This window comes from Mercenaria mercenaria, unplaced genomic scaffold, assembly GCF_021730395.1.
Source record: "Mercenaria mercenaria strain notata unplaced genomic scaffold, MADL_Memer_1 contig_4658, whole genome shotgun sequence".
NCBI lineage: Eukaryota > Metazoa > Mollusca > Bivalvia > Venerida > Veneridae > Mercenaria > Mercenaria mercenaria.
Window position 1 is genome coordinate 2334 of NW_026462902.1, and position 65663 is coordinate 67996.

The window sequence follows — 65663 nt, forward strand, 5'->3', positions numbered from 1 at the left end:
GAAATTGTGTGCCAGTCTATAGCATATACATACAATGTACGTTTTGTTGAATGGAAATTGGTATTATATTCATGCTAGGTGTTGTATAACGTTTATTTCGCTTTGCATTGTGTTAATTTGTAGTTGTAAATAATAACTGCAGTTTATCATTTCCGTATCTATAATTTGTCGTCATAAACTTTTCATATCTTTTCCATACTTACTTTAGACTTTTAAGTAATTAATTTTAGAAATAATGGAAGTGATAAGTAACGTAATTTAATCGCGTGACGTATGAACTTAGTAGCACTCATATTTTGTATAAGTAGCACGTATTATTTATGAGAGCCTACGGAGGTATGGTGTACCCAAAGGAGAAGTTTTATGCCCTTACTTATTTGTTTTGCTATGGTGCTTACCAGATGTCATATATTTCAGCTTGTTCCACCAGACGACTTCAACCTGGTGATGATGTCACGACCCGGAAGTACAATACCCGAGGTTATTTTATCTTCACTCGACTGGATGTGATTTTCCCAGCACAGAGCTTTCGTCCCGTGGTTGTGCCGTAACCCGCAAAGACGAGGACTTTTGCTATCAACTAAAACAGTATCACCTACCGTCATAGGGAGCCAAAACAGAGTCAACGTTTTTAAGGTTTAGAGGGACTTTACATGAAGATATGTTGTTTATGTTTGTGCTACTTAAAGTTCGAAGTTAACGGAAACACCTGTGTCACGGAACTGTTAGTTTTAGGACATTATACCTGTTTAAAAGAGCTCAGATTTTATTTTGATTCATTCTTTCTTATAATAAGATTTTTTTTCACCTTTCCTTTATTCATTGTAAATAATCATTTTCTGTAAATAAATTTGTAAATATTGTAATGGGTGTTGATTTGTTCTGGTAGTTATTGTCCCCGGTACGTCCATCCTGTCACAGCGTACAAGTATAGGTATCGCGTAGTGTAATGAATTTTTGAAAATGTAACTAAATAAAACAATAATCTAGTAAAATGAAGTCAGCATACTATTGTCCTTAACATGCGCAGATCCAGCCAATATTCTCAGAGGGGGTCCGACAGTACTCTCACTATGAGAAACATGACATTTTTGTCTTTATACTAAATAATTTGATGTGCCTTGTACGGATGCTAGCCGTTTACATATATAGGGTTGCCAATAACTTTAGTTGAACAGGGTGAAATAGAAAAATAGCCGAACAGCTAGAGGGTCCGGGGGCATGCACCCACTTGAAAATTTTGAAATTCAGCGCTTCATTTCCTGCATTTTGAGGCATTTTCCACTGCAATTTGATAACCAATATTCCCCTTATTTTGACGTTTTTATGAACTCACCAGTTAAATTTGGAAAAAAATAATAAGGTTAAGGTTTCTTAAAGGTAAAATTCTTTGTTTCTTTGAGATAATTAAAAACCATTTTCTTTCCTTCTTTTCTTTTTTCTTTTTGGATTTTCCAGGGTAGAGGAGGGAGAGGGGGTCGCCCTTGGATCCGCGCATGCTTAGTATTGACCTGGAAGGGGCTGAGGGAACCGAACCCTTTCCGCCTATATCTGCCGAGCCTGATAACATTGACATTAAAAGACAGTTGTATGTCATTCAAAATGAAACTCGTAAAACCTACCTAGAACAACATATGTCTGCATTTCTAGTTTCGTAAAGGTTGACTTTCTGAAGCAGAAATTAGTAAATTCGTATTTTACGGGTTTGAATACTTGAACGAAACAATACGACAGCCATACAGTAGTTCGACAATGTTTATTGACACTCTGGTATTCTTATAAAAATAAATTATCAATGAAATAAACTCTTATCTTCGTAAAGATCATCCACTTGTATAAATCAAAACATGCTTTATTTCCACAATATTAAACATTTGACTCGGACAACTACATGTCCAATGGCCTGAAAATTTCCATTTCCAGTTCCAGACTCAGAGATACTTAAAAATGTAATCACTAAATTTAGAATCTACACTGATCCAAGAAATAATGATAACACAAACACTTTTGCTACTACTACGCTTTGCAATTGAGTTTGCCCTTTCCGAATAAATCAAATCGATAATACTGTGGGTGTATCTAAAACCTGTCAGGTTTATGTTGACAAAAATAGTGGAGAGCAATCTTCCACAAGGGATTCGATTGGTCCATTAAATGATCATGTTATTCTTGGCTCCACCCTTTAGTTGGTGACAGTTTTTTAAACTTGTTTACAATACTCGTTGAACTTTCATTGTTTGAATGCCATGGAAGGTCAAGTGATATCGTGGATATTTAAATACATTATCGGTATCATGGGTCGCAGAGGTGTAGCTTAATTGATTGCGCGTATTCCAAATTATATGAAATGATTTTTTGTGATTTTCTGGACTTTTTGCACAAAGAAGTTCCGCAACTGAATAAGTTAGATTCCGTGAAATGTTACACGTTTCTAGACGACGAGAATCACACCGAGGATTTTCATCGTTTCCTAAAAACATCTTGTGCGGGAGATAATGATGTGCCTAAAATTAACATCAAGGTTTTGGAAGGAGTATCTCCAGCTCCCAAACGATCTACTTTCGAGGAAGTGGGCATACCAGTAAAATCCAGGAAGACGCTGGAGTACGATGAATTTGCCAAAATTCCATACAAAAGCCCTGTGGAAATTGATTTGGATATGAAGCGGAAGGAAGTGAACTTTAAAGAAACAGAAATTTCTTTGGTAGATTCCAGGTATGATGAGCTGGTGAAGAAATACGACCCAGTTTTGTACAACCAGGGCACGAAGTCATTTTGTAACAGATGTCATCTCCGACTTGGCCATAACAATAATAGGTATGTGAATTTAAACACAGATACGACTTTACTTTAACGCATGTTGTATCATATGTTTTATTATTTTACCTCACATAAATGTCTAATGCAAATTTTCCATTAGTTTAACTTGAATATTATATTATATTCTGCAGTAATTTTATAAATCATGCGCAAAATCGTTATTTTCAATTTCTGCGAAGGTGATATGATCCATAATTTCATATCACATGCGCAACGGCGTTATTTTGTTATTCTGCGCATTCATATCACCCGTTGAGAGATTGATATATTCGCACTGACGCATTTTGAGACTTGACATTGTAAAACTACACCCCATGACACAACAAAAGTACAAAAAAAATGTTCAAAGGGCATCAATGATGCCGACCCTCACATGTCTTTGATGTTTTAGATAACGGAATGATTGACAGCTGGAAGCTGCACTACATTAATATCTTGCTTTTATGAACGGAAGTATTAGCGACTTTATAGTGTCAATGTGGTGCTGTTTTAAATTAATCTTGATTCTTGATGCGATCCTGTGAAATACATCGATACTGTGAAATACATGGTATTGGGTACAATTTATTTTTGGCAGTAATTCGGGTGTGACTAGGCCCCTATATTTTACAAGAACAAATATTTATAACTTTATAACATTTTGTATGCTATAGATTGCTTGAGAGAAATAAGAAAAAAAGTATATCAGTTTATACACAGGCAGCAGTATCAGTGCTTTGACATAGAGCAATAAAGTAAATTTAATTTTTAAGACGAAAAAATAAATATCAAGGTCAGTACTATACTATTATAATAACTTAATACAAGGTATAAAACGCCTTCTGTGTTCGTAGGAACATTTCAGTTATCGATCTTAACACTTCATACACTTATGTTATCAAAATTAAAACATCTCTGGCATTTTCAGAAATCAATTATAATCAAAATTCCACCAATTTTAATTTACTACAGCAATGTGTCCAGTTACATAATTTAATAAACTCTTCTAAGTTAAATTTCTTTCAAAAAGCCGCCCTGAACAGTTTTTAGTAAATAATTGGCGGAATCCTGATTGCAATTTAACTATTAATGATTGTTGTAGTCCTATACGTGTGGATTTTCGTATAGTATTAAAGTGTATTTAGTGCTTTTAATATGAACATAGAAGGCGTTTTATACGTTTAATAAAAACGGAGGGATCTTGTGGTGATCTCCATGTCTGTCCGTATGTCGGTCCCAGCATGTATTTCCTTCTACACCGTTGTAACTTTGCCACAATACTGCTAAAGCCTTGGAAGAGTGCACAACACTTTTAGATTTTTCACACGACCACTGGGTCTTAAGCAGTGGGGGGTCAACAAGGGGTGTGGCCAATATTTTAATATTCTACCTTAACTTTTTTATTACTTGACCGATTTGGCTCGTATTCACTCAGGACACCTAACATGTTGACAGGATGTTCACTTTGATTTATTAATATGTGACATTGACCTTCATTTGACCTTTACTTTTAAAACTCGGAAAATAGTAATTCTGCCATTAACTTTTATGCTCCTGTATTCTACGTATTATTTTTGTTTGGTCTGACTCTCCCTCCTTTTTCTGTCCCTCTGTCTGTCACAAAACTTGCCTATAAAATCATTCTTTTCTTCATGGATTTTTAAGAACTCATACACATTACCACTTGACACAATACCTTCACATTGATATATAGACATGTGACCTTGATCTTCAATGTTACATTATACAAGGTCAAACATATCCAAAATTGGACATAGTTACTCATAAATCATTCATGTCTTGGTGGATTTTTTTGAAACTCACACATATTATTCTTTGTTACAATACCTTTACATTGATATATAGACAAATGACCTTGACCTTCAACGTTACTTTTTACAAGGTCAAACATATCATATTTTGTACATAATGGCTTATAAATCATTCATGTGTTTATAGATATTTTTTTTGAAACTCGCACACATTACTCCTTGTTACAGTACCTTATCATTGATATATCGATATGAGACCTTGACCTTCAAGAAGACCGTTTTCAAGGTCAAACACTGCAAATTTTCCCTTTTTCCAAACGGGGGCATTTGTGTTTCAAGAACTCATCTTGTTTATTACTTTACGATTTCAATCATAGTTACACGAAAACAACCTTCTCACATGATGTTCACTTTAATATATTAATGTTTGACTATGACTTCCATCTGACCTTTGACCTCTTCTATTAGTCATTTTACTGTAACTTAATTTTTATTACTTCACTCATTTGCCTCAAATTCACAAACAACCATTCTTGTGACAAGATGTTCACATTGGTATATTAATACATAACCTTGACTTTCATAGAAATCCAAAACGATTAAATTGCTTAGCTCAGATTTAAACAGAACAAGCCCTGTAACAAAGAAGTGGCGTAGGGATATACGATGGTTTCCATCGACAAATTCTAGTTAGTATAATAATATAGTTTACTTACGGACTTTTTTTCATTTACAAAATTAAATTTACGTTATTTTTCTAAGTCAAAGCACTGATTCTGTTGCCTGTAAATTTATGTAAGAATAAATCTTAATGCCTATCCTACCTAACATTTGTCCGACCATTCCCCAATAAAAACATATTTTCCAATACAAACATAGTTCCCAGTACAAACATATTTAGCTCGTAATGATATCATAAAGACAAAAACATGGTGTTTTATTTTTCAGATGACATATGGTCCTGTGTGAACCTGCTGCGCAGTGTGGTCTAGTCGATAAACACCCCGATGAGAAGAAGGAATAGTTGGAAGTAGGGAAACAAAAATAAAAGTTGAAAGCTGAATTAAAATCCATAAAATTTGATTCTCAAACTAAAGAAAGAGCAACAAATGAAGTTTCCAAATCTTTTGGGACAAAAGTCCATGATATCCTTATAAGGTCTTATACAGGAAAATACCTCATTGAACCGAACAGGCCTAAGGAAGGCATCATACTGTCAGACAATTACATACTGAAGACGTATTATGGAAAAAAGAATGTCACTAGGGAAATTCTGGAGAATGACTCGTCCATGTTTAAAGTGATTATAGATTCGTACCATGAAAAAATGAAAACTGAAAAAGTGGAAAACAGTGTAGTGAAGAAAATGGAAATGTCCACGGGTCAACGTCATGGTGATATCATGTCTGCATGAATGGGCCTAGTTCTAGTCCATGGCCGATGTTCCCTTTTGTTGTTCCATAGTTCCAGATGTTTGATGCAGGACAACCATACAGATAGTTCTCTACAAAAGGTAATAGGTAAGGGCACCGAGCACCAAAACACAGCACCAGAGCCACGCATGTACATAGTAGGCCCACAACAAAAAGAAGCTGTAATGGAAAAATATTTCCGACGGGTTGCTTCAAACATCCAACAAGTACATATTAGATTATGCTAAATATTGGTGTAGGGTAAGGAAACGGCAAGGGGCGAAATGGGGTCGGGGTGGGAATCTGAAGGGGAAAGTTGAACAAGGGAATGCCATATTCTTTAAAAACAGTCGCACTATAACGTAAACTACAATAGCGCAGACACTCATGTACCAAAGATAAACACACAACTACGATCAACTAAATAACATAGAAAAACGAACAAGCAACACATAAGAAACAGTAGGGCACCGTTATAGACTCAAAAGCATACAAGCGCACCCACACACGTAGGAAAAAACAATTAAGTACCATCTTGGGATTCGGCTGCCAAAACAAAGGGGAGCCACGAAAACTTACTAAAAGTAAAGGGGGAGGGGATGCAAAAAGTAGCGTAAATGCAAGGGAAAAGAGAGGGCAATTGGAATGGGCGGAGTAAAAACGCTTACAACAAATAAGAAAACATACGCAACAGACAATACAAGACAGACAAAACAACCAGTTGAAAATAGGGACACCGCCTTGGAACGGTCTGTAACCTAAATGAAGGAAACTGGGGGTTCAAACGCGTTTGGGGCATGCCAACCTCACACTTACCCTATTCCCAACAAGTCAGCCAAGACAATACTAGTCATTGTTCACAAAAAACAAGACTACATACGTAACACAAAATACGCGATGGACAATTAAAAAAAAAGTCAACAACAAAGACTTATACACGCAATATAAAATACAAAAGGCAAGAAGCAGTTGAAAACAGGGGCACCGCCTTGGAACGGTCAGTAGCCTATATAAAGGAAACTGGGGGTTTAAACGCGTTTAGGGCATGCCAACCTCGCACCCAATTTTCAACAAGTTAAACAACACAATGTAAATAAAATCCCCGCTGAGAAAGGCTCTAACATTAGTGCAAAGGTAACAGATAAATAAAGCAAAACATAAAATTAAGGTAAATTTAAGGTACAATTACACAAGTGTACTCAACAACTTGTCTGAAGTCAGAGCAACAAGAGCCTAACTTTTAAGGGCACGACTTAGAAAACTGGAAGACAAAAATCAACTCCCTCCGTCCGTTGTATGTAGGATTTAGGAGAAAAGCATCATGGAGTCCTACACTTTATTAGTCATCGCACCATGAAATAGGAAAGCGTAGCAATTAACTGTACAGGGACCAATCATTAAACATCCACTGTGCTTCACGATTTTCGCATTGTATCCGCTTTTGATAAACTTTTAAACCAGTTTTACAAAAATTTGATCAAAATAAGGGGTATGCTTAATTTTCCGAATTTTATAAACTACATCTCCATAGTATTCCGGGTGTGTAATTCCAAGTTTTAAAAGTGTTTTAAACATCCCTTTGTCTCCGATGACACCCCCCCCCCCCCACACACACACCAGTAGCAAATCCGCCACTACCTGCTGCTACGCCGTCGCCACCACAAGAAAATGAATGATACCATTAACACAAGTTTCTACTTTTGCCAATTTGTTTGTGCTGAGTCTAAAGATAATTCATCGGCTTTGTGAAAAAAAAAAATGATTCGGATGATTAAAAGGCATTTAATCTGTTAATGAGCATTACGTGACTGAGAAAATATGTTTTATTTGAGTTTGGTGAACAGTTTTATTGTTTATTAGGTGTAGCCAAGAAATATTGGTTTAAAATTCATAATTAGTTACCTTTCACATACTAACTTCGGATCAGAATTTTTGAAATCATGTTATTCTGTACCCTGAAACACTTCATGACTTTATACCACCATATTATGATTATTGCCGTATTATGATAAAGGAATGTTCAAACTGTTTTATATTGTTGATTTAAAGTTAATGTAAAATAAAGCCTACCAGTGTTTGTTGCCCCTCCAAACGAATTTATACCGATGTATCATCTTGTGGACAATAAGGCCGTCTGTTAATTAAGTCTTCCACCACATAGTGGTGCGGGCGACATATTGTTTGTGCTTTGTCTGTCTGTCTGTCTGTCACAGATGTTGTACGGGGCCTTTAGGCAAACATATTGCATCGGATATTCACCAAACTTGATGAAAATGGTTTAGGCGATGATATCTCGGCAAAGTTCGAGACATTTCAGTATTATGGCTCTTTAATTATACACAATCGGCCTTATTAAATTAGTCTTATCCACTCTATCAGTCGAATAGTTTTCAGCCATTCTTCACAAAACTTGATGAACATGTTCGATAACCAGCGAGATCGCCTCAGGCGCTTCAGGATTATATGGCACTTGAAATATACAAAAAGGCCCAAGTATACAAAGACTTATTATTGATTGAGCAGTTGTACCCTTCGAAGACCGGTTTCGGGGACTATATAGTTTTACTCTATGTCTGTTCGACCTTCCGTCCACATTTTCATGTCCGGAGTATAACTCTCATCTATTGAGTGATTTTGAAATAACTGTGCTCAAATGATCGCCGTAACAAAACGACCTGTATCACGCAAAATTCAGATCCGTATGAGTGAAGTTCATTCTGGAAGTCACTATTACGGTTAACCCTCTAGATGCAGATGTCTGACGTCGTGAAAAACGAGCGTTACTAGGCAACTTTGAAATCTTTTATCTCAAAAGATCAAAGGAATATCGCAAAATGAAAGATGTCATTAAATTGGAAATATCTTCAACTGCAGACATGTAAAATTTCATATAAAATGGTAAAACTTTTTCAAACATCGCATTCTACCTTAAAAGCAGCGTAAAGTAGTGATATGATTTTATTCTACGACCGTCAAATTTTCAATTTTATCGCCTCTATTTCCTATACATATTTGCGACAAGACCTAATTTCTTTAAAGACAACCCTCGGCCTTCACTCCCTGTATCTCCCATAAATATGTATTTTGTAATACATATATAACTAGCCGAAATATATGTTTTATACAATAAAATGAGCCTCAACGTACTACATTTACGACCAGTGTGTATCCTGACCAGCCTTCGAATTAGCGCAGTCAAATCAGGATCCATACTAATCATTTAGTAACGGTTTCTATAGTTCCCATTGGGTTTGAAAGCGAACAGTATGGATCTTGATCAGACGGCGCGGATGCGCAGGACGAAATTGATTCATGCTGGTTGCAAATGTGGTATGTTGGTTTTCTTGTGATGCGGCTCATTTAATCGGGCGGTATGTCGGTGAGAGTGTCTAGCAGAATTTGATTTACAAAAACAGAAGCGACGATGGGTGTTCAAAATCGCTATGGTTACATGGAAAATCATTATTGTTTATTGCCATTCGCACAACCGGAAGTCAACAAAGGAAACAGAAGGCTGAAATCAGAAAAAGTTAGGATAGTAGTAAAACATTATTGTTTAAATAAAATTTTAGATAAACAATGTGGCATTTCGTATGAATTTCTCTTTCTTTCAATAAATGAAAAACATAATTCAAATAGAAAATGTATTCTTCATAAACCTTCACAATACTAGACCTAGCATACTAATACAGTAGCACAGTCTTCTATTAGTGAGAGAATTGTACATGTTTACTTTTTTCTGTACATATAGTGAATATCACTGTAGTGTGAATATTGGTTTCGTTCAAGTTATATGAGCTGCGTAAGGAGTAAAACCATCAGTGTTGCCTTGCAACCAGTAAGAATCATGGATATGCAGGCTGATAGAGGCTCATACTTGGCAAACAGAGGTCCATACTTGTCGCAAAACCATATTGTTGGTTTTGTCATGATGCGGCCCTGATAGGGCACAATTCCGTTGGAATGGGAACCTTTTAACCTTTTGGCGAATTATTACTGTTTATTCGTTACGTCAGTTTTAAGAAGTGGTGATATGTATAATAATCATGATTATTGTCTACAAGAATTTTGTGTTATTTACAATTATGTAAATCTACTGGGAACAACAGAAGTTATACAGTTTTTGAATGCCCATATTTTTGTCAGGCCACAAGGCGAGATCAAATGTTTGTGGCACATTTTGTATGTTCTATACAACGCATGGGATTTTTTGCCGCAGATATACAGGTCCCATGTTGCAAACTTGAGGTCAATGTCTAAATCCCATATTTCACAATGAGTTAATACTTTATGGGTAACGTCTAGAATCTTTATTAGGTCGAAATAAAAGAAAGCAACGCGGTCATTATCAATTTCTCTCGCTGATGAAGGGTCATAGGTTCGAATCCCGTTACCGAGTACAACTCTATATGAGAAAGTAGGCGGTCGTTTACGATCTTTGGGTTCTAGCACTGTCTTTCTCAGGAACGGTGTCCTGATATAACTCAAATGATGATGTGAAAACCGAACAAATGAGAAAATATATCCGTTTCATTTTGTAATGAACACATAATCTTTTTGCCCCGCGTAATAAAAATGCTACCTTTTTAAACGTTTTCGATGCTTTCTTTAACAACTAAAAATAATATTTGTAATTCATTAAAGTATGTTCATTTGCGGAGTTTTCGGCACAGTTTTTTCAGTAATACGACTGTTAAACGTAGATAATGATCGCCGTATGAATAGGTTTGCCCTCTTAACAGCAACGGACCTGTCAGTATTAAATCTTACGGTTATTGGTGCGACAATACATTAATGCATCAGGTGCATGCCGATATTAATTAAAGTCAAAGGCATGTGTTAAGGTGACTGAGGTCACAATTCTGTTTGAAGTTTTTTGCAAATCGTCTTCTTACGGATGTAAATTGATTTTCAACCAACATACTTGTACAAAATACATTAAACATTCAAATAAATATGAAGAAGATTAACACCGACACAAAATATAGAGCGCATTACTAGGGTTTTATTAAGACAACTTTGACACACCACAAATGTTCTTAATACCGCATATCGGTAATAAATCAGTTACTAGAACAGTAGTTAAAAAGACACTACAATATTTTAATCACTTTAAATGTGGATGTATTGTACGTGTCTGAAATAATCACTGCAGTTCTATGCAGAAATACTGTAAACTACTTGTGAAATTGAAAAATGCAAATTATCTTTTTGCAAGATTTCTCGCGACACTGTCACTTTTAAACACCGTCTTAATGTGCTGAAAGCACAATTCTGTAGGATTCAGATGTGGAGAATATGTTGGCAGAAATACATATTCCACGTGCATGGTATTTAGAAGGTTGCTAACAATATGTCCTGCGTGCCCGTGGTGGATAGGACAATTATCAAGTATTACAATGTAACCGGGTATTAATGCAAAATCTCAGTTGTTGTTTGTTGCATTTGTAGCTTGCAAGAAAAACTGAGTAAAAGTCTCTATATTGCTAGGTCCGTCCATGAGGTTAAAACATGCAACCATCTGCACCAATCATCAGGTTTAATGTCACATTTCGCGAGCGTCTCTGTTTGTTAACCTCAATAGCACGTTCACCACAAGGCGCGCGACCATATCGTGGATTACACATATCTGGCACAGCGAAACCACTTTCATCGAAGAATTTAAGACGCCGGTAATCGGCAGAATTGATGACTCGCAGAAACACATTTGCATATGCTAAGTTATCATCGTCAAATCTCGCTGCTGCTGGACGCACTAATCGTTTGCGTGTATCAAGTCTTTTTAACAGACGAGAACATTTCTTCTAACCATTGTTGAATGTCCCCTAAAGACAACGAAGGTGCCTCAGTTATAAGGTACTGAACGTATCTTTTGTGGTCCTCCCCTGTTTTCGTTACACGTCCACTGCCGTGTATTCGTCAGCTGTCTACACTTCCAGTTTGACAGAAACTTATCCATACTGATTTCACTGTGTTTTTGTGAATTCCAAGGCTACGACTTTCATTCGATAACGCTGTGCGAGGAAGAGTGCCGTTAATGTCACTTCCACCAAGTTCCTTAAGTTAATTTACAATAATTTGACTACTTTTTACCTCGTGGCATGATTACATAAGATGGCTGTGCGAGGAAGTGTGTCGTTAATGTCACTTCCACCAAGTTCTTTAAGTTTATTTACAATAATTTGACTACTTTTTACCTGGCGGCATGATTACATAAGATGGCTCTATAACGGATTTTGGCGCGTTTCGTCACTAGGCTGATTAACTGAAGGGCGGAGTCAGAATTTATCGTTTGAGATAAATGTGAATGTGACAGGCGAGTACAGTAACTGAATATTGGATTTTCAATGAGACATTATGTCTGTAAAGGGCAAACTCAATTGCAAAGCGTAGTAATTAACAAAAACGGATGCCTTAAGTTAGGCATAAATCAAGAATAAGTAACTTGTCAAATGTACACCTTTTCAAGAGTTGATCTAATGGCATGTAAATATTGTGATGTCACGATGAACGCTCGCTCCACAGTGACGTCATTTAAGTGATATTGTCTGTGTGATAAATGTGTAGACAAGCATATTTAAGAAAATGAGTTGAGATCACAGATATTTTTTTGTTTTTTAAGTCATGCAACATCAAAACTGGAATTGTAGTAAAATTCGATGTGAAAGGAAGCTGATGTAAAAGAAAAATAAAGTATCAAGCAAGTGATATCAGGCAGTTTGCAGTTTGCAGAGTAGTGGCATGATGAATTACTTTATAGATTAACTTATATCGCATGTACAAGTAGTTGCGCGGACAAATTGATTACCTGCCAATCTCGGTGATAATTGCTCGAGTACTGCATCTGACCTTTCTTTTTTTTTCTTTTTTTTTCAAATTTCGTCTACAACGCCGTCAAACCATCTAGTGATATCTTCACTTTAAACGAGAGTGCTACTTATTGTTTTTGTTTGTGTGTTTATATTTTAATCAAAATCGACACAATACTATGCGATACCTATAGATACTTATCCGTTTTATCTTTAGAAGCATAATAAACGAGTTCAAAATATATGGTTTGCTGCCCACGTGATGTATCATAAAATACTGTCGCGTCTCATTCAATATTTATGTCAATGCTTACAAAAGAAAGCCAATGTTTACAAAATAAATGTTGTAACAGTTTATAAAAATGCGTGAGAAAACTGCGAAAACTCGAATGTTCCTGTAAATCTGAAAACTAGAAACTTATCAACCATTTACTTTCATGTATATATATGAAATAGTGGCGTCATTTTGACTTTCGGCGATACTTTAAAAAAAAAAAATCACAATTCACAATGTGTGGGCTAGTCGCTTTAAGTGAAACGTAAAATATCATGCTCTTTATTGAATATTTTAATATGTAACGCATTTTAGCCTATTCTTATTAAAGATACGTTTCATATATGTATATCTAAAGCAGAACCTATCTCGTTTCTACATTATTTTTTCAAAACGTAAAATATCGTGCTCTTTATTGAAGACATGACATTTAATTATATGTAGGTGAAAATAATGAAGGAATATTTCCAGATGTACGTCCAGGCAAAAGACCTCAAGTTATTTCAGAAGGATATGAAAAGGGTAGGTAAATGCACAGCTGATAAGGATGCCCAGATTATGTTTTTGAATTTTAACCAAAAGTTATTTCTCATTTTATCAAATTATTTCATCCTGTTTTAAAACTTTGGAATGAAATGTGAAAGTCACATCATAATGTTTGAAAGAAAACCATGACTTTGCTACAGTTCAATAATCATTTTGTCATCCGTTCCACTAGTTAACTTACAGTCTAAATGTTTTTCCTTAGATTATTGACATCTACTTGCAGATACCTGTTCCTTTTTGTCTGACATCGCATAATGCTTAAACGTATATGAAAAGTTCAATCATATTAAATAACTTCAATTTCGAAGTTTTCTGCTGGCTAAGAGTACATTTACTTCGAAATCCGTGATTTTTTTGTCATTTGCAATTGTAGTGAAAAAATCAATATATACAAGCCATAAAGTCCAACATAACAAAATAACTTCATAAAAGTAAACATAAATATATAGACTACTAACTCGAACTGATACTTGCTTACTTCTCGTCAGAATCTCTTCAGTAACTGTAGAGTTATTGCTCTTTAATTGTGTTAAAGATTCATTAATCCCCACAAAATTTAATACGTTTTATCCATGGATGGATCTTCATGAAACTTATACATCTTTACAGATTAGACATTTTCCCCTTAAACTTGTAAAAAGTAAGAACAACATAATTTGTATATATCTGGAAATAAAATATCTTCCAAATATACTTTCCTCATTCAAAACACAATTTATTTAGCGAGGAGAATGCATTCACTGAATTTGCTTGTTATCTCACCATTTTGCGGCGAGGATTATGGATTTTGTTTTGTCTGTACACTTTCACCATAGGATAATGTAAGTATAAATACCACAGTTATATTACAAAAAATATGCAAAGGCAAACAAATAAATAAGTTCTTTGCCGTGTCCCGTAATTAACATGGGACATTTCTGGTATTGAAATGCTTCTGCAATTTTATTGAAAATAATTTTCGTAATAAACTTTCATACATGAACATTCCCAATGAATTATAAATGTGTTTAGATATTTAATGGGATTTGACATTGACGTTTAATAACGTTACGTCAGTAGTCTAACACTATTAAACATTATTGAAATGTTCTTCAAGTCATGCATCCGAGACATATGTGTCAAGTTCAGCTTGTGTGATCGCCAAATGCCTTTTCGGCCGTCCGACGTTGGCATAAGTATTTTCATTTTGAACACTTCAGAAATAACAAATACGGCACAATTCAATTTGGACTTGGTCGGAATTTTTTGTCTTAAGGAGGTAGGTTACCTTGTTACCAGGGTAAATTCAAATCAGTTGAACCGCAGCAAGTTCTTTTTGTATTTCATGTAATATGATGTTTTAACTGCTATAATCTCAATTTCGTTTATCTCTGTCCCTTCAAGTTTAATTTTTATTCAGGTTTGAAGAACATAACCATCCAAAAGTATTTTATATTAAAAAAAGAAGGAAAATACGGATATTAAACATTTTTCAGTGTATTCTAGTTTCACTGATATCCGTAGAAGTCTGCATAATTAATAAAACTACTAGTATGCGCGTTAGCTTTCTAATATAAGGTTAAAATGCATATGTCGCGGGGCTCGTGTTTACATGGTAACGCATTTTCTCTCAATTTAAACAACTATTTATAAAACGGGCTTTTTGATGGCTTCAGTGCCATTCTGTTAATGACCAGCATGGAATATTTGGGTAATATTATTAGAAAATACCAAGCACTTTACAGGGTACCCTACTTTACTCAAAGTTTAAAGTAACCATGGCAACATAGATGTTTAAAATAGCTTATATCTTGATTTTTGTCGTAATTTCTTATAAAAAATATTGAATAAAATTATCTTTCTCGTTAATTTACCATAAAAAGCCAAAGCCGTGTTTCTTAAATAGACCAATTTTACATTTAGATATATAGGTCATGCGTTTCGTTTCCATAGTAACATCAATTCAATTCAAGAAACCACAATCTTCTACTGAAATTTGAACAATTTTAGGGCTTAGTTTTAGTATATAAGCAACAAATTATTAACGAAAACTGAAAATATGTATTACAAATCAAACTGCAAGTCTTTTTATTTGAAAATGGCCGTAACAAGTAACCTTTCACCCAACTATATTCCAAATAACATTGGTTACCATAATCCATTTTCTTACATTCCGCATAACATTTCAATATACCTACATAAAAAAGCAAAATATTGATTATTATTCAGAGCAAAAGACTCATAAAATATTTCAGCAAATAATGTCTGTTTGAAATAAGTTTAAATAAAGAAAATGCACAAAATTACGTATTTTCAAAATAAAAGCTATTAATTTTGCGCGGTAACTGACACCTAACCTCATGACGTCAATGACGTCATTTTAAGGCAACATTGTTTTGAAGCGTTTCTGCGGCAATCTATTCATTATTTCTGCATTATTAAACCATAAAGCATCGGATCGGAGACAAGTTCATGATTTGTTTTCAGAAGAATGGATATACAAACACATTTAATTTGTCGTAAACGTAGTCGTAAATCGTCACGTTAGCGTCCGGTTGGACATGCGCACATACAAATATTAAGGTAACCTACCCCCTTAACAAAATAACGGGCGACATAAGTAATAGGTTTGAAGTGTGTTAAGTATGGTTTCCACATGTAGTATATATAATATCCTAGATTACACTATTTCTTCTTTTATAAAAAGAAATGTTTTGTCTCATTTTTATGAAGAACATTTGGCATATAGAGTGTAAAGAACGTTCTCCTATGATTAGATTTACTGCCTTTCCTTTTAACGTAGGCTGACTAAGTTTCAAACTTAACCTAGAATAGATAAAGACAAATATTCATGCTGTATATAAATCCGGTGAATGATATAGTCTCTATGGTGTTTACAAGGCTATTCAGGTTTTTTTACTTGATTATTTAGGCTTTCATCATGTTTCAAAATAAGCCAAAATTTGATAAAGACTAATATTCTGACCCAGTTTCATAAGATCAAACAGAAACTACTTCCTCTAGAGAGTTTAGAATATTTTATTTTCTATGACACAGCCTCATGATCCCGTTTTAATCCTAGATAATCCAATGCCACTGTACATCTACATTTTATTAAGTCAAATATTCTAAGCTGGTTTTATTTCAAAGGAAAAAAATATCATGGCCCCTAACGATGTTTTCCAAACCTCCACCTAATGTTGTTATTTTTTTACCCTAAATAATCTTATTTCAAACTTAATGTAGACTTTATAGAGATAAAGACAAATATTCTGACCAGGTCTGATACATTCTCCGGGAGAACTACGCTCCAACGTAAGACAAGTCTAAACGATAACACGTGACAACATCTCAACGACGATTGTTACAGAGTCGTTCCGTACGAAATTTATGATTAATTTATTCTGTGTAATAAAGCATTGATTTTACGTTTTTATAACTGAAAAGGTGAGTTTAATGTGAGAAAGCTATATTAGCTATTTGCAGCAATTTTGAAGATAAAACGAATTAGTTACAAATAAACTTATGTAAGCTGCATAAATGTTGCAAGGCCGCAACGATAAAAGAGATATGTGACAACGTCTCACATACAGTGTGGCAAAGTCTCAACATCATAATTACCACTTGAAATTGTAGCAAATTCGTATGTACATTTTCTATTTACGGCAAGATCATTTCTTGGACACGTTCACAAATGACTGGATGATGTCTGAGCAAGGTACAACAATTTAGTAAGTATGACAATTGTGTTTGTCGTTAAGAAGCTTAGCTATCATTTTACATTATAGTCTTACGCAGGCATGAACAGTGGTCTTTGAAATGGATGCATACAATGATATAATTATTCAATTTCAGCATGAATTAAAACGTAAAGTTAATGCTCTACAATAGAAACAAGTATCTTCAGGTGTTCCCTGTAGAAATACTTTCATTTGTTTAAAATACCATGGAATGTTGTAAGCATTGTCGGTGGCTCCTACACAAGTATATATATTACTCATGCATTCAGTTTCAAAAAGTGTATACATGTTATGCATTTCAATGTTTTCATTTTACGTTAGCTGTAGGTAGAGAACCTGAAACAAAAAGTATTTATTGTTTTAATATATGGAAGAACACAACAATTTTCTTATTCCATACTTTACTGCATTTCTTTTTCATTTCGTCCTTTTTAAACACGCGCATTTACTGAAAATTTCATTATTTTGCGTTGTTTTCAACTCCCCATTTCCTTTTTAAAGTCACGAAACTTGTGCATTAACTAAGAACCGCCATACTTATGCAATTTATTGCATTACATTTTTACTTTTCTTTTTCAAACTCAATTCATGGAAGTCTTGCAGGAACTCGAATTTCTTTTACTTTCGCGTATAACTGAATCGCACTTTTACTTTTTGTTCAATTGAAAGTAATGCAAAGTAAGCATTTATTTTAATATTAGTCAAATTTGCATTTTACTGCGTCTTTTTCTCCAAATACACAATAAAACTTGCCTTTCAACAATCTCATTAAATTATTATTTATTTCTTCCTTCCAATCTATATTCGCAGTGACTCAAGTATTTTTTTCGTGATCCCTCCGCTATTTTACTACGTCTGTTTAATTCCCTCGCTTCGCAACTAATTAGATCGTATGAATATACTGAAATTCCGTATAGTTTTACATTTTCCCATTACTTCTTGTGAAAAGATTTTGTTTTGTTGCAATATCATTTTTAAAATCTACTTATAGAGTTATTGTATGATCCGCAAGATCTCTAGTATGAATTTTACAAAAATCATTTCAAAGGGCATTGTATATTCTAATGCGCCCAAAGTAAGTTATCACGTGAAAGGCTTCCGAGGCCAATGGTCGCTGACTTCGAATTACTTGCCGTCTCAACCATGTGCTTTGGGTATGGGATTCTCAAGTAAGAAAGCCACCCAGTCGGCTTGCAGTAGGTCGTTTGCTCTACCAGTGTGCTAGTCCGTATATGAAAGAATATTCAGAGGGGCACATAGGGCTTTCCATCACCACGAAAATCTTAAAAGTCACCTTATTATCTTTAATTGTCTCGTAGTGACGTAAAACCCTTTATCAATGTTACTAAATGGGCTCAAAATAGCTTATACATTCACATGTATTAAATAGTACGTGTTCACGTAAGAACACATTATATCTGATACATGCGTACGCCGTTAATCAATACTGTATAGATAATCCGGATCGTGAGGCATTACTTCTAGAACTTTGCACAGAAATTAGCTATTAAACACTCATGTTTTCGTTAGCATGTGCAGGCGTATCACTCATTTTGTTTGCACGTATTACGTGGGAATTTTTTAGGAACCTGAGACGTCATAACTCACCCGCCCGATGCTCGGTTGCCCTCAGGACGGACATTTCTACCCGCCGATTCGTAAACATATGACTGAAATTTTTCTTGCATATCATATACATATAAGCGTTTTATTCTGACAGATTATTTTTATTGGATACCGTTTTTACAAATAATAGAATAAATAAAGCAAATAGAAAGACTTTATTTGCAGCGCTCTTTCTTAAAGAGTATGTACACACAGTGTGGGAAATTAACGTGCGTAATCGGAAGTGACGTTATGACGTTTCATTGAAGCACAACAACAAAGTTCCACTTTAGTTTTATCGTGTGTAGCGTAACGGTCTGTTCTTACCGGAAAAAGAAACGTATTTTGGACCAAGAAATATACTTCATGTATAAGGAACGGAGAGAGACTATAAAGGTACCTGATCTATTTTTAGTTCACATAAACAATACCATCTATAATCAATACATATAGCGCTGGTTGTCATTAATAGCACGAGAGTCATCTGGCATGGGGTGTACCAGATGGGGTTTTCCGGCATGTGTAAAGTCAAAGGAAACGCCAGTCCGGTGTGCAAGAAATATTTTTCCATATATTGACGTTCTGGTTTCATATCGGGTGCGTGTCGTCACTTGTGACGTAAGTTTCATGGATGTCGTCACGTTTAAAAGTTCTTTAGCGACGACATTTTCAGTTCTACTCAGGCAAAAGAACAAATTTACATCATTGATCTTATGATTATACGTGTAGTATGTGTATGTTATAAAAAGATTATTAGATTTGCATCGTTTGCATAGAGAAATATGCATTCGTTCTTCCTAAAGTCGCGCAATATGTCTGCTGCAGAACGCATGCATATTTCTCGATACAAATCTAATAACCTACAATTACTGGCTCACTTTATGTTGGAAAGTTGCGTCCTGTGCTTCAAAAGGATCCTTTCACAGGCTTTATTATAATTAAGATGTGCGCACGCGATAGTATAAGTCAACTCTGCGCAACCGCTTACATGTTGCTTTTATTTTGACTAAGATATCTTGGGGAATCCGTTTAATGGAAAAACAGAATCAAAATAAATTACTTCACACTTTGAACAAAATCTAAATTTCCAATCACATTTAGACTTGCTGGCAATTTTACTCGAATATAAGTAATGTGTTTAGCCGCAAGACTTCGACGAGTGTCAGTAACGCTTGCCTGTGTCTTCGTTTAGAGTTTGTAACATCATCGGTTAGAGTAAGATAAATAGTGCGTGTTTATGATAAAGCAGTTGCAAAAATATATTTCTAAGATTAAAACTGGCATTACATTTAATTGATCGTTGACTGTCTATAACTATTGCTTTTGAAAATGTGTAATATATTTATTTTCTGAAAAATAGCAATATACTTCTATTTAATCAATAACAGACGAACGTTTTTTAAAATCGAAATGTTTTAATCAATTTATGCGATTACTTATAGAATCTAAATACATGTTAATGCAAAAAGACAAGTGAATGTAATCAAAATATTATATATGAAGATCATAGCAGCCGTGTTATACTGAGCGATTCCGTAAGCAGCCGCTGTTGAGATGTTGTTACATGATATCGTTGAGACATGACTTACGTTGGAACGTAGTTCTCCCGGAGTGATACAGTTCTAATTGAAATCAAGTTCTAGAGAGTATTTATAATATGACATAGTCACGTAATAACCTAGCGTCAAACTCTGTCGATATTTTCTCAACATAATATGACTAATTTACTTTACGATTTTTGCGACATGTGTAATACAAAGTCTCTCTGACGGACAGACAGATTGACGAACAGAAAAATCCTACCGCGTATTGGTTCACGATAGGCCTTCTACTTATAATAAAGATAATAGTGTTTAGATGGTCGCCGTGAAAAAATCGATCGTCTTGGGTGTTCAGATTCCGCTTTGTCTTAATTCTCAAATGTCTAATATAATGATTAACGACACCCAATTCGTATGAATATTCAAACCATAACATGTCTATTTCAGGCGTATAATCTTTACATATTATGCTCATGGCAGATTTTTTTCATCTTATTTTTGCGAAACATGACATATTGTAATTATGTTTGGAGAGGCATATAATATCGTTCTCTTTATTTAAGATTTCATGGAAGAATATAAAACAAATGAAGGTGAACAAGACATGTATCTTACAATGATATCTAGACCTGCTAGTCCAAGACGTAAGTAAATTTAAAACTGGTAAGTATACACAGACCATGAATTTAAATTTGTACCAAATGCTGTTTCGGCAATGCCACAAAATATTTAAGATTTATATAGAAGTCACACGATAATAAATGCAAGGGAAAACAGTAATATTCTATTTAACAATACTCTACCTGTCCATCTGTCATATTCGAATCGCCCAACCTTTTCACTTACACTATAAGAAAACTAACATCACTTTGCAGATAGTTCCTTTCTTTTTTGTATGGCATCGCCTAATTTCGATATTCTAAACAGAAGTGATTAGCTAAAGACTTGAAGTATATTCAACAACTCCAAAAACGACGATTGCAGTTCAAAACTGTGTTAAACAGGAATCATGTCAGCTATGAAAAATATCTATTAATAAAAAGTAAAATGTGATATACCATGCTCTTTATTTTATATTTTCAATTTTATGTAGGTGAAAAATATGAAAGAATATATCCAGATGTACGACCAGGCAAAAGATCTCCAGTTATTTTAGGATATGAAAAGGGTAGGTAAAACACAACTGATAAGAATGCCCAGATAATGATTTGAATTTTTTACCTGAAGTTGTTTTCTCAATTTATCGAGTCATTTCACCCTGTTTTGAAACTTTGGAATAAAATATGGAAGTCACATCATAATGTATAAAAGAAAAACAATAATTTGCTACAATTCAATAACCTCTTTATAATCGATCGTATATCGTCCCACTATTTAAGTTACAGTCCAAATGCGTTTCGTTAGATTATTGACATCTATTTTTAGAGACCTGGTCCTTTTGTTTCTGACATCGTCTAATGTAGATATCCTTCAACAGATTTGAATATTCAATAACCTTAGTTCTAACTTTTCTGCACGCAAAGACAATACAAGGAGTACATTTTCTTCTCTGACATTTTGTCATCTGAAATTGAAGCAAAAATGTGAATAAATATAAGCCATAAAGTCAAACATAACAAAGTAACCTCATAAAATTAAACACAAATATAAATTACCAAAGTGCGGTAATACATTCGTATTTTTATATGAATCTCTTCAGAAACTGTAGTATAGAGTTATTGCATTTTCATTGTATTAAAGACTCATTCATCCCCGGAAAATAAAATGCATATTCATGAAACTTAAACATCACTACAAAGCAGAACTTTAAAACTGAGTTTGTAAAAATTATAGGAACAGCATAATTTGTGTATATCTGGAAATAAAATATCTTCCAAAATATATTCCCCTCATTCACAAAACGACTTATTTAGCCAGACTGAATTTGCTTGTTACTGTCTGCCCGCCTTTCAGTCTGAGATCATTTAATTTATAAATATGACCAAAGATGTGTGCTCTAAAATCATTACACCTTATTGAAATGTTCTTCAACATTAAAGCATCGAAGACAAATGTGTCAAAGTCAGCTAGTGTGATCGCCATATGCATCTTCCGTCTTCGGTCGTCGTCCGACGTAAGCAGTTACGCTTTGAACACTCAAGAAAGAACAGTTAATGCCAATTTGTATTGATACTTTGTCGCATTTTTCGTCTTAACAAAATGAAAGATTACATAGGTAACAGGTTTGGGGAGAGTTAAACTTGTGCGTTTTTACAATATTGTATATCCTATATAACGATATTTCTACACTTATAAAGAGAAGTGTTCTGCCTCTGTTTCATGTAGTAGATATAACATCTAGAGTGGAAAGAACGTTTTCCTATGATTAAACTTACTGCCTTTCCTTTTAAGTTTAGTTGACTAAGTTTCTAACTTGATTTAGAATTGATAGAGGCGAATATTATAACTGAGTTTCAAATGAATCGGGTGAACAATAAAGCCTTTAAGGTGTTTACAATTCTATTCTGTTATTTAGCTTCATGATTTAGATTTTCACCCTGTTTCAAAGTTAACCTATATTAGATAAAAGTAAATATTCTGACTCAGTTTTGTAAGATCTAGCAGATAATTTATCCTCTAGAGTGTTAAGATTGTTTTATTGTGTATGGCACAACCCCATGATCCCGCTTTTTGATCCCGGATTATCCAATGCCAATCTATTTGAAGATTTTATAGTGGCAAATATTCTAATCTTGTCTTATACAGTTCTAATTGAAAACAGTCTACAGCGTAAACAATATTTTAAATGATAGTTCATGGTCATATAATGACATACATGTAGTATTAAAATTTTTCGAAATGTTCTCATCATAACATTCTGACTAATTTTTATGAAGAACTTCCACCAGTGAAATTGTGAACGACGGGCGATGATGGAGGCAACCACAATTACAGCTCACTTTTTGCACAGATATTCATATAATAAAATCGTAGGTGCGCAGCTACTATTGGTGAATAACATTCCACACAATTGCATGACGGTCGTTCAATGTCTCTCATTACTTTTTGTGATATGTTTGTTTCTATTTTCTCTGACGGACAAACGAATTGACGAACAGACAAATCCAAATTTACATCCTGTCCCGCGAATTGATGGCAAAAGAGCAGAGCTTTTCCACTTTTATTTGTAAAAGAATAGGAACAACATAATTTGTGTATATACGGAAATAAAATATTTTCCAAACTATACTCCCCTCATTCACGAAGCAACAGTTTTAGCGAGGAATATAAATTCACTGCATTTGCTTGTCACCAAATTGCGGTGGGGGTATGGACTTGGTTTAGTCTATCTGTCCGTCTGTCAGTCTAAGAACATTTAATTTATACATATGACCAAAAGTTTATGGCCTAACATCATATCACCTTATTGAAATGTTCTTCAACATTAAAAGTCATGCGTCTGAAACAAATAAGTCGTATCGGTGCGACTTTAAACCCAACGAAATACATAAAAACTAACCTGGTTTTATAATGATCGAAAATAAATCATGGCTTCTAGGGTGTTAATGATGTTTTTACAAACTTTCACCTAATGATATTAATTTTTGACCCTAAATAATCTAGTTTCAAACTTGATATAGAAATTATAGAGATAAAAACAGACATTCTAACCAGGTCTTATACAGTTCTAGTTTAAAAAAGTCAGAGTGTTTTTTTAAAATATGACATAGTCACTTAATGACCTAGTGCCAAACTTTGTCGAAATTTTCTGATAACATTCTGACAAACTATAATTACGATCGGACCGAAATTGCAACCTCTAGAGAGCTAAAGTGAATTTGTGACTGACGGACGACGACGGAGGCAACCACAATAGCTCACTTTGAACTCAGATATACATGTACTAAAACACAAGGAGCGCAACTCCTAATGTTGATAAACATTAATTCCCACACAATTTCATCACTGTCGTTCAATGTTTTATAAATATTGTTTGTGATATAATATAATGTAATACAAATTTTTCTCCCACGGACAGACGGACTGACGAACAAACAAAGCCAAATCTACATCCCCTACCGCATAGTGGTGTCATGATAGGCCAGCCATATTACCGTTCACGCATTTTCCTACCGCACTTTTAAAATAATGTTAAGAATGTTGAGTTTGTCCACGTGAAAAAATCAACCGTCTTAGGCGTTCACGCTCAACTCGTCTTAATTCGCAAATGTCTGATATTATCATTAACGACACCTAAGAATTATGCATATTCAAACCCTAACATGTCTACTACAGACTTGTATTCTTTATATGTTATGCTCAAGGCATTTATTCATTTTTATGTAATTGTTTTGAAACATGGTATATCATTATTAAATTTCTTGAAGCATACAATATCGTGCTCTTTATTGAAGATTTGATGGAAAAAGATAAAACAGATGAAGATATGGCGGACCCTTTCTGTAAACATATGATATTTAGATCTGCTGGGCAAAGACGTAAGTTAATTTATAACTGATAAGAATGCTCAGATCCATAACTTTAAATTTGTACCAAATGCTGTTTCGGCAATGCATCAATTCATATATCCATATTTTAAAAGTCACAACATAAAAATGGAAGGAAAAAACAGTAATATGCTATTTTACATTACTCTATTTGTCCATCGGTCAAACGTGAATCGCCCCTCTATTAAACTTACATTCTAAAAACACTGACATCACTTTGCAGATAGCTGTTCCGTTTTATCTGACGTTCTGAAACATATATGATAAGTCTAGGAATATAAGATGGAATACGCATAATTTTAAGTTCTTGGGTTCCGTTTCGACTTTTTGTTTAAGATAAAATTCATCATATTCCTTATATAATGCGTGTTTTTCATTTTTAATATTCTGTAACGTTTTTCTCTGTAATCATTGACGTCCTTTTTATATTAATCATGATATCACGTCCGTCCGTCTTTTCTTAAATTGCACTATTCATTCAACAAATATCGATTTTTGTGACAGGTTATATTTTCATTTTAAAAATGCCTTTAAAATAGTGTATAAATTGTGGAGAAATTCTTAACGTTAAAAATAGATATTTACGTTAAAGTGACGTCAAACGACAAATATGACGTAGAGTTTTGTAAAATAATGGTTTGCTTTAACCTTGTCTTAATTAAAACCCAAACGATAGAATTTGAGAAGAAAACTGACATGATGATGAAAACTTTATTTTCTGTCTGTTTTAGGGTCACCGAATTTGTTCTCGCTTAAAAATACATTACGCTACCCTTATCCCCAAATTACAACATAGTTTAGTTTACGTGTTTTTCTTCTATAAATCTTTTCAAATCTTAGGATTTTACACTCTTATTCACTACAGACATGAAACGAATCATGGTCAGTGAGAAAGAGGGTTTTCTTTTCAAAAGAGGTCTTTATAACTGTAAAACTGGCGACGTCAGTGCGAAATGGTTTCAATGCAGAATGTTTTACATACGCCAATGCGACAAATTTGAGTAGAAAAAAAGATAAAGTTATTTTTGGAGAATCGTTTTAAAGATACATGTATTTTCTATATAATAATGATTTTTTTACATCTTATTCTAAATACAAATAAACAAGTTTTCCGTTGTAATACACTTCTAAAATAAAGAATTGCATCTGTAACAGTATGTATGTATATTTAGTTAGAAATTATCACACTTGAAACAGTATTATTGTAAACTATCATAGTTCAGTATAATACAATAAGTTCAAATATTTAAAAGTTTGAGATTTCAGACATATGACCATAGACTTAGCCTCCCCGCCACGGGAGTAACGGTTGTTTGAATCTTGTTTTTCATGTTATTATCCCTAACCCTCCCTAAACACGCATGCATATCCAAAGGGCATATATTTTTGCTATTTCGTTTCTTACTTCTCGAGCCTAGTAACATCTGACCATAAGATTAGTTGCGATGGGCTTGCCCTGTTAATTACCTGCTCCGCGAAAATGTTCACATATATTGACGGCAGAGTATAGTTGTAAAGGTCAGAGTTAATATTTCATTCTTTTGAAATTTTACTCCACAGGCGCTATTTGAAATAAATCATAACTTCTATAATTTCGGTAATCATGATATAAGAGATACAATGCTTAAGCTAGTTACATATACGTGTTAGCGTATCCTTATAAACTTCCGAAGAGTGTACTACTAAGTTGTTTGAAAATTGTTACATTCTAAATTTTGACACCTCAGACGCGTTTTAAAATAAAAAAGCGAAACCTTACACATATATACGTACTCGCACAAATCCTGATATTTCGTAAATACTAAAGCATTGTTGCAAGTTTTAGCCACTGTTCCTCCGCATAAAGTAGCGATTCTTGAGTCGCACATATAGATAATGGCAACATAGAATTACACTTGTTTAACATTCAACCGCTGTTGAATTACAGCGAGTCTCACTCACAACCGCTGTTGTCTTTCTTTCTTTCGTTATTCTTTTACCCCACCCACAGAGCTCAGTAGAAGGGGCGCAGATCTATGATTCATGAGTTCGATCCCAGGGTAGGGAGTGACGACTTGGTAAAAGGCACGCGTCCGAAATCACTCCTCCTCCTCTGATTTATGTGTCTATACACACATATCTTGATAGATAAAACCTCTTTGCAAAGGATGGTGTTTCTATCTAGCCAAGTTGCTAACTAAATCAACCTTTTCAGTGCAACTGCCTCTGATAACAAATGTACTCTGTTCCCCCGCTGTTATTCACAGAGGATGCACTTTATTCGAAGTCGGGGTGTCCGACTATTCTCTAAACAATGCAAGTATTTCCCAAACGTAAAAATTGTAGCAGATGAATAAATTAAAAATGCTTACTCGAACATGATGATATAATTACCTAAGGGCTTTTTAAATATTCTTAATAAGTTGTTTTATATTTATTTTCCTCTATGCTATTACATGCATAAAATTTAGCCTCTAAATTTCGAAGAAAAATGAAAATAAAAATAAATCTCAACAATATGAATTATTTGAAATACTAAGGATTAATTTTACATTTTTTGAAAGAAAAAAAGTAACAATTTTGCGTCAATAGTCTTGATCTGTGGTCTAGTTTATGCCATCAACACAGGTTTTGTAATTTTTCAGACATTTCATGCACTTTTTTCACCAAAGTACGATACAAGCGCAGGAGGAGAACAATTTATACAACTGTATTTTGTCGGAAAATTTGAATCTGAAAATAGCCATGTAAAGAGCTTGGTGTAAAGGTAAGAAAAATCTGTTGTGACGTCATGTAGAAGTAATTTCGTTTGCTTGGAAAATGGATTTTTCTCAAAATATAAGAACATTAGACCTTTTGACAGTATGGCATAACATTTTAAGATGTTGCATTATTATATACCTATAATCCTCAAGTAACTTCAAAACTTCTTTATGTAACCATTTCTACGCACAGATAATACTTCACGGAAAAAGCGGTATGTGATGGAATAATGTACAGGCAATTGTTAAAATCAAAAGGTTGAGATAATTCAAAAAAAGGATTTTAATTATATTCTGTCGTTATTTTTATTAATTTTTGTAATTCCGGGCAATGGTAATAAGGTGTCGATTTTGTCGCATTTTCTTAAATAGAATATAATCTAAATATTAAAATCTGAGTTCTACACTGAAATGATTTCACCGAAGGTAACAGCGTTTTAAAGGTATTTTGATTTAATTGTACTAAGAAAACAGAGTAGTAGATTTATCGAAATCGAAAAAAGATGAGATACTGGAATGATACTAAATTGCGCTATCTTGTGATTTGGGAGTAGGGGTAGCATAATGTAATATTACGCGAAAATGAATTCGGTGACCCCATAATTTAATCAGTTAATACACAGAAAATAAAGTTTTCATCATCATATTAGTTTTTTTTTCTAAAATTCTACCGTTTGGGTTACATGAGACAAGATTTAAGCAAAAATTTTAGTCAAAACTCAACGTCATATGTGTCGATCTGACGTCACTTTAACGTAAATATCGACTTTAAGTTTAAAATAATCTCCACAAACTTTACACCATCTTAAAGTTATTCTTAACAGAAAATATGACAAATAACTAACAACTTTATTCTTGTAGAATGAACAACACGATTTACGAAAACCGTCTTACGGACGTAAAATCGCTGTTCATCAAAAATGGACGTAAATGCAGAGAAAAAAGTCCAGAAATATAAAAAAATAAATGAGATACGAATTATCTGAGGAATATATTGAATTTTGTATTAAACGTAATGTCGAAACGGAACCCACCTTAATCATATTCAATAATTTCAACAACAACGTTTGCTGTTCAAAACTATATTGTTTAACTTACGTGCTGTAATAGTCAAGATTCATATGTAACATATGTCAGCATTATCAGATACTCCGCCTTACATATATGTATATTTAAAGCAGAACCTATCTTTGAACGTTATATACGTAGTAGCTATTTTCATTCTAGAAAGGAATCCTGTCATCTATGATATATATAATTATTAAGTAAAAATAAATATTATGATTAAGTAAATCGTAAATTATCTTGCTCTTTTTTGAGTAGTTTCCATTATATGTAGGTGAAAAATTTGAAAGAAAATATTCGGAACTTCTTTCAGTGCATAGATTTCCAGTTACTTCAGAAGGATATGATCATGATGATAAGCGTAAGTAAATACACAACTGATAAGGATGCCAAAATTATGATTTAAATTTTTTTACCAGATGTTATTTTCTCAATTTAACGTAAATATTTCACCCTTTTTTAAGCTTTTAAATGAATTGTTTAAGTCATATCATGATGTACAAAAGAAAACAATTAATTTGCTACAATTTATTAACCTTTGTGTCATCGTGCATCGTATCACTGCTTAACTTACAGTCCGAATGCCTTTCCTTAGATTTTTGACATCTTCTTGCCCAGACTTGTTCCTTTTGTGTTTGGCATAGTCTTATGTAGATATACTTCAACGGATATGAAAACTTAAATTATATCCAATAACTTCAATTTCGACATTTTCTGCAGGCTAAGACGATACAAGGAGTGCATTTTCTTCTGTGATTTTTTTGTCATCTGAAATTAAAGTAAAATTATAAATATACATAAGGCATAAAGTCCAACATAACAAAATAACTCCATGAAATTAAACACAAATATAAATAAAAAAATACGGTGATACATTTGTACACTTATCAGAATTTCTTTAGTAACTGCAGAGTTATTGTTCTTTAATTGTTCCACAGATTCATTAATCCCCACGAAATAAAATACATGTTATCCATGGATGGATTTTCATGAAACTTATACATCACTACAGAGCAGATTTTCCCGTTGAGTCTGAAAAAGTAATAGTAACAACATAATTTGTGTATATACGGAAATAAAATATCTTCCAAGCTATACTCCCCTCATTCACAAAACGACTCATTTGGCGAGGAATATAAATTCACTTAATTTGCTTTTTACATCAACATTTTGCGGATGAGTTATAGCTTTAGCGAGGAATATATGTTCACTGCATTTGCTTGTCACCAATTTGCAGTGAGGGTATGAACTTGTTTTTTTTTATCTGACTGTCTTTCAGTCTGAGAACATTTAGTTTATACATATGACCAAACGTTTGTGGTGTGACACCATTACACCTTATTGAAATTTTCAAAAGTCATGCATCAAAGACAAATTTGTAAAGTTCAGCTAGTGTGAACGCCAAATGCATCTTCCGTCGTCGTCGTCCGACGTAAGCATTTTCACTTTGAACACTCAAGAGATAGCAATTTAGGTCCAATTGTATTGGGACATTGTCTTTTTTTTGTCTTAAAAAATAACGGACTTCATAGACAATAGGTTTGAAAAGCGTTAACGTCGTTTAGAGAAATGTTCTGCCTCTGTTTCATGTAGTAGATATGGCATCTAGAATGGAAAGAACGTTTTCCTGTGATTAAATTTACTGCCCTTCCTTTTAAATGTAGATGACTCAGTTTCAAACTTGAAGTAGAATTGATAAAGGCCAATATTATGACTGTGTTTCATATGACATAGGTGAGCAATATAGTCTCTAGGGTGTTTACGTGGCTATTCTGTATTTTGGCTTCATGATCTAGAGTTTCACTCTGTTTCAAAGTTAACTTACATTTGATAAAGGTAAATGTTCTGACTCAGTTTTGTAAGATCCAGCATAAAATTTATCCTCTAGAATGTCAATAATGTTTTATTTTGTATGACATAATCCAATTATCCCTTTTTTGATCCCGGATTATCCAATGCCAATCTATATGAAGATTTTATAAAGGCAAATATTCTAATCTGGTCTTATGCAGTTCTACAGTGTAAACAAGTTTTTAAAGGTATTTCATAGTCATATAACGACATAGTATCAAACTTTGTCGAAATGTTCTCATCATGACATTCCGACTAACTGTCATTACGATTGGAGTAAAATTGCATCCTCTATAGTGTTAAACATTAACTTTTTGAACGACGAACGACGATGGAGGTAACCACAATAGCTCAGTTTTTATTTAGATATACATGTACTAAAGTCTTAGGCGCGCAACTCCTAATGTTGAATAACATTCTACAGAATTTCCTGACGGTCGTTCAGTGTCTTTTAATACATTTTATGATATGTGTAATACAAATATTCTCTGACGGACAAACGGATTGACGAACAGGCGAAGCCAAAATTGCAGCCCTCTATCGCGTATTTGTGGCATGTTAGGCCAAGCATATCAACGTTCTCACATTTTCATATCGCACATAAAAATTATAAGAATGTTGGGATGGTCACTTTGAAAACAAAGATCGTCCTAGGGGTTCACACTCAATTCGTCTTAATTCGCAAATGTGTAATACTATGATTAGCATCACCCAATAAGTTTGCCTATTCAAATTTATATATTATGTTCATGACAGTTATTCCTTTTTTTATGCTATTGTTGCGAAACAAAACATGTTATAATTAAGTTTCGTAAAGCGTACAATATCGTGCTTTTTATTGAAGATATGATGGATTTATATAGAACTGAAGAAGACGGGGGCATTGTTAAAATGCTTTGTAGAGCTATTCAAAGACGTAAGTAAATCTATAAAAGGTAAGGATGCACAGACCATGAATTTAAATTTGTACCAAATGTTGTTTCGGCGATAAAACAATTCATTTAACACTATTTATTATTACTAAAAGCCATACCAAATTAAATGGAAGAAAGATGGTAATATGCTATTTCACAGTACTCTATACGTGAATCGCCCAACATTCACACTTACACCATAAGGAAACTGACATCACTTTGCAGATAGCTGTTCTTTTTTTGTCTGACATCGCCTACTTTTGACATTCTTAAACAGAAGTGATTATTTTAAAGACTTTAATTTTAGTCAACAACTTCAATAACGTCGTTCGCAGTTCCAAACTGTGTTGTTTAACTTGCGTGCTGTGATAGTTCAGATTGATATGCATGATATTTCAGCATATTCTTATAATCAAAGATACTCTAACTTAATTATATGTATATTTAAAGCAGAACCTATCTATTGTATATAATATAAAGCTTTATACGTAAAATGCGTATTTTCATTCTAAACAGGAAGGAATCCTGTCGGATATAATATGTATTTATTAAATAGAACGTAAAATATCATATTCTTTATTGAATATTTTCCATTATATGTAGGAGAAAAATACAAAAGATTATATCCAGATGTACGACCAGGCAAGAGATCTCCAGTTATTTCAGAAGGATATGAAAAGGGTAGGTAAATACACAAGTGTTAAGAATGCCCAGATTATGATTTGAAATTTTTAACTAAAGTTGTTTTCTCAATTTATCGAATCATTTCATTCTGTTTAAAAAAAATTGGAATAAAATGTTGAAGTCCCATCATAATGTATGAAAGAAAAACAATAATTTGCTTCAATTAAATAACCTTTATTGTCACTGTGTTTTGGCCCATTATTTAACTTACAGTCCAAATGCGTTTCTTTAGATTGTTGACATCCACTTGTAGAGACCTGTTTCTTTTGTGTCAGACATCATTTTACGTATTATTCTTCAACTGATATGAAAGGTTAAATCATATTCAATAACTTCAAATCTAATGTTTTCTGCAGGCTAAAACTTAAGGAGTACATTTTCTTCTGTGACGTTTTGTCATCTGAAATTGAAGTAAAATATAAATATATATAAGATATAAACTACTACTACACGAAATAAGATACATGTTATCCATGGATGGACTTTCATGAAACTTATACATCCCTTCTGAGCAGACGTTTTCCTCTTAGTTATTAAAATTAATAGGAAACAACATACCTTGTATATATCTGGAAATAAAATATCTTCCTAAATATACTCCCCTAATTCTCTAAACGACCTATTTAGCGAGGGGATTTGCTTGTTACATCAACATTTTGCGGCTGGAGTTAGGGGTTTGATTTTGTCTGTCTGTACGTCTTTTAGTCCGAGAATATTTGATTTATAGTTATGACAAAAAGTTTGTGGTCTAACACCATTACACCTTATTCTTATGTTCTTCAACATTAAAAGTCAAATGTGTCAAGTTCAGCTAGAGAGATCGCAAAATGCATCTTCCGTCGTCGTCGTCCGACGTAAGCAGTTTCACTTTCAACTCTCAAGAGTTAACAATTAAGGCCCAATTGTTGTCGAAATTTTTGTCTTCACAAAATGACGGAATACATAGAATATAGGTTTGAAGAGAAGAGAGTAACGTACTTTTTCTATTATATTCTATATCCTAGATAATACTGTTTTATGTTTATATAGAGAAATGTTCTGCCTCTATTTTATGTAGTAAATATGGCTTTTAGAGTGGAAAGAACGTTTTCTATGACTTAATTTGCTGCCCTTTCTTTTAATGTTAGCTGACTTAGGTTCACACTTGACGTAGATTTGATAAAGGCCAATATTATAACTGGGTTTCATATGAATCAGGTGAACAATTTAGTCTCTAGGGTGTTTACAAGGCTATTCGGTTTTTTAGCTTAATGATCTAAATTTTCACCCTGTTTCAAAAATAACCTACATTTGATAAAAGCAAATATTCTAACCTAGTTTTATAAGATAAAATATATCCTCTAGAGTGTAAGAATATTTTATTTTCTCTGACACAGCCCCATGATCCCGTTTTTGATCCCGGATTATCTAATGCCAATCCTCATGAAAATTCTAAAAAATCAAATATTATGACTTGGTCTTATACATTCTAGCTGCAAAAAGTCTAGGATGTAAACAAGTTTTTTTTATTATATTTCATTGTCATGAAATGACGTAGTGTCAAATTTTGTCGAAATTTTCTCAACATCACATTCTGATTAATTGTCATTACGATCGGTCTAGAGTTACAACGTCTAGAGTGTTTAACATTGAATTTGTGAACGACGGACGGCAACTGCAATAGCTCACTTTTTGCTCAGATTTACATATACTAAAACCTTGGGTGCGCAGCTCCTAATGATGAATAACATTCCAACACAATTTAATGACGTTCGTTCAATATCGTTTAATACTCTTTTTATGATATATGTAATGCAAATTTTCTCTGACAGACAGACGTATTAACGAACAGACGAAGCCAAATATACATTCCCTACTAGTATTGATGGCATGATAGTCCAAGCATATCACCGTTCACGCATTTTCCTACCACACATGATAATTAAAAGAAATTTGAGCTTGTCCCCGTGAAAACATTGATCATCTTAGGTGTTCACACTCCACTTCATCCTCATTCGCAAATGTCTAATATTATAATTAACGTCATCCAGTACGTATGCATGTTCATACCATTACATGTCTATTATAGACGTGTATTCTTTATATATTATGCTCATGGCAGTTATTCCTATTTTATGTAATTTTAATATAACATTACTTGTGATCGTTATATTTCGTGAAGCGTACAATATCGTGTTCTTTATTGAAGATTTGATCGAAGAAGATAGAACAGATGAAGATAAAGTTTACCCTCATAGTAAGTTTATGATATCTAGATCTGCTTGGCAAAGACGTAAGTAAATTTATAACTGGTAAGGATGTTCAGGTAATGACTTTAAATTTGTACTAAATACTGTTTTAGCGATGCATTAATTCATTTATCACTTCTTTAAAAATAAAAGTCACACAATAATAAATGCAAGGAAAAAGAGTAATAAGCTATTTTTCGAAACTCTATTTGTCCATTGGTCAAACGTGATTTCCCAACTATTAACGAAAATAGACATCTCTATTTGCAAATAGCTGTTCCTTTGTGTCCGACATCGCCTAATTTAGACATTCTAAAACAGGAGTGATTAACTTAAGACTTTTATCATATTAGATAACTTCAATAACGACGTTTGCCGTGGTTTAAAATGTATTATTTAACTTACGTGCTGTTATAGTTAAAATTAATGCGTAACATATTTAAGCATATTATCACAATCAAAGATACTTTGCTTATATGTATGTAAATTTAAAGTAGAACCTATTTATTGTAGATAATCTAAAACTATATACATAATATGCGTAGTAGCTTTTTTTCATTCTAAACAGGAATTCCGCCAGCTTTGATATGTATTTATCAAGTAAAACGTAAAATATCATGTAACGTGTTTTAGCCTCTATTCTTGTAATCAAAGATACGTTTCATATATGTATAATTAAAGCAGAACCTATCTATTGTACACATTTATATTTAAGACCAATTCTCTATAAGAACCAGAAAAAGTTGGAAACTCATAGTCACAGATTTCCTTTAAAAGATTTTTCTTGAAGAGGATGCAAAATTAATAAAATCCTATTTTTCTTTTTTTTTCAATATATGTTTCGGTTGTCATGGAAGCGAGAATGCAAATCCCCAACTTGGCTAATTTTCAAAGAATCAGGGGTGCCTGCATATTTTGTTATCTGGAAAGTACTAGAAAGTGTCCTTTATTATCGTACTTGCAAATTTTAAAGGCAAATGAACAAGGTTCCATCCCAAATTAACAGTTTTAAAAATTTATTCTTGTATGATCTAGACTTTCTTCTACAAGAATGATATATGTATGGAGCAAAACACGTTCATATTGTGCTCTACGTCTTAAAAAGTGCACAGGTCTCAGCAGAAAAGTATATTTGTTTGTATAAAGGAAAGATGATATTTCAAAAAGAAACATTAATTGTAGTGGGTCATTTAGACACATTCTTGTAGAATTGGTCCAAAATTTATTATTTGGGGTAATTTTCCTATTTTTATTACCTCCCCTTGATGCTCTTTATTTAGGAAACCACAAAAAAGCTTAACGTAGTTTACTTCCTGGATTGTGCTGAAATCAGATTTTGCAAGTTTTTAGTATATTAATACAATGACAGTCAGCGATTTTATGCTAAATGGGCTTGTGATGCTTAGATGTGTCCCTTCAAATTAAGTCTACGTTTAAAATTTGTGGAATAGCGACACTGTTTGGGGACATTTCTCTGGCATAAAAAGAGTCTAAACTGTGGATAGAAATCTGTCTGTTTATCTCCATAAGTGAAGTTTGTACCAAATGATTAAAGGATCAATATTAAAGGATAACACAATTAAAACAGGTAAGTCTCAGAATATTTTATGTTTTTATCTGACATTTAAAAATTTCAAGCAATGCAGGATAATTGCTCATTTCCATCAACAGATTCAAAGACCATACATTGGTTTTTTTTCTTAAAATAATGATTGAATTTTGTGATACTTTCGAAATATTACAATTATTTTTCACTCTTAAGACTGTATTATAAAATCATATTTTCTGATGACTTTTTTAAAGAAGTCTGCAATGTAGATTTTAATGAATAGTCCATGTATACTAATTGGCTAATAATTAAAGAGAACATCTGAGTTCCTAGTTGACTTTCTGACTATATTAAAACCTCATTCATGTAACAACATGTATTAATCTTCAGAAATCCAGTAAAATTGTCATCTGTAAAACAGGTTTCATTCAAAGATATACAAGGCATATATAACATCCTATTTTACCAGCATGTATTGACTTTGATAAATTAAGTAGATTTATTGGTGTATTTTGATATGTTTTCGAAAGAATTAGGAAATATGTCTGCATCTGCAGTACGTATTTACTAAGTATTTACTGGCACTAGAATGTGCATGATCAGGGTTTTTCTTAGTCAAGTCTTAAATCTACATTATCTATAGCTATCCTTTAAAAGTTTGGTCATTGTCTTGATAGTTTGAAGAATTATATACATTTACAGTTGTATCTAGCAAAATATTGACTAAACTATTCTGTTGATCATTTGATTTAATTTCATTGTTAAAGGAAGAATGTGCATCATGATTGTTATTATATGAACAAACTGTATATTTTTAAATATCAAGATAATTGTCAGTCTTGGATAGACATTGTTATTTGTTTATAATTTTGAATTGTATTTAAAATGTATATATTAAATCAAATTGCGAAATACACATGAGTTTGTTTGTACTACTATTTGTTTCCATGGCAACAAAGTGATTTCCAAAAGTGAAAGGACACTGTCTATACACAAACACACATAGATATTTTTGCAGTTTTATCCAAAAACATGTCATTTAATATTTATGGCTTTATAATAACTGCAGCAAAAAAAAAAAAAAAAAAAAAAAAAAAAATAGCTATAATTTAAAATTTGTTTTTAATGCAAAATGAATGTTGAAACCACAGCAACATGAAAAATAAATATTGACAGTCATGATTAGTAACAATACAATACCTTAAGGGCCAGTAACATTTGGTTATGAATATTTCTAACTGCTATAAAACTCAAAAATAGTTTACCCAAAAGTAAGAAAAGTGGAAACAACGCTGTTGAAAACTGACCTTCTGACAATGCTCTAAGTTTCACACATCGTTATTATGGTTGTTACCTTCTTAATTCTGCCTAGAAAATTCTTGCAGATAAACTTTTCTTGTTTCATAGAATACAAAATTTATACAAAAAGTGCCTAAAAAGGTTTTATTTTTCATGTACGTTGGCATGTTAACGGATCTATCTCCTTGATTTATAGACAAAGTTTTGGACAGTATAACTTTGTAGAATGATTTTGCATGAAATATTTATGTTTTGCTATAATTATGTATCTGGCAAATGTGATATTACTTCAGGTAACTCTGTAATTTAGGCATAAATGAGTTTGCTGAAAACTCATTTTTGTCAATTTTCAAAATTCTCAAAAGAACTCAAATATGAATGAACCACTAAAATTCCTCCTTCCATTGAAATGGGTATCGTAGCTCTGCTGAATCCAAACAAGTATTGTATTCAGATGTGTGCACTTTTTTCTATCAAAAGTTAAAAACATATAAATGCAGACCAAATTTTAAAGGTAATGTAAAATCGTAAAGGGTGTATTTATAAAAGTGTTGCTCGTAATTGTGAAAGTGTTGACAGACAATACTTGTTTTAAATAATTACTTCAGGTATGTATTTCAGGCTAATATGAAAGTTAGTGCTGTATTTCAGATATAGAGACCACTATGTTTAAAGAAAATTGCAACATTCTAGAAAAAATTTACTCTCAGAAATTGCCCTTTTTGCAAAAAAAGTGTAATATTCCCGTTTCCATGGTAACCAGAGCTGATTCATATCTTTTATCCTTGATTCCTCATATGGCTTGAATACTAAAACGATTGCAAATATAAAGTAATTCTGAGACTACGAGTTTCCGACCCCTTCTTTAATTGTTTGGTTCATACAGAGAATTAGTCTTAAAATATAAAATATCATGCTCGTTATTGAAGACATTCCATCATATGTAGGTGAAACATATGAAAGAAAATATCCAGATGTCCGCCAAGGCAAAAGATCTCCAACCATTTCAGAAGAATATGAAAAGGGTAGGTAAATGCACAACTTATAAGGAAGCCCAGATAATGATTTTAGATTTTTACTAAAAGTTTCTCACTCTATCAAATAATTTCATCCTGTTTTAAAATTTGGAATGAAATTTGAAAGTCACATCATAATGTATGAAAGAAAACCATGACTTTGCTAAAGTTCAATAACTTTTTTGACATTCTTCATGTACCGTTCCGCTAATTACTTACAGTGTTTTTCCTTACTAGATTATTGACATCTACTTGCAGAGACCTGTTCCTTTTGTGTCTGACATCGCATAATGTAGAAACGCTTAAACGGATACAAAAAAATCAATCATATTCAATAACTTCAATTCCGAAGTTTTCTGCAGACTAAGACGATTTAAGGAGTACATTTAGTTTAGAATCCGTGATCTTTTGTAATCTGCAATTGTAGTGAAAAGTCAATATATACAAGCCGTAAAGTCCAACATAACATTCATAAAAGTAAATATAAATATAGATTACCCACGTGCACTGATACTTGCGTAGTTTTCATAAGAATCTCATCAGTAACTGCAGAATTATTTCTCTTTAATAGTATTAAAGAGTCATTTATCCCCACAAAATAAAATACATGTTATCCATTGATGGATCTTCATGAAACTTATACATCATTACAGATCAGAGATTTTCCCCTTGAATTTGTAAAACGATAAGAACAACAAAATTTGTGTATATCTTGAAATAAAATATCTTCCAAATATACTGCCCTAATGCACAAAACTACTTAGTTAGCGAGAAGGATACATTCACTGAATTTGCTTGTTATGTCATCATTTTGCAGTAGGGGTTATGAATTTGGTTTTGTCTGTCTGTCTGTCTGTTAGTCTGAAAACATTTAATCTATACATATGACCAAACGTTTGTAGTCCAACATCATTACACCTTATTGAAATGTTCTTCAACTTTATAAGTCGTGCATCCGAGACATATGTTTCAAGTTCAGCTTGTGTGATCACCAAATGCCTCTTCGGCCGTCCGACGTCAGCATAAGTATTTCCGCTTTGAACACTTCAGAAATAACAAATACGGCACGATTCAATTTGGACTTGGTCGGAATTTTTGTCTTAACAAAATAACGGGCGACATAAGTAATAGGTTTGAAGTGTGTTAAGTATGGTTTCTACATGTAGTATATATAATATCCCAGTTTACACTATTTCTTCTTTTATAAAAAGAGAAATGTTTTGTCTCATTTATGAAGAACATGTGGCATGTAGAGTGTAAAGAATGTTTTCTTATGATGAGATTTACTGCCTTTCTTTTTAACGTAAGCTGACTAAGTTTCCAACTTAACCTAGAATAGATAGAGACAAAGATGGTATTCATGTTGCATATAAATCCGGTGAATAATATAGTCTCTAGGGTATTTACAAGGCTATTCTGTTATTTGACTTCATTACTTAGGTTTTCATTACGTTTCAAAGTTAACCCAAATTTGAAAAAGGCAAATATTCTGACCAAGTTTCGAAAGATCCAACAGAATTTTTTCCTCTAGAGAGTTAAAAATGACACAGCCTCATGATTCCGTTTTAATCCCAGATAATCCAATGCTAATATACATCTACATTTCATAAAGTCAAATATTCTAGGCTGGTTTTATTACAAAGGAAAATAAATCATGGCCCCTAGTGTGTTAACGATGGTTTTCCAAACCTTCACCTAATAATGTTAATTTTTGACCCTTAATAATCTTATTTCACACTTGATTTAGATTTTATACAGAAAAAGACAAATATTCTGACAGGTCTTATACATACTCCGAGAGAACTACGCTCCCGCGTAAGTCAAGTCTCAACGATAACACGTGACAACATATCAACGACGATTGTTACGGTGTCGCTCCGTACGACCTTTATCATTAATTATGTGATTTTACATTTTCACAACTGAAGTGGTGAGTTTAATGTGTAAAAGCTATATTAGCTATTTGCAGCAATTTGGAAGATAAAACGAACTAGTTACAAATAAACTTATGTAAGCTGCATTAATGCTGCAAGGCCTCAACGATAAAAGAAAATATGTGACGACGTCTTCCATACAGTGTTGCAAAGTCTCAACATCATAATAACCATTTGAAATTGTAAAAAGTTCGTATGTACATTTTTTTTACGTCGAGACCATTTCTTGGACACGTTTATAAATGACTATATGATGTCTGAGCAAGGTACAACAATTTAATAAGTATGACAAATGTATTTTAGATTAATTTAGTCGTACATAAGCTAAGCTATCATTTAACATTATAGTATTATGCAGGCTTGAATAAAAGTCTTTGAAATGGATGCATACATTCATATAATTTTGCAATATCAGCATGAATTAAAACGTAAAGTTAATGTTCTACAGTAGAAACAATTATCTTCAGGTGTTCCCTTTAGAAATGCTTTCATTTAATTTAGATACCATGGAATGTTGTAAGCATTCTCGGTGGCTCCTACACAATAGTTTTGTTCAGCTGAAACATTACTCATACATTCAGTTTTAAAGATTGTATACATGTTATGCATTTAAATGTTTACATTTTACGTAAGCGGTGGGTAGAGAACCTGAAACAAAAAGTATTTAAGGTTTTGATACTTGAAAAAAACACAAAAATTTTAAAATTGCATACTTTACTGCATTTCTTTTTCATTTCGTCCTTTTTAAACACGCGCATTTACTGCAAATATTTCATTATTTCGCCCAATGCAGCTTATTGCTTACCTTTTTACTTTTCTTTTTCAAACTCAATTCATGAAAGTCGTGCAGTAACTCGAAGCTCTTTACTTTCGCGTTTAACTGAATCTCCCTTTTCCTTTTTTTAAACTGAAAGTCATGCAAAGATAAGCATTTTTTACATCTTAAAGTAAAACTTGCCTTTCAAAAATCTCATTAAATTACTATTTATTTCTTCCTTCCAATCTATGTTCGCAGTGACTTAAGTATTTTTTCGTGATCATTTCGCTATTTTACTACCTCTGTTTAATTCCCTTGTATGAATACACTGAAATTCCGTATAGTTTTACATTTTGCCATTACATCTTGTGAAAAGATTTTGTTTTGTTGCAATATCGTTTAAAAAATCTACTTATAGAGTTAATGTATGATCCGCAAGATCTCTAGTGGGATTTTGTATGAATTTTACAAAAATCATTTAAAAGGGCATTGTATATTCTATGCTACGTTGACTTCGAGTTAATTGCCCTCTCAACCATATACTTGAAATTTAGCTTTGGGTGTGTGATTCTCAAATAAGAAAGCCATCCAGTCGGCTTGCAGTAGGTCGTTTGCTCTACCAGTGTGCCCGTACGTATATGAAAAATGTTCAGAGGGGCACCTAGGACCTTCCATCACAACGAAAATCTTAAAAGTCAAATTGTTATTTTTGTTTATCTCGGAGTTACGTAAAACCCTTCATTCATGTTACTAAATTGGCTCAAAATAGCTTATACATTCACACGTATTAAAAATTATGTGTGCGTGTAAGAACACGTAATATCTGATACATGCGTACGCCAGTAATCAATACTGTATAGATTATCCGGATCGTGAAGCATTACTTCTAGAACTGTGCACAGAGATTAGCTATTAAGTACACGTGTTTTCGTTATCATGTGCCGGCATATCATTCATTTCGTCCGCACGTAATAATTATTTTACGTGGGAATATTATTAGGAACCTGAGACCTCATAACTCGTTACCGCCCGCATGATGCGCTGGTGCCCTCAGAACGAATATTTCTACCCGATGCGTAAACGCATGAATGCAATTTTCCTTGCATATTGTATACATATAAGCGTTTGTTCTTACAGATTTTTCTTATTGTATACCGTTTTTTCACAAATAATAGAATAAATTAAGCAAATAGAAAGACGTTATTTGCAACGCTATTTCTTGTTGTAGAAATTAACTACCGTAAGAAGAAGTGACGTCATGACGTTTCATTGAATCACAATAACAAAGTAACACTTTAGTTTTGTCGTTTGTAGCGTAACAATATGTTCTTACCGTAAAATAACATATTTTGAACCGAGAAATATACTTCATGTATAAGGAACAGAGAGAGATTTTCAAAGTACATGATATTTTCTTAGTTCACATAAACAATACCATAATTAATCAATACATAAAACGCTAGTTGTCATGAACAGCACGAGAGTCATCTGGCTTTGTATGTACAAGATAGATTTTGCCGGCAGCGGTAAAGTCAACGAAAACGCCAGTCTGGTGTGCAAGAAATATTTTTCCATTTTTGACGTTCCGGTTTTATATCGGGTACGTGTCGTCAATTGTGACGTCAGTTTTTTGGATATCGTCACCTTTATAAGTTCTTTAGTGACGACATTTTCAGTTCTACTCAGGCAAAAGAACAAATTAGTATCATTGATATAATGATTATACGTGTAGTATGTTATAAAAAGAATATTAGATTTGCATCGAGAAATATGCATTCGTTCTTCCTGAAAGTCGCGCAATACTTCTGCTGCAGAACGCGGGCATATTTCTCGATACAAATCTAATAACCTACAATTACTTGCTCAGTCTATGTTGCTTAGTTGCGTCCTGAGCCTCAAAATGATCTTTTTACAGACTTTGTTATAATTAAGACGTGCGCATGCAATAGTATAAGTCAACTCTGCGCCACCGCGTACATTTTGCTTTCATTTGGACTAAGATATCTTGGGGAAACCGTTTAATAGAAAAACAGAATCAAAACAAATTACTACACACTTCGAACAAAATCTGTATTTAAAATCACATTTAGACATGCTGGTATATTTTACTCGAATATTAGTAATGTGTTTAGCCGCAAGACTTCGACGAGTGTCAGTAACGCTTACCTGTGTCTTTGTTTAGAGTTTGCAACGTCATCAGTTAGAGGAGATAAATAGTGCGTGTTTATGATGAAGCAGTTGCAGAAATTTTTTTCTAAGATTAAAACTGGCATTATGTTTAATTGGTCATTGACTGTTTATAATTATTGTTTTTAAAAACGTGTGATATATATTTTTTATTCTGGAAAATAGCAAATTATTTCTATTTACTCAATAACAGACAATTTTCTGTTAGGTTTAACGTCGCACCGACACAATTATAGCTGATATGGTGACTTTCCAGCTTTGATGATGAAGGAATATCCCAAGTGCCCCTACGTTCATTATTTCATCACGAGCGGTACTTGGGCAGCACCATCGACCTTCTGTAAGCTAGCTGGATGGCTTCCTCACATGAAGAATTCAACGCGCCGAGTAAGGCTCAAACCCACATCGGTGCATGAGGGGCAAGTGATTTGAAGTCAGCGACTTTAGCCACTCGGCCTCGGAGGTCACCAATAACAGACGAATGTTTTTTTTAAATCTAAATGTTTCAATAAATTTATGTGATTACTTTTAGAATCTGAATACATGTTCATGCAAAAACACAAGTTAATGTAATCAAAGTAATTATTATATGAGCCGTGCCATGAGAAAACCAACATAGTGAGTTTGCGACCAGCATGGATCCAGACCAGCCTGCGCATCTGCGCAGTCTTGTCAGGATCCATGCTGTTCGCTTTCAAAGCCTATTGCAGTTATAGAAACCGTTAGCGAACAGCATGGATCCTGACCAGACTGCGCGAATGCGCAAGCTGGTCTGGATCCATGCTGGTCGCAAACCCACTATGTTGGTTTTCTCATGGCACGGCTCATATATGAAAATTATATCAGCTGTGTCATACTGAGCGATTCCCTCACCAGCCGTCGTTGGGATGTTGTCACATGATATCGTTGAGACATGACTTACTTTGGAACGTAGTTCTCCCAAAGTGGTACAGTTCTAATTGAAAACAAATCTTAGAGTGTATTTATAATATTATGACACAGTCACATAATAGCCTAGTGTCAAACTCTGTCGATTTTTTCTCAACATAAAATGACTCTTTTGCTTTACGATCGGACTAAAATTGTAAAATCTAGAGTGATAACATTGAAAAAAGTAATCGACGGAGGCAACCACAGAAGCTAAATTTGTGCTCAGATATACATGTACTAAGACCTAAGGTGCGCAACTCCTAATGTTATGTACCATTCCCACACAATTTCCTGGTGTTCGTTCAATGTCATTTAATACTTTTTGTGACTTATGTAATACAAAGTCTCTCTGACGGACAGACGGATTGACGAACATAAAAGGCCTACCGCGTATTGGTTCACGATAGGCATTCTACACATAATAAAGATAATAATGTTTAGATGGTCGCCGTGAAAAAATCGATCGTCTTGGGTGTTCAGATTCCGCTTTGTCTTAATTCGCAAATGTCTAATACAATGATTAACGACACCCAATTCGTATGAATATTCAAACCTCAGCATGTCTATTACAGGCTTATAATCTTTACATATTATGCTCTTGGCAGATTTTTTTCATCTTATTTTTGCGAAACATGACATATTGTAATTATGTTTGGAGAGGCATATAATATCGTTCTCTTTATTTAAGATTTCATGGAAGAATATAAAACAAATGAAGGTGAACAAGACATGTATCTTACAATGATATCTAGACCTGCTAGTCCAAGACGTAAGTAAATTTAAAACTGGTAAGTATACACAGACCATGAATTTAAATTTGTACCAAATGCTGTTTCGGCAATGCATCTTTATATTTAACTCTATTATATAAGTCACACCATAATAAATTCAAAGGAAAACTGTAATGTGATATTTTACAATATTCTATCTGTCCATCGGTCATACTCGAATCGATCAACCTTTTCACTAACACTATAAGGAAACTAACATCACTTTGCAGATAGCTTTTCCTTCCTTTTTGTCTGAAATCGCCTAATTTTGACATTCTAAGCAGAAGTGATTAGCTAAAGACTTGAATTATATTCAACAACTTAAAAATAACGTTCGCTGTTCAAAACTGTGCTAAACAGGAATCATGTTAGCTATGTTTCTAAATATTAATAAAAAAAGTAAAAAGTAAATTATCACGCTCTTTATTGAGTATTTCCATTTTATTTAGGTGAAAAATATGAAAGAAGATATCCAGATGTACGTCCAGGCAAAAGATCTCAAATCATTTCAGAAGGATATGAAAAGGGTAGGTAAATAAGTTTAAGAATGTCTAGATTCTGATTTGAAATTTTTACCAAAATTTATTTTCTTATATTATTGTCGAATAATTTAACCCTGTTTTTAAGCTTTTGATAACCTTTTTGTCACTGTGTATCACCCCAATATTTAACTTATGTATACTTCCTTCAACGGATATGAAAAGTTAAATCATATTCAAAAACTTCAATTCTGACGTTTTCTGCAGGCTAAAATAATATTATATTAAGCATTTTCTTCTGTGATGTTTGTCATTTGAAATTGAAGTAAAAATATAACTGTATATAGTCCTGTTCAATAAGGTTGTTACTTCCCTTGCATGAGTTGTCGTTATTGATAAAAAACTACTTCCGGTGAGCAAAACAAAATCAGAAAATGGCGACGAACAAAGAAATCGATGTACCGTGTGACTTTGACAAACAATCAGTGCGTGAATTGAGGGTTAATTTAAGAGAAAGAGGTGTACACGTGTCAGGAAATAGGCCGGAATTAATAAAACGTGCCAAAGGACTTGTTAAATTAGATACTAGGCCACATCGTGAAATACAAATCGAGGACGATCAGCGCTACAAACCACGGCAATCAGAACTTTTTTGTACTCCTCTTGGTGAGAAAATACAGGAGCCCAAGACTTTAAAAGGTGTATGGGACAACGATTTGTCTCGTTTACCATTTTACAGAACGCAGGATTTGTATATAATTACCTGATTTTGAGTAATGCAAGCACTTTTGACTCTGAAAACATGAATGATAAAATGCAGTTGAAAGCAAAAGTATTTTACGAAGATGGTCATCTACACACAGTCAGATATCACAAAATCACAGATAATTGTTCCCATTACTATGTCAAAGCAAAAGTTATCCCATCGCTGCCAAATGATTCAAAAAAGAAAACTGACTATGAGGCTTGGGCCTGTCTATCAAAGTCCGGTAATGTACATGCAGCAGGGTGCAGTTGTGATGGCGGTTAAAATGCTAGAGTCTAAAACTGTTCTGGTTAGCAGGACTAAATCCTGTTCTAGGTGGCAAGTTAAATGTTTAATAGAGGTTTAAAGGTTGTGACTGGTTTAGTATATAACTACATTCGGATAAGTAACTTATTGACAATACGTTTAAGGTCAAAGTGATAAATGTCGCTGTTTAAATGAGGTTCAAACTATCATGAAATTGAACACTGGTTAATAATTATTTATCATGTTCAACAATTTCTTTCATGAAATGTAACTGCAACCAGCAGGGTGAGCGAAGGGACAAATTATTCATTTTTTTTTTTTTTTTTTTTTAAACTTTAATAACAACATACCAGATTTTAGAATAAACAGTATTTTTTTCAGTGTACCAACAAAATATATACACATATATACACACATGAAAACATTTTACCCAATTTGTCAAAGCGACTCATCCATGAATACTTTCAGGTGAAACATTAAATTGTTGTTATTTAATGATTTTCAGCGGAGTACATCAATGAAATAAAATCAATATTTTCACTGTTACAAAGCACTGAAAATATTTCAACTTCTCAATGGTACACTAAAGAATACGAATTATAAGCGACGGGAAGTTCTATGAAAAAATACTTCAATGTTCAATACCAACATGAACATAAAGATATATACACTCCATCATAATCAAATGTTACAGAAACACGGAAACTTCGTAATGTTCATCGTTTGACAAAGTAATCGTGATGTCACAACATTGTGATGTCGTGACACAATGCACATAACATTGCACGGATCAATTTTAATCTGAAACCATCAAGTATCCTCTATGTGTCTATGATATTTAAAAAAAGTTCAAAAAGAATTAAATCAGTTAGACTTAGAATTTCGTTTCAGATTCTGCATAAAACTAGGATTTCAGGACATTCGTGATTTCAATTATTTAATACTGCAATCAAAGTAACAGAATTTCTCACATAACTGTTAATGCAAGATCAGACAAGATCACATGCTGTTTACATTTTTATCAATTATTATATAAACATGATAAATATTCAGTTTCTGTCAACAGATTGTAATCAGCAATTTATAACATATGCAAATTCAGTTAATCATCATCATCATGCACCAGAGGGGGTAACATGTTTGAAAGTCAAACACATATCTTTAGTATTTTAGATGCCTGCTGTGCAAGAATGATAATGTCTATTAGAACTCTTAGATTTTACAGGTTTTTTTTTTATCAGATTTAGCACTTTTTCCGTCAGTCATGTTTGCTCCCCAATATTTTGGATATATGCCGATCTTATTTTTTGGCACTGAAGAGTTCACAAGGGGAGTAATAAATCAGGGGAGATAACAACCCTTATTGAACAGGACTATAAGCCATAAAGTGCAACATAACAAAGTAACCTTATGAAGTTAAACACGATTATAAATAAAAATAATACGGTGATACATTCGTACTTTTTATCAGAATCCGTTCCATACCTGCATAGTTATTGCTCTTTAATTGTTTCAAAGAGTTATTTATCCCCTCGAAATAAAATACATGGATTTACCTTCAAATTGAAAAATGTTCTGACAGTTTTATAAGGTCCAGCTCAAAATATATCCTCTAGAGTGCTAAGACTGTTTTATTTTCTCTGAAACAGCCCCATGATTCTAATTTTTTTATCCCGGGCTATGAAATGCCAATCTACATGAAGATTTTATAAAGTCAAATATTATAATCTTGCTTTATTCAGTTCTAGTTAAACGCCCAGATACAAACAAGTTTATTTTACGATATATAATTGTCATATAATTACCTGGTTTCGAAAGTTTCTCAACGTAACATTCTGATTAATTGAGATTACGATCGGAGCGATACTGCAAACTTTAGAGTATTTTAAAGAAAATTTGTGAACGACGGAAGACGATGAAGGCAACCACATGTTGCTCTGTACCTAAGCCCCGTTTCACTGTCACGGTTTGGTCTCCCAGTTTATCCCGTTACAGGGATCCGGGATAAACCTTGTTCAACATTGTTGAACCGGCGCATAACCTTGAAGATTCCGTGAACGTCCGGGAAGATCCTTGATGAACCTTGTCAAACCGGGAAACAGACCCGGTTGTTTTAAAATGTTTATTTAATACAACCGGCAATCACCGGTAACGAGGGCTAAAACCGGCATATTCCGTGCAATATCAACGCAGTAACATCGGATATCCACCGTGTGTCTACCTCGACATTCCGTAGTAATCCATGGTCACTGGCAAACACTTTATACACGGTAGACCTGCGGCGAACTCCGGCCCCATGTATGGCTCCGTCTTGTACCGGTAGGGTTAGGGAAAGTTACGATAAGCCCAGGTTTGTTCGCCGTTTAACTCCCGGCTTTAGCCTGAAATTGCCTGCAAACCCCCGTTGTGTCCGATAGAACCCGGTTTCACAACGGACTGGCCGGGTTTAACCAGGTGTGTGCTGGGTGATTCCGGCCACACGGCGGTGACAAGGTGAGGACACAGATCTACGACGGTGAAGATGCGGTGACATAAGGTAATATGATGATATAGTAAGTAAAACACCGTTACAATCTCGGAGATGGCGAGGAGTGATTCAAAGGCGATTCACCATTAACTTGATTTTGGGGAGGTTGTTTTTTCCCTTCAAGAAGGGTCTTCGTCTGTTGGACTCAGTGTTTGCCTCTCAGTAGGGTCGTTTTCAACTTGGTTTCCTGCTGGAAGCACATTTTATGTCAGGTGTCTTTGTTTTCGGCATGCGTCCTGTTCTATATGCTACCTAGTAAGCACTGGTAGGCGCCGATGTGTCACCGGATCACTAGGGATTGCACCGGGATCAGTCGGGTTTACGCCGGTCAATTATCTTGGATATCCGGTGTCAGACCGGGACTAAACCGGGGTCAAAGTGTAGATTCTGCTTCATCATCGGGAGTTTACCGCACCGTCGGGAATTTGAGATCCGACTTACACTTTTTGCCGAAATATGTCACAGTTCATCCAGGTATGCCGGCTAATGTTACCCGTGAGTAACCGGGGCCGTCACCGGGAATGTGAGATCGAGGCTAAAGTGTTCAACTCCTAAAGTCGAATAACATTCCCACACAATTTCATAACGGTCTTTCAATGTCTTTCAGTACTTTTTGTGATGTGTAATACAAATTTTCTCTGATGGACAGACGGATTGACGAACAGACGAAGCCAGACTAACATCCCCTATTGCGTATTGGTTGCATGATGATTCAAGCATTTCACCGTTCAAACATTTTCATCACGCACTTAATAATTATAAGAATGTTGAGATGATCCCCGTGAAAGAAGATCGTCCTAGGTGTCCACACTCTACTCTTCACAATAAGCAAACGTCTAATATTATTATTAACGACACCAACCATTTTTGCATATTCATACCTCAACGTGTCTCCTTATATATTATGCTCATGGCAGTTATTTCTTTTATGTTATTTTCGTGAAACATGTCATATGATAATTAAGTTTCGTGAAGCTTACAATATCTTGCTGTTTACTGAAGATTTGATGGATTTGTGTAGAACTGAACATGACGAGGATATGCATCTTACAATGAGGTCTGGACCTGCTAGTCCAAGACGTAAGTAAATTTATAACTGGTAAGGATGTTCTGACCATGAATATAAATTTGTACGAAATACTGTTTCGGCAATGCATCAATTTATTTAACTCTAATATAAAAGTCATAACATAATAAATGGAAGAAAAAAACAGTAATTTGCTATTTTACGATATTCTTTTTGTCCATCCGTCATACTCGAATCGTCCAACTTTTACTCTTACACTATAAGGAAACTGACTTCATTTTGCAGATAGCTGTTACTTTTTTTTGTCTGACATCGCTTAATTCCGACATTCTTAAAAAGAAATGTTTAGCTTAAGACTTTACGTATTTTCAACAAATTCGCTTTGCAGTTTTCAGACGTTTGTGGTTCAAAACTGTGTTGTTTAACTTACGTTGATAGTGATACTTAAGATAAATATGTATACTATTTTAGTATATTCTAAACATCAAACATACTCTACCTTATATATATGTACATTTAAAGCAAAACCTATTGTACATAATTTAAGTTGATACGTAATATGCGTAGTAGCTTTTTTTAAAATTCTAAATCGGTATCCTGTCAGCTATGATAACTATTTGTTATAAATAAAATGTAAACTATCATGCTCTTTATTGAATATTTTCTATTATATGTAGGTGAAAAATATGAAAGTACATATCCAGTTTTACGTCCAGGCAAAAGATCTCCAATTATTTCAGAAGGATATGAACAGGGCAGTTAAACATGCAACTGATGCGAATGTCCAGATTATGATTTGATTTTTTCAATTAAATTGTTTTCTCAATTTATTGATTCATTTCACCCTGTTTTAAAACGTTGGAATAAAAGAATAAAATATGGAAGTCACATCATAATGTATAAAAGATAAACATTAATTTGCTACAATTCAATAGCATTTTTATCATCGTTCGTGTATCGTCCAACTATTCAACTTACAGTCCAAATGCGTTTCGTTAGTTGATCGATATCTATTTGTAGAGACCTGTTCTTTTTGTGTCTGACATCCTCTTATGTAGACATCATTCAATGGATATGAAAAGCTAAATCATATCCAATAGCTTCAAATCAGACGTTTTCTGCAGGTTAAGGCGATATAAAGAGTCATTTTCTTCTGTGGTGTTTTGTCATCTGAAATTGAAGTAAAATATAAGTATATATAAGATACAAACTACTACTACACGAAATAAGATCCATGTTATCCATGGATGGATCTTCATGAAACTTATACATCTCTCCTGAGCAGACTTTTTGTGCCCCCCATGAGTGGTGGGAGCATATAGATTTGGTCTTGTCCGTGCGTGCGTCCGTGTGTCCGTGCGTGCGTCCGAAGTTCGTGACGCGCCTAGCTCAAAAAGTATTTGATATAAATAAATGAAACTTTGCATGAGTCTTAACCATGATATGAACTTGCGCACCTCCTATTTTTCGTCTGGCTCCGCCCCTTATTTCCAGAGTTATGGCCTCTAAAATAGCCTAAATGCACATTTTCACATTGTGTCACGCCTAGCTCAAAAAATATTTGATATAGATTCATGAGACCTTGAATGAGTCTTAATCATCATATGAACATTTTTACCGTGTGACGCGCCTACCTCAAAAAGTATTACATATAAACTGATTAAACCTTGCATAAGTCTTTATTATGATATGAACTTGCGCACTTCCTATTTTTTGTCTGCCTCTGTCCCATATTTTAGAGTTATGGTCCCTGAAATAGTTAAAATGCACATTTTCACCTTGTGACACACCTAGCTCAAAACGTATATGATATAAATGGATGAAAACTTGCAAGTGTCTTTATCATGATAAAAAATGCACACATCTTATTTTTTGCTGGCCTAATCCACTATTTTTAAAGTAAAGTTATGACCCCTGAAATAGTTAAAATGTACATTTTACCTAATTATGTGCTTTAAGCTCAAAAAGTATTTGATGTAAATTCATGAAACTTTGCTTGAGTCTTTATCATGATGTGACCTTACACACTTGGTATTCTTCTTGAGAATCTTAGTGCTTATTACAGAGTTATGGCCCTTGAAATAGACAAAATAAAGGATTTTTTGTTTGTGATGCACTTAGCTTAAAACGTAAGTGGCCTAGAATAATGAATCCTTTTCATAAATTTTCTGTTCAGGCCATACCCACTTAAGTCTGCACACATTGGAATTATTGCCCCTAATTTGTGACAAATGTACCAAGGGGTTAGGGGTGGGGGTGATTGGCACAACCTGTTACCTTCAGACACATTCTAGTTCCAGTTTAGTTTGTAAACTTAATAGGAATGTGTCTGAAGGTAACAGAACGCTGTACCTTTAGGCTATCGAGGCAGTAAACATTTGTCGACTATTACTATAATTTTACAATTATATATCTGTTTCACTATTCCGCTGTTTGTTATAGGTTAGTCCTCTAGCTTCACATTCGAGAAGCCGAATGTTCGATCCACACCCATAAATTTTTACTTTTTTTTCAATTTTAGCAGTTCTATTATTTTTAATGAATTTAACATGAATTTTGCAAATTTTATAACAAAAATCATTAGTACGAAAACCTAAAAAGGTTTGGTTTTGATATCAGGTTCAAAAATACTTTCTGCAAAGTAGCCTGGGTACATCAAACTTTAAAAATATGGGCGTCAAAATGAACAGGCGCTGAACTTTTTAAAGCACACATTGCTCCTCTCTTCTTTTGCAAATATTGCATCCATAAATTTTAAAAATCATTGACCAGTGTTTTACAACTTCGGCTTTACAAATGAGAATTGACATACAAAAGGTTCCCACTACCACCCCTACTCTATAGAGATGAAAAAATTAACCTTTAAAAGCCATAGACTGTTAGTAATTTGGTAAATTAAACATGGGTTTTCGAGAATTTCTATGTTCAGTGTTTTTATCTGTGTAAAAATCTGTTCAATAACTTTTAAAAACAATACTTGTTTTGAATTTAAAACAAAAATATGCATGTAAATGGTTGTTTTCCATTCTCCCATACCAGAGTTCTACCATTACAGTGTTTCCTGGCCGAAATTGGTCCAATTCTTCCTTCCAAAATGAACGTAATTTGCATTTAGAAATAATGGATTATCATTGATGTAAATATCATAATTGAAATAACAAAACATAAACTTTCTAATACGGATCCGTAATTACAAACATTTGCAACCATTGCAATAACACCACTTCTTTGAATTTTAAGGGGAACTGGTGATTTAGCAAGGAGCTCTACCTTTTAGGTAGCACCTAATTTTATTTAATAATTAAGACAAGAAAAAAGAAATTTGAAATATAAAACAAGTACTGATACAGACGCTGAGTCACGGGACAAAAAAAATAACGCGATCATTGTACTGGAACCGACAGATGGAATTAAGCTTAAATCTGTTACATTATTCTACGACCGGGCATAATTTGCAGTGCGGCGCTGTTGCAAGTTTCATACAAATCCTTTAAAAGATGAATTTCATTTTCAGGCAGAATCTTGATATTCTTAACAGAAGTCAAATTAGTTTATTCAGCAAAGCTGGTCAGGCATTATTTCTTTTTTCTGATGGTCGAGTCAATTTACGTTAGAGAGGTCTGTTACCGCACATAAACTTCTCTGAAGCTGAAACTGTACTGTACTTGCACTGAATGTCTTATATTTGTAACAATATTTTTGTATTAGTTTGCTGTTATATAACCTGTATAGAGCTTACGTTTTGTAGTGTACTCGCACTGAATGTCTAAAGAGTAAAAGATATTCTTTTATTAAATTTCCGAAATGAGCCGAAGCATGAGTAAACCTACATTCTGCGTTTTTTAAAGTCACTGATTTAGCTTTACAATAAAATTTCTGATATACAGAAGATGGGAACTCAGAACTGGTCCTTCCCAGGAATAATGTTTAGTAAACTGTCTGTCTGTAAAATAGCTGAATCATTGTTGAAATCTAAAAATAAACCAAAAGAACATATAAAACAAGAAAAATTAGTGCAGGCTATCGTTGATTAATCTGATAAAGATGATAGCCCATCATCGATCTCATGTAAAGTCGTAAAAATTCCAAATGTTACAGCATTTTAGTGCCTTGTTTTATTCATGTCTCACATCTGGTGCGCAATATTTAAGATGACGTCTTGTGATAAACATTTACATCTAGTCGGATACTCCTAATAATCAATTTCTGATCATAACTGGGAGGTCATTGTACTTATGTGTTAGTTAGCTGTTATTTAACCTGTATATAGTTTATATCTTTGTTTTGTGCTTGCACTGAACGGGGCTGTCATACTGGCTATATTTCTGGGTGGGGCATGTATGTTAACCGGTTAAATACAGTGTATTAATACTAAATGAAACAAAAGAATCCTTGGGCTGTTTTCATAAACCATCTTGAGATATCTTTACTTATCTTAAAGTCACTAGTTTTCCCTTATATAAAAACCGTGCCCCCTTCAATAATAATATTTCATTGAAATATTTCACAGGCATAAAACTGATTTACATTCACTAAAATCAAGAAAGTAAAACAATCAAGAATTTGTGATTACAGTCTAACTCAATTCAAAGGAAACAAACGTAGGAAAACAATTAATTAAAAAAAAACCTAAGATACTTTATGAATCTAGGATCAGGAGTGTAGAGAATAAGATGAACTATTTTTTTTTTTGTAAATGCCTGCATGTTGAAAATTCTCATTTTGTTTTTAGGACAATTTTAACTAGTCTAACATTGTTTTATTTCTACATTAAAGTATATGTTATATAATGTTCCTTCTTTCTCGTATAAGCATGTTTGGTCGAGCTAGAAAATGCAACAAAGATGCGATTTTCTGTGGTACAAAGTACTTTTTTATCGTGACAATACTTTAATTTCATTTGTTTTGTAGGGACAATTGTTTTATTATTTTACTTCTAGGAAGAAAGTAGTTACCATTTTTATAAAATTGCACATGAATTGTCATTAATTGATTAATTGGAAGGATGATTTTTGTTTCCGTATACCGGATCAATGCATTATTCTGCTTGTTCCAGATGAAGGGCGTTAAATTTCCACCTTCGGGTAAGCAAACGTGCAGATCTACCATAAATTAAACAAAGATGAAAATAATCATTCATAATATCTTTGGATGCAATAATCAGTTGTAGTCATATCCGTACAAAGATTGCAATTGCTTCAGGAAAAACAATAGATATAAACATATCAGGGACAAATGAATTACATGGATTTATAGATGTATTGTTGACTTTGTCCGCTGCCTGTCGTAGCCAAAAAAAGAAAAGAATACACACACACATGACCGACGACGTAGTATATCCTTACTGCGTATGCAGTATTCAGTTTCTGTAATGCATCAATTCAATGAAATAACTCAATAGCATACATGCATTTACCCAAACTAAAGGCTGAACGTCAAACAAAATTACCCGACCAATACGTCTTTTGAATTTGTGTACCTTTGAAATATCATTTGAAGACAATTTAGTATTTGGTTGTCTTTAAATTTTATTTCTTTATAAAACCTCAAACAAAATCTTAAATTAAAAAATTCAATATAAACAACATAAGCATATATCATTAATTGTGTTTTTTCTTCGAAAAACTATTGAAAATAATTTTGTAAAAAGAGCAAGAATGATATGGAGACATGATATGAATGTTCCTGTCCATGTTACAGCAACTTTTTTTCCATTTAAAAGCAAATATAAAAAATGCTTTAACAATTAAACAATCTAAGCGATTGTTGTCAGGCATATTTTGAATGTGAGGTCTTGTTAAAATTCACATACCATGTTCTTTATTGAAGACGGCGTAGATGAATATATGAGGACAAAAGAAAAAGAAGAACCATTACGCAGACTCAAAAGCAGACGAAGTTCAATCTAAGACGAATCGTAAGTAAACTACTGTATATGATTGCCCTACCTCGCCATATTTTGTTGACAAAATTCAGCTTAGATCAAATGTTGTTTCTACAAGACTGTATAATGTCATTTAATCCTGTTTTCAAACTATGAATAAACTGAAAAAAATCACTACATTTTATATATAAAAGGGGAGATATTTTCAGCTGAATTGCAATGACAGTTTCAGTTTTTGTTCATAAATTCCATCTAACTCCTCCTTTTACTATTATTCTATCCATACTAAGGTCAAATGCTCACAAGCGGTATCACAAACAAAACGCACGCGGTCTATTTTGCAAACAAGGCCAATCGTATTTGACAGTCCCGATTTGACAGTCTGTTTTATGCAAACATTAATGATTGACAGTTTTGGACCCGTCCAATATCAGATAATGTACAGACGATGCGGCATTTTTTCGACCAATTGAAAAGTCATCTACTTTGTAAAAAGTAAAATATTACGTAGAACTCAAATGTAGTACTAAAAACATGCTATTTATGGCAACGTTTTTACACTATTTTGCATTTTGAAGAGTGACAAATTCAATTAGAAATATTATTGACTACGTTCAGCACGTGCAAGCCCATTGTATTTACTATACTAGATTGCTTAAGTAAAAGTAAAAGCACCATCTGAGCATGAGAACAGAACATGTCAATGTAAAAAAAGGTTACTTGTAATTTGATAGTTGAGAGGCCATATTTCTCAATGGATCTTCATGAAAATTGGTGAGAATGTTTAACTTGATGATATCTAGTTCAAGTTTGAAACTTAGTCATGTTCGGTCCAAAACTAGGTCAGTAGGTCTAAAAATAGAAAAACCTTGTGACCTCTCTAGAGGCCATATTTTTCATGGGATCTGTGTGAAAGTTGGTCTGAATGTTTATCTTGATAATATCTAAGTCAAGTTTGAAACTGGGTCAACCGCAGTTAAAAACTAGGTCAGTAGGTCTAAAAATAGAAAAAATATCTTGACCTGTCTAGAATCCATATTTTTCAATCGATTTTCATGAAAATTAATGAGAATGTTCATCTTAATGATATTTAGATCAAGTTTGAAATCAGGTCACGTGCGATCAAAAACTAGGTCAGTAGGTCTAAAAATAGAAAAACCTTGTGACCTCTCTAGAGGCCATATTTTTCAATGGATCTTCATGAAAACTGGTCAGAATTTTTATCTTGATGATATCTAGGTCAAGTTTAAAACTGGGTTACATGAGCTCAAAAACTAGGTCACTATGTCAAATAATAGAAAAAATCGACGTCATACTCAGTTCAAAACTGGGTCCTGTGGGGACAGGTAAGCGATTCAGGACCATCATGGTCCTCTTGTTTAATTACATTTTCGTGAATGTAAATATTCATGGTTCTAATTTCTTCTATACGAATGGAATGTCTGAATACCTGTATAACCTTATGTACCCACTGGCCATTTACTACGCTTTTTCACAATTGGTAAGAGTTTGGTAGTTTCACGCAGTCGCAATCGAGATAACGTGATCTAAAAATAGTTTACCTGTAACGCCCAAAGTACAATGACAAGCGGCTGAAAGCTTTACATGTCTGTGTCAAATCTGTTTTATGGCTAGAAACACATAATGATAAAACTCACTGTCGCTCAAAACATAAACATCACTGCATCTTGACCGTGGGAAAATGGAGTTATACAAAACTTTCATGGGGGCGACAGGTAAATCTTCGATTGAGTAAAGAAATATAAACACATAAAACTTGCGTACACCTCCTCAAAAATTCTTGTATTTACCCAATTTTCCCACGGTCTTGTCGGGGAGCTGACATTCAAATTTAATAACATTACAGCATATAAGCATTCCTGTAAATAGATATATGCTGACTAGTCTGGACTACATAATAATCTACACGACCTTTTGACAGCCCCGGAAAAAACAAAAACTTTTCAAAACATTGTTTTTCCCGTACATTCGAGGATTTTCAAACTCACATGTTCCGTCTAGCCGTCTATGATGAACACCTACCTGTGTGCAGCTAGGGCAGACCCATTTAACTTACTGTGACATTTTGTATGGCCCCACTCTTACGTAAAAGGCGAAAATATCAGTACATGTATTTCAAAGATTTTTGGGCAACTGTGTGTATTTGATACTTGCATTCCCGATTACATGATAGGCGTGGTGTCAAAATGTCATACTATCTATTTATGGATCAGAGTTTTGACTGCAGTGGGAACTTCGAAACTCTAACCAATTTTGCAAAGCGTAGTATATACATTCAGACAGAAATTTCGAAACCAGATAGTATTTGATCGTCTGTCATTTTATCCTGCATTCCATTTTTAAACATGCGTAAAATTTGAACATACTTTAAAGGGAAAATGACAGAAAATGGAGGGTGTCATATATGCACTGTACAACTTGCGTAAAATGTATATTTGCTTTCACGTCGTCGACAGTCTAGAGGAAAATTGCTACAACTATCGAAAGGTTTATCCATTAGAGGCTCCTGCAGGCTCCATTCAAAGTATTTTTTTCTTTTACTAATATCCTTTAACATTATGTTTGCTTTTAAACTTCAGGTTGTACAATATGCTAATCATCTTTAAAACACAGACATGGTGTAGGTCATTAGAAATATCTTCAGATGAAATAACAATTGAAAGAAGTAAAATACGTAAGAGACATACCAAGCCAGAATAGACATACCAGCAGGAAATAGATACACCAGGAGGATATAAAAGTGCGAAGGAATTGAACTGAATAAAATAACTACAACTTTCTGGCACTTTATGTTACAGAACCCATGTCATCTTTGGATGAACAGAATTTGCATATCAAAAAGAAAACGTTTCCAAGCAACTTGGTAGATCTGTTTACTGAATAAACGCAATAGACTGTGCAGTTTTTCGCCTTGTGACATTTGGTTACTAGCAGGGACCATGATAACACCATAGCACTCTCCGTATACCTGTTTCTTTCTTTCTCTTAATTTATATGTTACTCGTCAATATTGAAGGAGAAGAATGCCATGACAAAACTTAATAGAATATGTGTAAATGACTTACCCCGGCTGGTCATTATGTCTAAAAATCTAAGACTCTAAGGTCGCATGCTAAATATCTGAAGGTGACATATAATCATCTTTTTTTTCAGATAATATTCTTAACAGTAACGCAAATATTATTAAATAAATGCCAACATCCTTTTACAATATTGAGTATCCCGTATTCTCTAAGATTGTAAGAAACACGCTTTAGGGTACCTGTTGCCCGACTACAGTAAAAATAAAATGAAAATATTATATCAACATTTCTGGATATCTAAGTCATTGGAGAAAGCTTTAAGATATCAAACAACACAGCCGTTTATGGCATTCCACGAGCAAAAATAGTGTGCTTTCCTAGGAGAAGCAGGACTCACCTTGAACACACAGGGCATCTTATAATATCTAATATGGAGGTGAAAACACTACACATTGTGAAACGGTAGTTTCTTTCTTTGGGTATTTTGAATAAAGGCACACCTCATTTCAAATGATTTTGGTCAGACTGCAAACATAAAATAAAACTATACTTGTAGCAATCAAGTTTAATGGCATTCACTTCTGAAGAACATGCTCATACACTGTACATAATGAAAAACATATATGTAAGTATTCATGAATTGTGTTGTGTTATGAAGGAATGTCTTAAAAGATTTCTTAAATGTTTTACGGAGGATCTCTTGTAAAGTCAATTACGAGGAGCAGTGAGCTGTTTGAAACTTTGCGCCTTTATATCAATTTAAACGACAATTACCAAGCACAATATTGTCGCTTATATGCGCCATATGTACTTTTTTGCCTACCTAGAAACTGTGAAATTAAAGTATTGAAGGCACCGAACGATATACTTCGAGATAAAAACTTGTGAACATATATTCGCCAAATTTTGAGATGAACGAATTCGAGATACCGAGTTTCAACTGTATGTACATATTTTACTTTACTTAAAATGCGTTTGTGTATTGACATAAGTGATACGTGATTTCTGAAGAAAACGGCCGGATTCGAATTAAAAAAAACATCTATGGTCTGAGTGAAACGAAGTGTTCCGTCAATTGTTACCTCTTAAAAACGTTAGACACTGTAGATGAAAGCAGTGTAGTATAAACACTGTAGCCGTGTAGTTGCAAATGTATAACTTTGTCCTGGTAATGTTTGTTAAAAAAAAAAAAAAAAAAAAAACGCAATGAAGTTTTGAGAAATCTATTTTCCTTCGATAAAAATGTTATTATTATTACTAATTATAATAACTGCTATACAATTATGCTTTGTATAAAACACTGGGATAGACATTGGTTGTCGAACGAAAGACAAATGTTCTATAGAATGGTCAGTGTGGATTATCACCAGATTCATAAGCACATCCAACAACTATTAGTAAATTTATAAAAAACTTGACAAAAATATATATTTTTTCATATTTGCACTATTTCTATTGTCGCTGTACATAGTGACCTAACAATAACCTACAGAATATAACGTTGTTTCTTTTATATAAAGAAGTATAGTCAGATGTGTAGATTATTCCAAAAGTTGTTTGCAAGAATGAAAAAAAAAAAACAAAAACACTTTTGTGCGATGTAAGCAAAACAGAGTTATATTGTTTTATTGTTATTTTGTTTAAATTAAGAAGTATGTTTCATTTATGAAATTTGACTCTTCATTTTTTTAGATATGAGAAAAATCTTTATTGAAACGATAATGTATCAAACATATTAATGGGAATAAAATGCTTGAAAAGGTATAAAAAGGTTCATTTTATATCAGATTTACAAACGATAATGTAATTTTGTGGCTGCTTGACTTTCTCCTTAATTTATGACTTGTCTGTTTGCTCTGTGAGATTTCCCATTTGCGCCAAGCATTTAACACTTGTATGTGGTTTGAAGGCTTTCTGTGCATGAGTCATTAAGAAACATGCGATGTAATAACATAACATGCAAAACGTTAGTTAAGGTCGAAATGTTACAAAAACGCTGACGAAAGAAAGAATGATACCACCAATAAAAATGTAGGAAAAAGCAGCACAATTTGCAAACCATGTCTAGTTGTGCAACAAAGTTATTCTACTATTCATAATAAGTTGTATACAATAGGTTTGGTCCGGGAGCTCACGGACTTTATTGCAACAATTGAGGCCAAAAGAAGTTTATAGTTTTTTGGAAACAATATTTCATATCCTCCATGACTTCCCATTTCTTAAGTGTCAAAGCCGTGTCTATCTATATTTTATTCACTTATGTTTGTGATAGGAAATGTAAAACTCACTCATTAAAATTTAGGGGGTAGGGTAAAGTTTACGTCTACAATCTTAATTACAGTAATTATCTAATTGTCAGTAAATGTATATATGTCAACCAATGTCAGCAAAAAGAAATTCATCAAAAAGGAATGAAGGGCAAACTTGATATTTAAGGTAAAAGGTCAAATTTATGTACAAATCACAAATACTGGCATATTTGAAAATTAATTTTATTCTTAAAATTTAGTTTGTCATCATAAGTTACTCAGTTTTACTTATGTAATGTGTATATATCAGCCAAAATTAGAACTGCAAATCTTGTTGCAACACGTCAAAGTCAACCCTGATAATTGAAGGTCAAAGTTCATTTTCATGCAAAAATGTGAAAAATGTTACCTTTTCTTTTTTAGTCTGTTTAATATGTATTCACATTATTAGTCACTGAAGTTAATTCGTTTGAATGTCTGTATGTCAGCAGTGCAGATGAAACCCCAAATCTGCCAAGGGTAAAGCTTATATCAAAGGTCAAAGGTCAAAGGTCAAATTTGTGTGAAAAATTGCATGAATAGCTTCCCGTATGAAATATAAATGCTATTTCTAATCATTATTAGTAATTGCTCGTGATTTATTTTAATGTATATATGTCCCACAATGTCAGTAATAAAGATATCGTCTGAAATCAGACAAGTTCAAATGTGATATTAAGGGTCAATGGTCATTTTCAAGGAAAAGAATGAAAAAAAATAGCTCTTTAACTTTTCTTCTATTGATTGTATCTTGTCGATATTAGCCAACGATATCTGTTCATTTTAATGTATAAATGTTAGGCGATGTCTAGTATGCACATATAATTTCATAACATTCAATGTCAACCATAATATCAAAGGTCAAATGTCAAAAAGTGAGTAAAATGTTGCAATAATATCACTTGTTTGTAATAATGTTTACTGTTTAAAAGTATTTGCTTTGTCATTTTAGTAACTGATCGCTATTCATTTTACTCTATATATGCCAGACAATGTCATTGAAGAGAAAATAAGTCAAGGTCGAACCTGGTATTGGAGGTCATGGGTCACTTTTGTATAAAAATCACAAAATGTAGCATACATACTCATTACTTTGTTCAAAAATAGCTTGTTGTTATAATTCACTGTTTGCAATTTACTTTAATGTATACATGGCAAGCAAGTTCAGCAATGTAGGTCTTATCCCCGTAAGTCAAAGGCAAACATATTATCAAAGGTCAAAGGTAAAATTTGTGTAAGAATTCGCAAAAAAAAAAGAAATTTTGCAATTATTATTCTTTATTGAGTAGATTATTTTTGTCACTACTAGTAAAACTGATCATTATTCATTTTAAAGTGTATAATAACAGACAATATTATTATTATTATTATACCAGATTTGTTGAGCGCCCTTTTCATATGTAATATACGTTCAAAGGCGCTTTACAATTAAACATGTGACACATCGCAGATATGTAGGAAAATAACAAAACATGACATTTGCAATCACAAAACTGAAACTGAACAATTTGATTAAACGCCTTTTTTATAAATGATATTTTCAATGGCGTTGTACATAATAATAAAAAATAACAACAATATCATAAATGAACAATGATAATATTTACAGCCTTATTGTAACAAACAGCCATTACCGCACCCCCACCCCTGAGGTCGTTTTACCCCTATTGCCAATACCAGTGCTTTAAACATCTGGTACGCCCAGACGGGCTGCATATAGTGGTTCAACCTCCCGGTAAATGGTGCCATCATGTACTGTTTTAGATAGAAATACCACACATTTCAAGTGAAACTCAAGTCTTGCGAAAAACACACACATAGAACGTCATAACCCTTAAAATGTGACATGATGAAATAAAAGATGGATTGTCAATTTAGTTAATTACATGATGAATTGTACAGTTAAGAGACCTTCGTCAGCGACGAATGACTTGCTGTAGTTCTGTATTACAAAAATAACAATGGCATATTTATTATGAGTAGAAACAGTCACAGTTGGTATCTATGTGTTGTAGAAAATTTTGAAAAGATATATTTTGAGAGCTCTTTTGAATGAATTAAGTGATGAATCTTTTCTGAGATTGTCAGGGAGAGAGTTCCATAGTTTTGCGGCGGCAACCCTGAAACTTCTATCCCCGTAGGTAACCAGTCGACTTTTTTGTGGCACAAGGGTTGTTGCTGCATTTGCTGACCTCAGATTTCTAGTTGGCACGTACACCTCCAGTAAGTCTCTAATATACACCGGCGACTGTCCATGCAAGGCCTTGAATGTTTGAATGAGAATTTTGTATTTGATTCTATCTTGTATTTGAAGCCAATGAAGATCTTTAAGGATTGGTGTTATATGTTCAAAACGGGTTGTTTTCGTAATAAGACGTGCAGCAGTGTTTTGGACATTTTGCAGTTTGCTCGTTGTTGATTTTGGCACGCCGTACAAAAGAGCATTGCAGTAATCTAATCGTGAGGTCACAAGCGAGTTTATCAGGGTTTTTGTGGCTTCAGTTGTCACATATGGTCGAATATGACCAACGTGTCGTATTTGGCCGTAGCATGTTCGAGTCACAGAATTAACATGATGGTCCATGTGCATGTTCGAATCAAGCGTAGCACCAAGGTTTCGAACAGTTTTTGATGGTCTTATGCTCGATTCGCCAACTTTCAGTTCTAGATTTTCAACATGTTTGGAGTGTTTTTGACTCGAAAAAAGAATTACTTCAGTTTTGTCTGCATTCAATTTTAACATATTTGAATTCATCCTTGAGATGCTTTCTTTAGGCATTGTTCAACACGTGTGATTGTGACTGCCTTTGATGCTTGGTCAACTGGTTTAAACGATAGATAGAGTTGGGAGTCATCTGCATAAAAGTGGTGGTTTAGACCGTGGTTTCTACAGATGGACCCGACTGGCTTTGTGTACATCGTGTAGAATTTTGGGCCTAGAACAGATCCTTGAGGAACACTGAATTTCATAAGGACTGGTTCAGAGAGTTTGCCATCGATGCATACTGTTTGGTAGAGGTCTGTTAGATATGATGCCACCCACTGAAGGGGTTTATCGGCAAATCCAAAATTAAATTTGAGTCTGTGAAGAAGGGTGTTATGGTCAATGTTTTCATTGTTGAAATAATAATGAAAAATAAGTCAAGGTCAAACCTGACATTAAAGGTCAAAGATCATTTTCATGAAGAAATTCAAAATACAGCATTTTAAATTTTTTCTTCGTTAAAAATTATCTTGTCATTTTGTTCATTGAAAATAATTCTCTCCTATGTTTATTATAAGTCAATGTCAGCAATGCAGATCTAATTTCAAAAACAGTGATTGGTAAAATAGTTGAAATTTGCGTGAAAGATCGCAAAAATAGCATTTTTGAAATAATTTTCATTGTTTAAAAGTATTTTGTCATTATTAGTATCTTATGGTTATTCCTTGAAGTTTCATACATAAATATATGGGTTAATGTCAACAATGAAAATATCATAAGACATGGGTCTAGGTCAGCCCTGAATTTAAAGTTTAAAATTCATTTTCGGGTAATAAATTCAAAAGATAGCACTATTAATTTATTTCTTTGTTCAAACATACCTTCTTATAACTTGATGTTAATATATTTTAATGTTAACCTTTACTTACTTACTTCCTTACTGCGTTCCATCTTATTACGGCCGTTTTATATCTTATGATTACTTTATACTAATTTATTTTAGCTCGATTGTGCTGAAAGCTTTAAACTTATTTGAACCACTCTCGAGTCCGCTTCCTGGAAAAACCAGTACTGGGGTCATATGAGTAGTCATGGTCGTGACCCCAGTGGGGCTCGAACGCACGAACCCTGGGTTGAGCGGCCGACACCTTAACCACTAGACCACCGCTCCCCTTTTATATCTTATGATTAAATGCAGCAATGAACTGCACCGTATTCTGCAGGTCGCTGGCATCTCTCCACAGCTTGGTCTCAAATGGGATGTATGTCGGCCAAACTTTCTGGCGTGCTTCTTCCAGATAGGAACAGCTCTGCAAAATGTGAAACGGTGTTTGTTCCTCTGATCCGCACTGACATTTAGCTTTCTCAGCAACACCCAGCTTCTTCATATGTTTTCTCAGGCCACAGTCTCCAGTGCGCAGACGGAAGACAGTTAATTAGCTGTGCCTGTTTAGCTGGGATAGACTGTCCTAATCTGGCAGGTAGTCTCCATTTATGTTCTTCTAGTCTGTTCTTCCACTGAGTCGGAGCTTCTCTGTATGAAGTTGGAGGTTGGGGCTGTATTTGCCTGGTTGCTTTCTTTGCAAGTTTGAGCGCAGCTTCATTTCAAGCTATGCCCACATGTGCAGGATTCCATCGAAATGCTACATTGTTGTTCTCAGACAGGAGATTTATGTTTTTTAACAGCTGTCTGATTAAGTTGTCTAATTGACTGTTGAGCTGACTTGGAGTCTGTTAGGAATATATTGTCCATTTTCTCCTCGCTCATACAGTTCGAGTGTCGCCGATGTGAGGGCTTGCATCTAGATC

The 65663-nt window shown here is 33.7% G+C and overlaps 1 protein-coding gene across 1 annotated transcript; it reads left to right on the plus strand.

Annotated features, from left to right (window-relative positions):
• The first annotated feature begins 20588 nt into the window (after positions 1 to 20588).
• On the plus strand, positions 20589 to 60612 carry LOC128554025 (uncharacterized). Its single transcript, XM_053535235.1, has 12 exons — positions 20589 to 21645; positions 24872 to 24955; positions 29084 to 29131; positions 31466 to 31537; positions 32139 to 32216; positions 34408 to 34455; positions 38243 to 38320; positions 44808 to 44888; positions 45339 to 45416; positions 49910 to 49987; positions 55764 to 55851; positions 58419 to 60612. Exons 1-11 carry the CDS (start codon positions 21537 to 21539, stop codon positions 55841 to 55843), a joined length of 834 nt encoding a protein of 277 aa, XP_053391210.1. The 5' UTR covers positions 20589 to 21536; the 3' UTR covers positions 55844 to 55851; positions 58419 to 60612.
• Positions 60613 to 65663: the final 5051 nt, after the last annotated feature.

Bases quoted from the DNA above. Each gene is read 5' to 3' on its own strand.
- LOC128554025 (XM_053535235.1), top strand. From the start codon at position 21,537: ATGCTCTTTATTTTATATTTTCAATTTTATGTAGGTGAAAAATATGAA. The intron at 29,132-31,465 runs GTAAGTAAATAC...TTTTTATTGAAG, and splicing joins ATATGATCATGATGATAAGC to ATATGATGGATTTATATAGA. The intron at 38,321-44,807 runs GTAGGTAAATGC...TCTTTATTTAAG, and splicing joins TTCAGAAGAATATGAAAAGG to ATTTCATGGAAGAATATAAA.